We start from the raw sequence: 72,089 nt of genomic DNA, 5'->3' as shown, positions 1-72,089 counted from the left end.
AAAAGAAGGAAGGTATGTAGATGAGGATAAAGGTCTAGCTGACTGCCTCAATGAATATTTTTGTTCGGTATTTACAGCTGAAAATGAAGGAAAGGGACCTCTGTTAAAAAAAAGGATAAATGAGTCATTTATTACATGTGAGTTTACAGAGGAAGAGGTTCTATTTCAACTGTCAAAAGTAAAGACAAATAAGTCAATGGGACCTGATGGAATACACCCAAAGCTATTAAAAGAGCTTAGTGGTGTACTAGCAAAACCATTAACAGATTTATTTAACCAATCATTGTTAACAGGAGTAGTCCCAGAAGATTGGAAGTTAGCGAATGTTGTGCCCATTCACAAGAAAGGTAATAAGGAGGAGTCGGGCAACTATAGGCCAGTAAGCCTTACTTCAGTAGTGGGGAAAGTGATGGAAACCATGTTAAAGGATAGGATTGTTGAACATCTAAAAACACATGGATGATCAGTACACCTTCTTAGTTTTTATTGGAAATGTAGTTCTTAAGCATCTTGGGTTCCAAGGGTAACCATCCCTAATATTGCAGAAATGTTTAGAATCTAACAGAATTGTTTATTTAACTGTCGTGTGCTGCCTATTTGTTTGTTAAAGCAAGCATGTCCTGGGGGGCGGGGCCGGGCCGCCGAGCTGGATGGCCGCAGGTCAGAGCGGCTCCGGCAAAACTTCACCAACAACACGCTGAAAACTTATGTTTTTCAACTTAGGCAGACCGACAACACAAACGCCCAGTGCCGAGGTACAGCTGGACCTGGGGAGAGGCTGGCTCGCTGAGCTACAGTCCCCTAGGGGAGAGGATCATGGTGCCCTAACCCGGGCCTTCTCCGGCGGTGAGCGAGGCAGACGGCCGCTGCCTCGCTATCCTGCACCACAGAGCCCGACCAAAAGCACTGATCGGCGCAGACCCGGCTCCGTTCCCCCCCCTATGGACCGGGGGGGTGATCCCGGTCCCCACCCGGTGGCCATGGGCGGGATTCTGCATTTGAGGCAGGGGAGCAAGATCGCTGCCTCCAAGATGGCGGGCGCCACGTGCGCCGACTGCATGAAGGTAAAACCTCCCTTCCACTCTCCTCACAAAACCGCTCCTGAAAGAAGATCCCGCCATACAGGGAAGCGGCAATGTCCATGCTTACCCCCGCAACCACACATGCCACCACAGCAAGCGTACAGCAGCAGCACTGAGGGGACGGGTGACCAAGCAGCGACCATTCCCGTCCGGGGGGGCCATCTGCCCTGCAAGACACCTCTGCTAGCAGCCCCCAAGCACCGTTAGTGGACTCTCACTCTGCCCACACAAAGCAGCGGACACAGCACGCAGGCAGTATTTGCACCCAAGGCTGATGCTGGAAGAAACACAAAAACAAACACTCCCCTGGCTAGCAAGTCCCGAAGCAATTAAGCAACCAGCGTGAAATATAAGAGACTTTATGGCGGCCAGGATGCCAGCCGACCCAGCGCAGCGGCAGGAGTAGCTAAGCGGCTGTATATATATCTATGTATGTACCTAAACCCCAGCAGAGCACTGTACACTATTTAGTCTAGCACACCCCTCTTATTATTATCCTTGATTTTAATGCAATAGATAGAATCACTGCTAACCTGCATAGATATCAGCTGAAATTGCCTGAACCTGCATGAAAGCTAATTCTGGCTAGCTCAGTGACTCGCTGCCCCCTGGTGGTTAATCTTAAGCAGGGTGGAGAAATTTGCACCTGACAGAATTTCATATAAGCTTGTAACTTATTAATCGTAGCATACTTACATAAATAAGCATTTATAACTCAGCTATAAAGTTTTATCGACGTGTACTAAACTTATATCTAAAATTTAAAAGAGCTGTTAACTCTGCCATAACTTCGTATGACGCTATTGTTTAACCTTTTTCATTTAAAAAATGTATGCATACCCGACTTGCCACAATAATGCTATCATATGTCTACGAAAATCGAGCCTGTCAATGCTGTTGTGGCGACACAGGCACTGTTGTAACTACCTGCATACCAAAAATAAAGAATTTAAAAAAAAAAAAAAAAAAAAAAAAAAAAAAAAACACATGGATTTCAAGATCAGAGACAACATGGGTTTACTTCAGGGAGATCATGCCAAACTAATCTTATTGATTTTTTTGATTGGGTAACTAAAATTATAGATCAGGGTGGTGCAGTAGACATTGCTTACCTAGATTTCAGTAAGGCTTTTGACACTGTTGCACATAGAAGGCTTATCAATAAACTGCAATCTTTGAGTTTGGATTCCAATATTGTTGAATGGGTAAGGCAGTGGCTGAGTGACAGGCAACAGAGGGTTGTAGTCAATGGAGTATATTCGAAGCTTGGGCTTGTCACCAGTGGGGTACCTCAGGGATCTGTACTTGGACCCATTCTCTTTAATATTTTTATTAGTGATATTGCAGAAGGTCTTGATGGTAAGGTGTGTATTTTTGCGGATGATACTAAGATATGTAACAGGGTTGATGTTCCAGGAGGGATAAGCCAAATGGCAAATGATTTAGGTAAACTAGAAAAATGGTCAGAGTTGTGGCAACTGACATTTAATGTGGATAAGTGCAAGATAATGCATCTTGGACGTAAAAACCCAAGGGCAGAGTACAGAATATTTGATAGAGTCCTAACCTCAACATCTGAGGAAAGGGATTTAGGGGTGATTATTTCTGAGGACTTAAAGGTAGGCAGACAATGTAATAGAGCAGCAGGAAATGCTAGCAGAATGCTTGGTTGTATAGGGAGAGGTATTAGCAGTAGAAAGAGGGAAGTGCTCATGCCATTGTACAGAACACTGGTGAGACCTCACTTGGAGTACTGTACACAGTACTGGAGACCATATCTTCAGAAGGATATTGATACCTTAGAGAGAGTTCAAAGAAGGGCTACTAAACTGGTTCATGGATTGCAGGATAAAACTTACCAGGAAAGGTTAAAGGATCTTAACATGTATAGCTTGGAGGAAAGACGAGACAGGGGGGATATGATAGAAACATTTAAATACATAAAGGGAATCAACACAGTAAAGGAGGAGACTATATTTAAAAGAAGAAAAACTACCACAACCAGAGGACATAGTCTTAAATTAGAGGGACAAAGGTTTAAAAATAATATCAGGAAGTATTACTTTACTGAGAGGGTAGTGGATGCATGGAATAGCCTTCCAGCTGAAGTGGTAGAGGTTAACACAGTAAAGGAGTTTAAGCATGCGTGGGATAGGCATAAGGCTATCCTAACTATAAGATAATGCCAGGGACTAATGAAAGTATTTAGAAAACTGGGCAGACTAGATGGGCCGAATGGTTCTTATCTGCCGTCACATTCTATGTTTCTATGTTTCTATGGAAACATAGAATGTGATGGCAGATAAGAACCATTCGGCCCATCTAGTCTGCCCAATTTCCTAAATAGTTTCATTAGTCCATGGTCTTATCTTATAGTTAGGATAGCCTTATGCCTATCCCACGCATGCTTAAACTCCTTTACTGTGTTAACCTCTACCACTTCAGAGTTTAGATGGACTGGTCAGTGTGCATTGAGTTGAGATGGACTGGTCAGTGTGAATTGAGATGAGATGGACTGGCCAATGTGCATTGAGTTGAGATAGACTGGTCAGTGTGCATTGAGATGAGATGGACTGGCCAGTGTGCATTGAGTTGAGATGGACTGGGCAGTGTGAGTTGAGATGGACTAGTCAGTGTAAGTTGAGATGGATTGGTCAGTGTGAGTTTAGATGGCCTGGTCAGTGTGAGTTTAGATGGATTGGGCAGTGTGAGTTTAGATGGATTGGTCAGTGTGAGTTGAGATAGACTGGGCAGTGTTAGTTTAGATGGACTGGGCAGTGTCAGTTGAGATGGACCAGACAATATGCACATATTTATATACAGGTGTTCCTGATCTCTTTGTAACCAGTTAAGATCATTTTGGTGAATCCAGAAAAATAATTTGAAACCAATCATGAATAAAATTTCATACACAATGCCACAACAACAAAATAGCATCTAAAATTACTTCTAAAACTTTAAGTGAACGACCCTTTATTGAACTTACAATATACACTGCAAGTGTTATGTTGTTTCTAAAGCTCTGTCTGTCATCTAATCTGATAAGGCCCTGTAACAAACCTTAGACCAAATACCTGTTGTAAATTCCTCTAAACTATTTGGTTTACAAACAGGAAAATAAAACATGTCTCAACTGCTGTCTATTTCAAGGTATTTTGAAGATTACCATAGTTACATAGTTACATAGCTGAAAATAGACTTGCGTCCATCAAGTTCAGCCTTCCTCACATATGTTTTTGCTGTTGATCCAAAAGAAGACAAAAAACTTAGTCTGAAGCGCGTTTCTAATTTTGCAACAAACTAGGGAAAAATTCCTTCTTGACCCCAAACTAGCAGTCAGATGTCTTCTTAGATCAAGCAGCTATTACCCCACTAATTAGAAATTATATCCCTGTATGTTATGTTTTTGTAAGTATGTATCAATTGCAGTTTAAACATCTGTATGGACTCTGATAAAACCACCTCTTCAGGCAGAGAATTCCATATCCTTATTGCGCTTACTGTAAAAAAACCTTTTCTTTGCCTTAGATGATATCTCCTTTCTTCCAGCCTAAATGTGTGACCTTGTGTCCTATGTATAGCCCTGTTTATGAATAGATTTCCAGAAAATGGTTTGTACTGGCCCTGAATATATTTGTATAATGTTATCATATCCCCTCTGAGGCGCCGTTTTTCCAAACGAAAGAAAATTAAATTTTTTTAACCTTTCTAATTTTTTTTTTTTGTAAATCTCTTTTTTATTGAGGCATAAAGTTATGTGGGTACAGAGTGTAGAAAAGGAGACAATAAAGTATCAAACAATTCGGGGGTAATACAATGCAAGGCATATTATCTCTAGATGGTGCTAGCCTCATTTTATGTGTAAAATAATAAGGTTACGTCAGATGGTTATACAGTTGCAGGATATTGAAGTACATGCTAAGATCAGGCTAAGGTATCTAAGAGTTGTGTAAAGTTGAAATATACAGGCTGCACAGTGACACAGTACAACGACTCCTATGCAGGGCTGTCCCATTGAATACCATATGAGCAAGACTAGACGGTTATTAAACAGGGCAGCTTAGCGATAGAAATTGCAGCGGCTTTGCAGTCTAGCCCAGATAAGGTGGCTGGGAGAGTAAGGCTAAACTGTGGCCAACATGGCGTGTGCGAGGATTAAATGTGCTCGTCATTAACACGTTATGTGTCGAGGGTCAGTTGCTGCGTGCAAAATAAAACAGTAAAGTAACATAACATACCAGGACATATCCCGATTATATCTGTGGCGCGAAGCCTATCTAACCCCATAACAGCGTTAAAAAGTATGTGGCACCAGAGGGTAGCTATATAAAGCCAATTAGTATGGCGGGAATATCCAGGTCATGCCCAGTGCTATGAACGTATAATATAACATGCATAATGATCCTAAGTAGGCACGGTCTTAAGACTGGTTTGACGGACTAGATATAAAAGCATAGGTAACGATCTAAGTCCCATTGAAAATGCTAGCAATAGGGTTTACAATGCCAAACAGATGCACTAGGGTTGCACAACAATGATATTTATGAGTCCGGCAAAATGTCATATTGGGACATGGGAGCATCATTGGGTCAGGGTATCCCGACAGAGACGATGTCATAGACCTTGTGGATCAGTCCTGGCGGGGTGCACAGCTCCTGGCTTGGTCGCTGGTCTCGGGCCGTTTCCTCAGCCGATCCCTTCCCGTGGTCTTCTGGTGTTTGTAGCTGGAAGGATCCGCAGGGTGCAGGTGCGTTGCGTGGGTGTGAGGACCTCCGCCTGATCCCAGGCCTCATGTGGGGTCCGCATCTCGGTGCCACAAACTCGGGTGTACCTGTAGGCCGAGTTTTTCCCTGGAGGGGCGCCACGGAGAGCCCTGGTGGTTCTGCGCCGCCAGCGGCGGTCGGGCCTCCGGCGGTGTGGGCGATGCCGTGGAGGTAATCTCCCGTTGACCCTCGGGCCGGGTGTTAGGCCGGTGGTCGTTGTCGGGATAGGAGGGTGAGCATTGCCCGGAGTAGGCCCGCTCTTCCTCTACTTCACCGTGTCCCCTGTCGGACCTTCAGGTAAAGGGAAGGGTCTCGCTAAGAGTTGCTCCCACCTGTCCCAGAATCGCTGAAATGCCAGGTCTAGGCTCGTGGGTTGCGGGTTCGTGGGCGCTGGCCTCGTGGGCTGGGTTGCGTCCGCCATGTTGCCGGGTCTGGAGTGTTCAGAACCCAGGCTTGAGTGGGCAGCTGCAGGTCGATGGATTGCGCGTGTCCGCTTGGTCTGGACCGGGATAACCCCCGCCGGTCCATAGGGGGGGAACGGGAGTCCAGATTTAGCTGTGCTGTGGTTGTGGATGGCGGGAGAGCGGCCGTCTCCCCCACCGCCGCCATGCTTGTAGGCCGCAACATTAGGGGGCTCTGACCCATGCCCCCCCCGCGCGAGCGCTTACTCTGCGCAGGCTGGGGCTGCAACACATGGTGGCGGGCACCTGGTCGCAGGGCTGCGACCCATGCGACCGCGGTATGTACGCCAGTGCATGCATAAACACATACACTTAAAGGACCACTACAGACACCCAGATCACATCATCTCAATGAAGTGGTCTGGGTGCCAGGTCTCTCTAGTTTTAACCCTGCAGCTGAAAACATAGCAGTTTCAGAGAAACTGCTATGTTTCACTGAGGGTTAATCCAGCCTCTAGTGGCTGTCTCATTGACAGCCGCTAGAGGATTTTCTGCGATTCTCACTGTGAAAATCACAGTGAGAAGACGCTGAACGTCCATAGGAAAGCATTGAGTAATGCTTTCCTATGGGCGGTTTGAATGCGCGCGTGGCTCTTGCCACGCATGTGCATTCGGAGCTGAGAGGCGGATCGGGACGTAGAGATCCCCAGCGCCAAGGGAGTCCGGCGCTGGAGAAAGGTAAGTGCTTAAGACACACACACACACATACTCTCATGAACAGACGCATACATTTACTGACAGACACACACTCAGTGACAGACGCACACAAACATACTCAGTAACAGACACACACACTAACACACACTCTAACACTAACACACACACACACACACACTAACACACACTCTAACACTAACACACACACTAACACACACTCTAACACACACACAAACACACACACACACTAACACACACACACACTAACACACACTCTAACACTAACACACACACTAACACACACTCTAACACACACATTCTAACACTAACACACACACTAACACACACACACTAACACACACTCTAACACTAACACACACACACTCTAACACCAACACACACACTAACACACACACACACACACACACTAACACACACTCTAACACTAACACACACACTAACACACACACACACACTAACACACACACACAAACACACACACTAACACACACTCTAACACTAACACACACACACTGTAACGGACCGTTTCACACACAAGAGGATAAAACCCAGTTTAGGCGATAATCCCCTTTCCAGATGCACAGACAGCTACTGCAAACACCATTCTCCCGACTGGAACCACACGAACACTGGAACAGCTGAACAAGAAAAGCAGACATCGGCTTACACTCTTGGCAGTCAGCATACAATCCCATTCCCCCAAAGACCGAGACGACACATCGCTTTGAGGGTTAAGCAAGAACTCTAGACTGGGACACCCAGTCTGGCTTTTATTTCCAACTCACACATACCGGCCACACCCAGGGGGAGGCATAAAAGAACCAATGACATAGATGTTACCTCCCACACATCCCCTCCCCTTAGTGTGACACATAATCCCATTATGCATACAGAGTAAAATATACTTTTACACAACTTTCATAACTTTAAAACCATACATCACATTCACATAAAAATACATATCCACAATCAATCCATTCAGGGGAACAACATATTAAAAAATGGCATGAATCCGACCAGGGGTTTAAAAGTTACTAAAAGTATCTTTTGGGCCCTGGCTTGCAGCATGGCACAATCTGGCCCAAACAGAAGTAAAACATCCCCCACAATGCATCCCGGCTTCCTCCCTTCTGCCCTGGAGTTAATTGGATAAGTAATCCAATTATCTAGGACTAGAGTCAGACTCCATTAACCACATGGTTGCAAAAAGACAGTAAAAGACATAACATTACATACTGATACATTTAACACATAAAACACACATTTCTACATATCCCCAGTTTAACTGAACACATAAATACCTACATAATATTTAAGACAGTATTACTGTGATATGTTACAAAGTCTTAAAGGGACATTAGTCCCAAAAGTCCCAATATGTCCATCGCTGATTTTAAAGGGCCAGTAGCAGCAATATAAATTATTACATGCCCAAATATAGTGTTTATAGAGCAATATGTCCATGGGCCGTAGTCGCAGGGCAGGAGGCTAGCAGCCAGGCCTCTCCAGTTCACAGTGGCGAAGCTGGTTTCGCCACATTTCTCCCCTTTGCCAATTAGACTAACAGGGTACCTGACTTTCTGCCGGTCAGTGCCCTGGTTAGTCCAGCAACCCACCCACGAAACAGAAATAACAGAGCAGCCCACCCACACTAACCGGTTACTACATCTGGGTGAGGAAGGATTTTGTCCAAGTTCTGGTGTTTCACCACTGCTGGGTGGGAGACGGGTAGGCTGCCTTGGTGGGTTGCTGAGGGGGCAGAGACCAGCGGTACTCTGTCCTGTTGCCAGCACTACCACGGGAGTAGTCTGGTGGGCGCCTGGTTGTTGGAGACTGGCTGTCTCCCCTTTAGGTGCACAGCTCGACTGCCGGAGGGGGAGACCGACTGTCTCCCCTTTGGATCCATCACACTGAGGCTGGGGAACAGGACCGACCGTCCCTATCCCTTGTGCTGTAAGTGCAGAGACTACGGTTCCATCTGCACAGTTGTGGGGCTTAACATCTCCCCTTGGTGGGTTAGGTTGCCGTGGGAGAGAGGGTGTAACAAGTTCCTCTCTCTGGATGGCAAACTGCCGCTGGGGAGAAAGGATGGCACCTTCTGCTCCCTGGGGTACACACTGCCGCTGGGGAGGAAGGATTGCACCTTCTGCTCCCTGAGGTACACACTGCCGCTGGGGAGGGAGGACGCTGCTCTCCTCTCCCTTCACCTCACCCTGCCTTCCTGGCACATCACTTTGTTGCTGGGGGGCAGGAACAACAACCTCTGCCCCCTGTAACTCAGCCTGCCGCTGGGGAGGATGGACGACACCATCAGCTCCCGGAGACACACACTGCCGCTGGGGGGGAAGGACTGCACCTTCTGCTCCCTGGGGCACACACTGCCGCTGGGGAGGGAGGACGCTGCTCTCCTCTCCCTTCCCTTCACACTGCCTTCTTGGCATATCACTTTGCTGCTGGGGGGCAGGAACAACAACCTCTGCCCCCTGTAACTCAGCCTGCCGCTGGGGAGGATGGACGACACCATCAGCTCCCGGAGACACACACTGCCGCTGGGGGGGAAGGACTGCACCTTCTGCTCCCTGGGGCACACACTGCCGCTGGGGAGGGAGGACGCTGCTCTCCTCTCCCTTCCCTTCACACTGCCTTCTTGGCATATCACTTTGCTGCTGGGGGGCAGGAACAACAACCTCTGCCCCCTGTAACTCAGCCTGCCGCTGGGGAGGATGGACGACACCATCAGCTCCCGGAGACACACACTGCCGCTGGGGAGGGAGGACGCTGCTCTCCTCTCCCTTTACTTCACACTGCCTTCCTGGCATATCACTTTTCTGCTGGGGGGCAGGAACAACAACCTCTGCCCCCTGTAACTCAGCCTGCCGCTGGGGAGGAAGGACAACACCTTCATCCCCCTGGGACACACACTGCCGCTGGGGAGGAAGGACGGCACCTTCAGCTCCCTGAGATACAATCTGCCGCTGGGGAGGAAGGACGACACCTTTAGCTCCCTGGGACTTACTCTGCCGCTGGGGAGGATGGACGACACCATCAGCTCCCTGGGTTACACACTGCCGCTGGGGATCTGGGCCGACTGCCCAGCATCCCTGTAGGGCCGGTAGAGAGACCTCGGTCCCATCTCCACCTGCCTGTTGTGGTTCCTCACAGGACCAATCTATGAGGACCCCTACTTCGGGTTCTTCCTGCCGCCTCGGGGGGGGCGGCTAACCTCCTCGGATGCAGCCTCTACTCTGCTGCTGTACCACTCTTCCTGCTCATCATACTCTTCGTCCATCTTTGAGTTTTGCTCAGCCATGACCTGGTTCCAGATCCCCTGGAATGTGTCCATGGATATATAACCCCCATACTGGGCCACTTGCTGCCTCACCTTGGCCATAAAATCATCTTCAGCGTCAGAGCCTTCCATACTTGTCTGCTCCAAGTCGCTGGATACCTCTGCTGCCAGGGGCGCTGCACGAATGCTAACGTTGCCCTCAATTTGTAACTCCAAGGAATTGGTGTTCTGTAGCTGTCCTTCTGGCTGTGGGAACAATCCCGCAGCTTGTTGGTTCCTCTGCGTCGTTCGCAGCATGAGGTACGCCTGTACATCGTTGTAGACCCGGTCTGCCATCTGCTCCGCTCGGGCTGGTGAGAATAGAGCCATCCTGCTCCTATATTCCCTGGCAAACTCGGATTCCTCCTCCTCCCTCGGAGGTGCTGCAGCAGCTGCGACTCTGTCTCCTTCCATTTTCCTGATTTCCTTTGTAGATAGGGTCGCTGTACGGATACTAGCGTTGCCCTCAATTTGTAATCCAGAAATGGTGTTGTCTGTAGCTGTCCCTCTGGTTGTAGGAACGATCCCACCGCTGCCACCAATTGTAACGGACCGTTTCACACACAAGAGGATAAAACCCAGTTTAGGCGATAATCCCCTTTCCAGATGCACAGACAGCTACTGCAAACACCATTCTCCCGACTGGAACCACACGAACACTGGAACAGCTGAACAAGAAAAGCAGACATCGGCTTACACTCTTGGCAGTCAGCATACAATCCCATTCCCCCAAAGACCGAGACGACACATCGCTTTGAGGGTTAAGCAAGAACTCTAGACTGGGACACCCAGTCTGGCTTTTATTTCCAACTCACACATACCGGCCACACCCAGGGGGAGGCATAAAAGAACCAATGACATAGATGTTACCTCCCACACATCCCCTCCCCTTAGTGTGACACATAATCCCATTATGCATACAGAGTAAAATATACTTTTACACAACTTTCATAACTTTAAAACCATACATCACATTCACATACAAATACATATCCACAATCAATCCATTCAGGGGAACAACATATTAAAAAATGGCATGAATCCGACCAGGGGTTTAAAAGTTACTAAAAGTATCTTTTGGGCCCTGGCTTGCAGCATGGCACAATCTGGCCCAAACAGAAGTAAAACATCCCCCACAATGCATCCCGGCTTCCTCCCTTCTGCCCTGGAGTTAATTGGATAAGTAATCCAATTATCTAGGACTAGAGTCAGACTCCATTAACCACATGGTTGCAAAAAGACAGTAAAAGACATAACATTACATACTGATACATTTAACACATAAAACACACATTTCTACATATCCCCAGTTTAACTGAACACATAAATACCTACATAATATTTAAGACAGTATTACTGTGATATGTTACAAAGTCTTAAAGGGACATTAGTCCCAAAAGTCCCAATATGTCCATCGCTGATTTTAAAGGGCCAGTAGCAGCAATATAAATTATTACATGCCCAAATATAGTGTTTATAGAGCAATATGTCCATGGGCCGTAGTCGCAGGGCAGGAGGCTAGCAGCCAGGCCTCTCCAGTTCACAGTGGCGAAGCTGGTTTCGCCACACACACTAACACACACACACACTAACACACACTCTAACACACACACACTCTAACACTAATACACACAATAACACACACACACACACACACACTAACACTAACACACAAACACACTCTAACACTAACACACTCACTAACACACACACTATAACACTAGCACACACACTAACATACTCACTAACACACACACACTCTAACACTAACACACTCACTAACACACACACTATAACACTAGCACACACACTCTAACACTAACACACACCCTAACACACACACACACACACACACAAACACACACACACTCTAACACTAACACACACACTATAACACCAACACACTCACTAACACTAACACACTCTAACACTAACACCCACCCTAACACACAAACACACACAAACACACACACACACTCTAACACTAACACACACACTCTAATACTAACACACTCACTAACACACACACTCTAACACTAACACACACACTAACACTAACACACACTCTAACACTAACACACTCACTAACACACACACTCTAACACTAACACACACACTCACTAACACTAATACACTCACTAACACACACACTCTAACACTAACACTAACACATTCACTAACACACACACTCTAACACTAACACACACACTAACACTAACACACACTCTAACACTAACACACTCACTAACCCACACACACTCTAACACTAACACACACACTAACACTAACACACACTCTAACACTAACACACTCACTAACACACACACTCTAACACTAACACACCCACTCACTAACACTAACACACTCACTAACACACACACTCTAACACTAACACACACTCTAACACTAACACACACACTCACTAACACTAACACACTCACTAACACACACACTCTAACACTAACACACTCTAACACTAACACACTCACTAACACACACACTCTAACACTAACACACACACTAACACTAACACACACTCTAACACTAACACACTCACTAACACACGCACTCTAACACTAACACACTCACTAACACACACTCACATGTTTTTTATTTATTTTTTATTTAATCCCCCAGCCTCCTTACCTGTGGGAGAGCTGAGGTGATTCCCTGGGGTCCAGTGGTGTTGCTGGCCCTTCTGTCACCCGGCTGGCGGGCGCGCGAGGGAGCACTCTCCCCTGAGTGCTTCCTCTTAAGCTCCCTCGCGCGCCGCGTACTGATGCCGGAGCCAGAAGATGACGTCATCTTCTGGCTCCGGTTTCAGTGCGGTGCGCGAGGGAGCTGAAGAGGAAGCACTCAGGGGACAGTGCTCCCTTGCGCGCCCGCCAGCCGGGTGACAGCAAGGCCAGCCTCGGGGGGCCCTGAGGTGGCCGGCTCCTGGGCCCCCCAGGAGAAGAGGCTGGCCCTGTGGGTACATACCTGACCCCGGTATGTACGCCACTGCCTACTGACACACACATACACACACACACAGACATACTGACACACAGACATACTGACACACACAAACATGCTGACACACACACACTGACATACACACACACAGACATACTGACACACAGACATGCTGACACGCAAACACAGACATACTGACACACACACTGACATACACACAGACAACGTACTGGCACATACACACAGACAGACATTAAAACATTCACAGATACATACTGACACACACATACACTGACACACAAATATATACTGACACACACACACAGACATACATACACACACAGACACATACACTGACAGACATACTGTTGCAGTCACCGGCCCGCCGAGCCTCACGGCCGTGCCCGACCGGCACGACCATACCGACTACACGAGCTTACCTGCTCGTCGGCGAGCCGGGAACCGCGCACTCACTTCTTCCGGGCATCACGCCCGAATCCAATATGGCGCCGATCACGTGGTCGCGTCTATGGATAGCCCCGCCCCCGAGAGTTATACCAACGTGTGCGTGACGTCACGACGTCAGCGCACACGCACGTTTTGGGGTCAGAGGTCGCCCTCTGACCTATCATAGCCTAGAGAGGGGTATTTAAACCCCTAGCTTTTCCCAGAACTTTGCCCTGTCGTGGTTTCAGTTTCCTGATTTCCTGAGAGTGCTATTTCCGTGTTTCTGATTTCCTGGTATCCTGATCCTTGGCGTTTCCCTGATTATTCTGATCTCTGGTTTCCCTGACTTGGCTTGTTTTATCGGTATTGAGTATTTTCTGGCTTCCTTGACCTCGGCTTTCCCTTTGACCATTCTCTGTCTCTAGCGTATTAGTCCGGCCATTCTAAGGTCCGGTTTACGCTCTATCCTGTTATTTTCCTTTTCTTACCTATGCATATGTTTACATAGTTTCTGCGTGCTGGACCACATAGTTAGCCGTGACATTACGACAGGGCCATGGATCCTGCAGAACTATGCAAACATATGATCGCCTGTGAAAATAGGGTGGAGGATATGGACCACAGGTTAGACCAATTTGCCCAGGCATTTCAGACCTTGCTCTAGAGGACTGCCTATTTAGAGGTCCCTCCTGTACCACCTGTGGTTTCGCCACCTGTAGTGGTTCCCGTACCACATAAACCACCGTCCATAACCTTGTCACCGCCCCCTCGTTATGGAGGTGATTCTAAGGAATTCAGAGGTTTTTTAAACCAAATAGAATACCACTTTGAGGCCTCCCCAGGTTCATTCCCAACAGATAGATCTAAAATAGGCTATCTGATGAACCAATTAACTGGAAAAGCCTTGACTTGGGCTAACCCCTTATGGGAAAGTGGTGACACAGTAGCCCGTGATTACAGTACCTTTCTTACGGCCTTTAAGGCTACATTTGAACCTAAAGGCAGGGAGAAGAACGCTGCCAAAGCCCTTATGAGAATCAAGCAAGGTAGTCGTTCTGTAGCCGATTATGCAATAGAGTTCAGGACATTAGCGTCTGAGGTTGATTGGACCAATAGCGGTCTGGTGGCTGCTTTCTCTGAAGGTTTAGCTGAGAATATACAAGATGAGACTGCAGCTAGAGACCTTCCGGTTAATCTTAATGAGTTTATTGCCTACATGATAGACATTGATAACCGGCTCAGAGAGAGAGAGAGAAAAACAAACAACGTAACAGACGTTCTAATTTGTCCATAGCTCCTCGTTTCTCTAACCCAGTGGTGAGTAGCCAAACGCCTCTTCCAGAACCTGAACCCATGCAATTGGGTAGTGCTAAACTCACTGAGGCAGAGAGACAACACAGACGTAACGAGGGGTTATGTATGTATTGTGGCAAGAAGGGACATCTAAGATCGTCATGCCTGGTTCGGCCGGAAAACTTGCACACCTAAGGCACGTATGGGGACCGACCTTAGGTGTGATGTATATGTCCCCTAAATTGACTAAGAACCGTTTCCTTGTCAAAGTAACCTTATCTTTCGAGAACACTGCTGTTCAGTGTGAGGCTATGATTGACTCTGGGGCAGCGGAGAATTTCCTAGACAAAGAATTCTCTGCAAAATATCTCCTGCCCTTAAGACATAAAGAGAAACCTATAGCAGTCGAGGCCATTGATGGAAGGCCTCTTACCCAGCCTTTCATCACACACGAAACTCTGCCAATCACTGTTTCAGTGGGTATTCTCCACTCTGAAGAAATGACCTTTCAAATCATATCTTCACCTACAGTTCCAATAATACTCGGTTTCCCTTGGCTCCTGAAACACAATCCATGTTTGGATTGGATTGAAGGAGAGATTGTGAGTTGGGGTGAGAGATGCAAAGGTGTTTGCTTTAAGCAAATCCCACAACCTATTGGCACCATTAATGTTCCTGTTACACCTCCCTTGACCACACAAATTCCACAGCAGTATATGGATTTGAAAGAGGTATTTAACAAGGTCCAGTCAGAAGGGTTACCTCCTCATAGACCTTATGACTGTACTATAAACTTATTACCAGGGACTATGCCTCCCAAGGGAGGAGTCTATTCCTTGTCCCCCCAGGAAAATCTTTGTTTGGAGGAATATATTAAGGATGCTCTCAGAAAGGGTCATATCCGTAGGTCCTCCTCACCAGCCGGGGCTGGATTCTTCTTTGTCTCTAAAAAAGAAGGAGACCTACGCCCTTGTATTGATTATAGGGGTTTGAATAGGATTACCATAAAAAATGCCTACCCTATTCCCCTTATATCAGAGCTATTTGACAGATTGAAGGGAGCTCGAGTCTTTACCAAGCTCGATCTCCGAAGTGCATACAATCTAGTCAGGATTAAGGACGGTCACGAATGGAAGACCGCATTTAACACCAGAATGGGACATTACGAATACCTGGTTATGCCGTTTGGATTATGTAACGCTCCAGCGGTATTCCAGGATTTTATTAACGATGTCCTAAGAGAGTACCTTCACATGTTCGTTCTAGTGTATTTGGACGACATTCTCATCTATTCCCCAGACCTAGAGACACATCACGAACATGTGAGAATTGTACTGAAAACCCTGTTACAGAACGGCCTTTACTGTAAACTGGAGAAATGCCAGTTTGACCAAACGGAGATACAATTCCTTGGATACGTTATATCTCCGTCTGGTTTCCAGATGGATCCTCGCAAACTGGAGGCAGTCTTACAGTGGCCATTACCCAAGGGCCTTAAAGCTACTCAACGCTTTATAGGTTTTGCGAATTACTACCGCAAATTCATAAGGGGATTTTCCTCCGTGATTTCCCCTATAACCAATTTAACAAAAAAAGGAGCAAATTGTATATCTTGGCCCAAAGAAGCAAGAGAGGCATTTGAACGATTAAAATCTTTATTTTCCTCAGCACCTGTCCTGACCCATCCTGATCCATCCAAACCATTTATCCTATAGGTGGATGCATCAGAGACAGGAGTTGGAGCCATTCTGTCTCAAAGAGAAAGTCCTGATACGCCTTTACATCCCTGTGGATTTTACTCTCGCAAACTCACACCTGCAGAGAAGAATTACGACATAGGGAATAGGGAACTTTTGGCCATTGTACTTGCCCTTAAGGAATGGAGGCATCTCTTGGAAGGTTCCAAAGAGCCACTTGTGATCTTTACTGATCATAAGAATTTGGCTTATATTGGGGACGCTAAGAGACTGTCCTCTCGTCAGGCTAGGTGGTCATTGTTCCTCTCCCGATTCAATTTCGTAAGTACATACAGACCTGGTACTAAAAACACCAAGGCAGATGCACTTTCTCGGCAGTTTGAGACAGATGAAGTTCCGGAACAGGTGATATATCCTATTGTACCTCCTGAATGCCTCATTGCCACTACAGTTTCCGAAGTGTCTTCTCCACTCTTCTGTGCCATAATAGCAGATCAAACTCAGGCACCTGTGGGAAAACCTCCGGACAAACTGTATGTGTCACCTCAGTTTCGAAAGAAGGTACTAGATTTGTTCCATGACAACCTCACAGCGGGCCATCCTGGAGTCCATAAAACTCTCTCTGCCATCTCCAGGAGATTTTGGTGGCCTGCTCTTAGAAACGATATCAAAGATTATGTTGGGGCATGTCAAATATGTGCCGTTTCTAAAGTTCCTCCTAGGTCACCTCCTGGACTGTTACAACCACTGCCCATACCTAGTGCTCCATGGACCCACTTGGCCATGGATTTCATTGTGGATCTACCCAGTTCAAACGGGTTTAATACAGTCCTTATGGTTATTGATAGATTCACGAAGATGGCACATTTTGTCCCACTTAAAAAATTACCATCTGCTCAAGATCTAGTTCAAATATTCTTGAGAGAAATCTTTCGGTTGCACGGTGTACCCAAAAACATAGTATCTGACAGAGGCACCCAGTTTGTCTCTAGGTTCTGGCGTTCCTTCTGTAAACAATTGGGCATCAAACTCTCCTTTTCATCAGCGTATCACCCTCAAACAAATGGAGCAGCAGAGAGGGCGAATCAGTCTTTAGAAGCCTATTTACGTTGCTTTATAAATGCCAATCAGTCTAACTGGTATGAACTCTTACCCATGGCTGAGTTCGCCAGGAACAACACCACTCATGAATCTTCTAATCATAGTCCATTCTTTGTAAATCAGGGTTTTCACCCCGCTGTTTTTCCTTCTGAATTCTCAGACACGGAAATTCCTGCTTTGAACACCCGTTTAGAATCGATTCATGATACCTGGGATTCCGTCCATTCAGCTCTGCAAAAAGCCTCATTACGAGCAAAGGTCCAAACTGACAAAAAACGGGGCGCTAATCCTGTCTATCTTCCAGGTGACAGGGTGTGGCTCTCCACAAAACATATCAAGCTCAAGGTCCCGTCCATGAAATTTGCCCCTCGATACATAGGTCCCTTTCGAATTACCCAACGTATTAATCCAGTGACCTATTCTTTGGCACTACCGGCTCATATGAGAATTGCAAATACTTTCCATGTGTCTCTGCTCAAGCCCCTTACTTGCAATCGCTACACCAAGTTATCCACTCCTCCTCCGCCCTTGGTAGTAGGTGATCAAGAAGAATATGAAGTCCGTTCTATCATGGACTCCAAGTTATCCAGAGGTGTCTTGTCCTATCTCGTTGACTGGAAGGGTTATGGCCCCGAGGAACGTTGTTGGGTTCCTGCTGACCGGGTCCATGCGCCCCGTCTTATCCGGTCATTTCACAACCGCTTTCCTCTTAAGCCGGGTCCTTCCCGCCCGGTGCGCGGTCTTCGAGTGGGGGGTACTGTTGCGGTCACCGGCCCGCCGAGCCTCACGGCCGTGCCCGACCGGCACGACCGTACCGACTACACGAGCTTACCTGCTCGTCGGCGAGCCGGGAACCGCGCACTCACTTCTTCCGGGCATCACGCCCGAATCCAATATGGCGCCGATCACGTGGTCGCGTCTATGGATAGCCCCGCCCCCGAGAGTTATACCAACGTGTGCGTGACGTCACGACGTCAGCGCACACGCACGTTTTGGGGTCAGAGGTCGCCCTCTGACCAATCATAGCCTAGAGAGGGGTATTTAAACCCCTAGCTTTTCCCAGAACTTTGCCCTGTCGTGGTTTCAGTTTCCTGATTTCCTGAGAGTGCTATTTCCGTGTTTCTGATTTCCTGGTATCCTGATCCTTGGCGTTTCCCTGATTATTCTGATCTCTGGTTTCCCGGACTTGGCTTGTTTTATCGGAATTGAGTATTTTCTGGCTTCCTTGACCTCGACTTTCCCTTTGACCATTCTCTGTCTCTAGCGTATTAGTCCAGCCATTCTAAGGTCCGGTTTACGCTCTATCCTGTTATTTTCCTTTTCTTACCTATGCATATGTTTACATAGTTTCTGCGTGCTGGACCACATAGTTAGCCGTGACACATACTGACACACACACAGGCCTACTGACACACACATACACACACAGACACATACTGACACACACACAGACATGCTGACACACACACACAGACATACTGACACACACACATAGACATACTGACATACACACAAACACACAGACATACTGACACACACACAGACATGCTGAAACACACACACACACACAGAGACATACTGACACACACACACACAGACATACTGACGCACACACACACAGACATACTGACACACACACACAGACATACACACACACACACAGACACACTGACATACATCTAGCCACCCTCCAGGTTCTTACCTTTTCCTGGAGGGTGGTTTCCCTGGTCCAGTGGCAGGCTGAGGCACACACATACACTGACACACAAATATGTCCTGGCAGACATACTGACACACACACACAGACATACATACACACACAGACACATACACTGACAGACATACTGACACACACACAGGCCTACTGACACACACATACACACACAGACATGCTGACACACACACACACATACTGACACACACACACATAGACATACTGACATACACACAGACATACACACAAACACACAGACATACTGACATACACACAAACACACAGACATACTGACACACACACACACAGACATGCTGAAACACACACACACAGAGACATACTGTCACACACACAGACATACTGACACACACACAGACATACTGACATACACACAGACATACTGACACACAGACATACTGACACACACACACACAGACATGCTGAAACACACACACACAGAGACATACTGTCACACACACAGACATACTGACACACACACAGACATACTGACATACACACAGACATACTGACACACAGACATACTGACATACACACACAGTCATACACACACACACACACACACACACACACACACACACACACACAGACACACTGACATACATTTAGCCACCCTCCAGGTTCTTACCTTTTCCTGGAGGGTGGTTTCCCTGGTCCAGTGGCAGGCTGAGGCAGATGGGAGTTCTCCTCTGGAACTCCCCTCCTCCCTGCCTTCCTCCTCCCGCGCGGTTATTATCTCTGGTGGGAGGAAGTGACGTCACTTCCTCCCAGCCGGCTGCAAAACAGGAAGGGGCCCAGTCGCGCTGTTTAAGCGCCACAGCGCCCGACCAGGCCCCTGCTGACACATGCTCCCCGGGTGGCCCTTAGTGCATGGGCCACCTGGGGAGCCTCCTCAGTGTGCGGGAGCCGCACCGCCCGGTCCATAGGGGCTGCGCAAATTGCGGGGCCCACAGAGCAGTTGCTCTGGGCCCCTCAGGAGCAACTGTGCCCGGGGCAGCTGCCCCGTTTGCCCCGCGTTAAAGACGGCCCTGCTGCTCACCAACTGTCTCATCTCCTCCCACTCCACTACCTGCACCCACTAAACTCTGCTCACTACTCTCAAGATTGTCAAGCTCCCTCAGTGTTGCAATTTGCCTCTCCATATCTCCAATCCGAGCTACCAGAAAAGCCACTTGCTCACACCCACCACAGAGGTATGGACCCTGGACAGAGTCATCCAGGCATGCATAAATGCAGCAGGATGTGCGCTGAGTTAAACTCGCAATCTTGCTAGCACTGATCCCCAGTTACCAAAAACACAAGTGAGCGAAAAAATATTTACCCTCTTGGTTTAAACTCCCTTGTAGTTGGGACTCCTGTTGTTACAACTCCTACTTAAAAGAGGAGTTGAAACAATATTGTTTAATCTATAGCTTACCAGACACAGTTCACATCAAGTTTATTTGACACCTCTATTGGGTAACCACTCCATGATGTATCCACTACACACATCGTATTGATAAACAATATTTTTTACAATGAAACAATGAATACACGCATCAATGTTTGACAATATTTTACAAGGAACAACAAACCATACTTGGACCATGATGGACTGGTCAATGTGTGTTGCGCTAAGTTTAGACAGACTGACCAGCGAAATATGGATATAATTCTACAGATTGTTTATGGTGGCTTTATAACAGTGAAGTTCATCATCTGATCGATACATTTTTTATTTTAGATTCATTGTTGGCTGCCATGAACAGGGCATTAGAACATCATACCAGAAGTAGACCAACCACAGTAGACCTTCCTTCCTACTTGTTAATAGGTCTTCGGTCCCAGGAGACACACATGACAAATGTCATTATGCTTCAAGATTCCAAATGCTGGAATGATGAACTATACCGGTGTTCACACCACTGCACTGGTTTGCAAACATAATTTCCCATGATGCACCATGAAAAACCTATAATTTAAATATAACAGTCCAGGATCAACAGTATTTGAAAGACCCCAAGCTATTTATTTTCACTTTTATAAGGTCTTATACAGATTATATTGCATTGGTTTATGAGAATATTAACTGCTGCAGATATTTGCAAAGTGTGATTTCTTATAGAGAATTAAACAACGTCCAGTTAATAGTCAAGGTGAGCTCTTTAAGCACAGCCAATAATCCCATGCGTACAATCCTTGGAATGCTGGGACTCCCTACACCGATCTCTTCACCCACTTTCATGAAAAATTAATCTGGAAGTTCTACCTGCTGGCTAACCCTCCTGTTATTAAACCCCTTGCAGCCGTGAATATGACAGTCCTTGTGGAAATCTTAGCAATGTTCAGCCATCAAATCGTTAGGACGCTGCTAAATAATTAAAGAACCCTTTGCTATGTAGTCTAAATGGGAAAAAGAAAAAACTGTTTGTTGTTTACATGAATCAGTCATCATAAAATGGTTTACATGAACAACACAATTGGAAATGTTTTAATCAATGGTGGACATTTATTGATGGTCAGTTGCACAGATGAAAAATAGAAGTGTTGGGGGCACACCCAGAACATACATTTCTAAGTAGTGGTGCTGCTGTAAAAAACCAAATAAATAGAAAATACAGATTAGGGAACAGCACACACACACAAAAGGCTACACTTGCACAGCTGGTCTGAAAAATTCCCAAAAAAGAAATCTTGCATGTTAATCATTTAACCCCTTAAGGACCAAACTTCTGGAATAAAAGGGAATCATGACATGTCACACATGTCATGTGTCCTTAAGGGGTTAAAGAGATTATAACAATAGGTAATATGTGATAATAAGGTGTTACACCCTTACAGCTGCTGTGTCACCCGCTGACCCCTCGCGCCGGCTGCGTGATGAAAGGGGGATGCCCTCTGAGCCATCATCAGCTTCATCCACAGAGGGAGATCCTTCTGATCCCAATGCATCCCTGGAATAGCTGCAGACCTCTGGCGTCTTATTTCCTTCCCCCTATACATATGATATGCTTCCCAGATCCCATCCAGATAGCAGAACAAGGAGGAGCAGATCCCCGGAGACTTCTCGCCAATCACACTGGCAGGATACAAAACGCTCGCAGCCAGTTCCCGAACGACTTAGGGATCTTACGATACCTTTTCCGTTTCTCTTCCTCTTCTTTTTTGGTGTCCTTCTTATCCTCCTCCTTGAGGTCAATATATTTCTCCAAAGGGAGGAGTGCGAAAACCTCCATGAACTCACCCTTCCAAATCCTATCCTTAATGTCCTGTTTGAGGTGCAGCCCCAGGGGGGCCTGCGAACGAAACGTAGCTGTTCTGGCGTGCTGCATCTGGCACGCCCCCTGGCGGCCTCGGGGCTGCTCATTGAAGTCCCACCAGACCGGAATGCTCTGCCACATCTCTCCTCACGCCAACCTGGGAAACCACCCGATGCTGGGAATTTCCAGAGTGACATAACTAACATGTCACACACAAATACCTAACATGTCACACTCACACACACGTACTTAACAAGCAGCACTCACACACATACTAAGCAAGTCATGTTCACATTCATAATTAGTCTCTCTCAATGCTTTTTTTACTCATATCCACAAGAACATACCCAGTGAGAAAGGTTGGAAAATATGGAAATTTAAATTAATAAAGCTATAAGCAAACTGAATCTGGGGAATTTTAGTAGTAATTCTAAACAATGTTTTGTTATAATAATTTAGAGTAACACGTAAAGTCATGTATGTGAAAACTAACAATGAACAAATAGCTTTACTTTATCTTAAATAGTTTATCATTAAATGGAGGCGCGGTTTTCTTGATGCTGAGCGCTGTCCACAGAAAGAACAGGTTTGACAAGAGAATTGACGAAGATGAGCAGATAACCTTTATATACGAGTTCTACAAATTGCTCTCATACATCTGAACAGCATTGAAAAATGAGCGATGAATTCTGCTACTTCATCAATCAACTGGCTGCTGGTCCCGTTAACTTCTAACCCTCGCTGATAATGGGCCTGACAGTTACAGTGACAGAAGATCCTCCATGCCATTAGCATGTTCTTCACATGTTTAACTGGAACCGTACAGAGCCAGCTGAGGATCTGATGCTTTATTCGTTTTGGGACAAGAATATCAGCAGAATCTCTCAAACTAAAAGTGGTTCTATCTACTAAAGTGTGAATTAAGGTAAAATGCTAAATCGGAATTGCCTGATTTAAGTTAAAATAGCCAAGGTGTGAAGAAATGGTAAAATGTATTGATTTATGTTGGTCAATCTGCAATGATTCACATTTTACAACATATCTTTCCAATCACCATTACTAACTTTAGTACATAGCACTGCAGCTGGGCAGCTTTTTAGAAAACTAAGCTTGGCAAAAAAATTGCACTCGAAATGACAAACCGCTGAAATAAATACCTGGAAATGGATCCAATTCACCAATTTTTGCTTTAATTTGGTGCCAGGTCTTGAAGGGACACTATATGCATCCAGACCACTTCAGCTCATTTAAGTGGTCTTGGTGCAGTGTCCCAGAACACTTTACCCTGCAATGGTAATTATTGCAGTTTTTTTTATAAACTGCAATAATTACCTTTTGGGTTAACTCCACCCAGTGGCGTTCTAAAGGGGGGCCGAGGGTGGGGGCGGCCTTAGGATGTGTGAGTTGCACGGCTCACACACGCAGGGGCCGCATCTAAGGAAAATGGAGGTGAGCTAATCAGCAGCGGAGGCTAAGCCAATCCAGCAGCGGGGGCGGAGCTAGACACAGCCTCCATCCGCTGCTGTTACTGCTGCACATCGAGAGGAAGCAGGATGGAGTCCCTGCTTCCCCTACTAACAAACTCCAGGGACTTCAGAGAATCCACTCCTCCTTCAGCCCATACTGTCCCTGTAAGTAAGAGAGAGAGAGAGAGAGAGAGAGTGTGTGTGTGTGTGTGACTGCCTGTTACTCTGTGTATGTGTGACTGCCTGTTATACTGTATGTGTGTGTGTGTCTGCCTGTGAGTTTGTGTATATGACTATCTGCCTGTGTGTGTGTGACTGTGTGTGACTGTCTGCATGTGTGTGTGTGTACTGCAGTGTGTGTGTGTCTGTCTGTGATAGTGTGTGTGACTGCCATTGACTGTGTGTGTGTGTGTGTGTGATTGTCTACCTGTGACTCTGTGTGTGACAGTGTACCTGTGAGTGTGTGTGTGTGACTGTCTGCATTTGACTATGTGTGTGTGATTGTCTGCCTGTGATTGGGGGATGCTGCCTGTAACTGTGTGTGTGTGTGTGTGTGTGTGTGTGTGTGTTTGACTATATGCATATGACTGTGTGCATGTGACTGTTTGCCTGTAATTGTATGTGTGACTGTCTGTAACTGTCTGTGTGACTGTCTGCCTGTGACTGTGTGTGAGTGACTATGTGCCTTGGACTGGACTCTGAAGACTGTTGCTAATATTGTTGTGTAAAAAAATGAATTCACAAAATTCCCGATAAATAAAAGATAAAGGGGCTGAGGAGGAGCTTTAGAAGGAGAGGCAGGATTTTGTGGGGTGGGGGGGTGGTTCAGGAGTTTTATAGAAGGATATGCAGGGGTTTGTAGAACGGGGGTAGAACATGCATTTTGTAGAACGGCGGGCAGGAGAGGGGTTTTGTAGAATGGGGCAGGACAGGTTTTTGTGCAATTTTTAAAAATTAAAACATTAAACATTAAAAATATTGCAGGTACGGGGGAGGAGGGGGGCAGGGCGATCCACCCCGGGTGCCAGATGCTCTAGGTATGCCCCTGACTCCACTTCTAGTGTTCCAAGAGGGACTTCCGGATCGTTAGGCGACTTTTTGCTATGCATGAGGACTTCCAGCGTCACCGGAATTGTATAATGCTTTCCTATGGGGAAATCCTATTGCGAGCGGACACTTTTGCACATGCACATTAGGTCTCCATTCAGGGCCGGTACAATGATTTTTGCCACCCTAGGCAAAAGAAAAATGTGCCACCCCTCCCCATGTGACATCACAATGCCCCACCCATATGATCTGCCATATGAACTAACGCCAGTGCTGCACACAGTGTGTGTTTACATTAAAAAGCCCCTCCCCCCCTGGTTCTCCTCACCTCCCTGCCCTTCCCTGTGTAGCGTGGCCGAGCTCACTGAGCACTGCCTGTCAGTCCGGCCGGGTACAGGAAACGGATGTTCTCGCGCAGTACGCAGTGAGTGTATATTTCAGGTAGTTCATTGAAAAACTCATAGTTTAGATAATATTGGAAGATTTTAATGCTGTTATTATGTAACAGGATAATCAGGAACAGAATCATACAATCTCTGAATATTAAGTCCTCACCTTACTAGACACAGGGGCTCTGCCAATGACAAGCTTACAGAAAGATAGGTCAGGATGTGCCGCTAATTAAAGCTACTTCAAAAGATATTGGCGTTATTGTCAAAAAGGAATATTAAACAAGTGATCTTAGGTGATTTCAGTGGCATGATAACTTTTCTTAAATATTAAACAGAATTCATATTAGCATTTCAAGAAATCAAAAGTACAGAAAGGTCAACTGAATGGTAATGCCACAATCTGCAAGGGGCAACTTCAAAGCTGAGAATACTCTCAAAAGATTCATCTTCAAAGGTGAGAAGTTTGTCTTTCCTTAAATGAGTCGAAGTTCAAACATTTCAAACAAAAAGTCAGTGTGTGACTTTAGATGTGATGGGCATCTGCTACTGATAGGATTTTGGGAAATGTCCTCCATGTTTAAATCGGAGTAAAAACAAGTTTTGATATTTCGAGCTGGGGGAAAAGCTGGGTTTTTTAAAACATATTTCACACAAAACGAATTTACATTGTATTATTCTAACACAAGATCACTAAGCAGACATAGCTGAAACCATTCACAATGGGATTCTTTTAGAGAAAATTATCTTATGCATCATGTGATCAAAAGTATTTGAAGACGGATTGGAGACTGGATGCTAGAATTTTTTTTTTTCAATTTGACAATTTTTATTGTTTTTCAAATATTTTCTCAAAAGAAAAAAACACGGGGTACAGAAAAGAAAAGGGGTTGGGGTCAAGTTGGTGACATACCATGCCATGTCAAACATAAGTATTGTACAGTAACATTGTACAGTAATACATTAATACTACAATCATTACATGGGTACAGAAAGGAAAAGTGGTTGGGGTTAGAGTGTTGACATACCATGCCCTGACAATCAGAAGTGTTGTACCTTAACATTGTACATGAATACATTAATACAATATCATCACCATTCCGTGCCCCTTACAATCTCTTGCGGTGTTTTCTGATTGGTGTGGTGACTAGCTGCTTTCTAGCTCTGTTCCTGTTGTTATGGTCTGTGCCCTTTTCTTTAAGGGTTCTCGTGGTTGTTGGGGTTGTCATCTACGTTAGTATTGCGCTATGTAGTGAGCGCTCCATGCTTCCCTCCTCCCTCTTCCCTCTTTAACTATCTGTCCCTCCTGTCTTTTAAGACCCAGCTCGGTCCTTTGCCTTGTTTTTCCCCCTATACTCTTCCCATCTCTCGCTAGCTGGCCCTAAGTGTTTTTTGAATCCGATATGTGTGTTTGCCATTTTTTCGTATTGCCAGTTTAGTGATATTTGCTGCAGGAGAGCTTCCCTGGTTGGAGATATTGGTGACCTCCATGATCTGGCTATTAACGTCACCGCTGCTATCAGCAAGTGAAACAGCAGGGCCTCCTCAACTCTGGTCATTGCCTGTGGTAACATGAATAATATGCATTGTTGGATGGAAAGTTTCCATTGCCTGCCCAGTAGATCCTTAGCTATTTCTTCTACCATTTCCCAGTAGTCCCCAATCTCCTTGCAAGACCACCAGATGTGGCTCATTGTACCCTTTTCTGTCCCGCATCTCCAGCATACATTGGGAGTGTTCGGATAAATCCTAGCTAATTGTTCGGGTACCCTATACCATCTATATTGCAGTTTTCTGATGGTTTCTAGATGAGATGTGCATCGTGTGTTGCCTTTATGTATTGCAAATGCCCTTTGCCACTGTTCCTCATCTATGTCTTGCTACAATTATGTATGCCCTGTCTTTTGGAATGTCATGTCTGGGTCTGTCCTGTCGTCTATGAGCGTGTTATAGATCTTGGAGATCGTTTTTTTGGGAGGTTTACTAGAGAGGCATAGATGTTCTATAGATTGGTTAGTGGCTGTCCCTTGGTGGTTTATTGGTATCCCTGTGAGTAAGGATTTCAGCTGCAAATATGAGAATAACGCATTGCTGGATATGCCGTATCTAGCTTGGAGGTCTGGGAAGTGCATTAGCTGGTCCCCCTGGTACATGTGGGCAATCATAGAGCAACCCTTTTCTGACCATTTTTTTGCATCAAACGTCGGGATCCCTATTGCTAAGCATGAGATTGGGGCGTCCCCAGAGAGTGTCCCCTCTGTCCCTTCCCTCTTCCTGTTTTCGTCCCAGAATTGCAGTGTTAGTTGGGTGGTTGCTGGTGGGAGTATGTGTCGGGGTCGGAGTTTTTGTGGTAGCCATAATAGTTCCTTGAGGGATGTACATTGTGTCCAGTATGATTCTATCTTTGTCCATTGTGGAGCCTCCCCTCCCGCCGTTGCTACTTTGATCGCTGACAGTTGGGCCGCCCTATAATAGTCGCGTACATTTGGCATGCCTAATCCCCCTTTTCTGAGTGGTGTTTGTAGTGTTCTATTTGCTACCCTGGGTTTTTTGTTCGCCCACACAAATCTGGTTATCAGTCTCTGGAAGGAGGTCAGATACGCGAGTGGCAGTTTTATGGGGAGGGTTCTCAGAAGATATTGGAGTTTTGGGAGCAGCATAATTTTTAGCGCTGTAATTCTTCCTACCCATGATAGATATTTCCCTTCCCATGATCCCAGTGTGGCTGCTGTTTCCTTCAGAAGCTTGGTGTAATTGAGTTCTAGCAGTTTGTCGGTACTCGGTGGGATGCGTATGCCCAGGTATGTTAAGTGGTCCCCTCGCCAGTCAAATGGAAAGGCGCTTTTGAGTCTAGCTAGTGTTTCCTTTGGCAGCCCCATCCCCATCGCCTGCGTCTTTGTGACATTTAACTTGTAGTAGGTGTGTTTCCCATACTCCGTGATGGTAGCCATGAGGTTGGGAAGTGATATGTGGGGCTGTGTCAGGGTCAGAAGGACGTCATCCGCGAATAGACTCGCCTGGTATTCTTTATCTCCTATTGTTACCCCATGTATGGAGGAATGTTGTCTAATTGCTGCTGCTAGGGGTTCTAGGGCCATAACGTATAGGAGGGGCGACAGCGGGCAGCCTTGTCGGGAGCCGTTTGTGATTTTGAGAGGTTCCGAGACAAAACCTGCATTGATGACCCTCGCTGTTGGTGTGTGGTATAGAGCCTTGACCGCTGAGATGAATCCCTCTGGTACCCCGAACTTCCTAAGGACCTGCTCTAGGAACTCCCATCCCAGTCGGTTGAAGGCTTTTTCTGCATCTAAAGACACTAGCACTCCTCCCACTCTTAGTTTTTGGATACTGTGAACAATGTTAAGTACTTTTCTTGTATTGTCGCCCCCTTGTCTATTCTTTATAAACCCTACTTGGTCTGTATGGATGATCTGTGTGAGCATTCCACTCAGTCGCCTTGCGTAGATCTTTGCATACAGCTTGGCGTCAGTGTTAAGCAGGGATATTGGGCGGAAGTTTTGAGGGCATGTGGGTGGTTTGCCCGGTTTTGGAAGTGTAATGATGTGTGCAAGCAGGGATTCGGCCGGTAACTGTTGTGTTGCTGTAGCCTCGTTAAACGCTTTTGTCAGGTGAGGCGTTAGGATGGGGGCGAACTGCTTGTAGTAGCAGTTTGCGAAACCATCCGGGCCTGGTGCCTTACCCGATGGTAGTAGGTTGATAGCTTCTTCTACTTCCTTTGTGGTTATGCTAGCCGTGAGTATTTGTTGTTGTTGCAGTGTGAATGTTGGCAAGGGTATGGCTTGTAGGTAAGAACCAATCTCTTGAGGGGTGGGCTGATGTGTGTTCGCATCCTCTGTTAGGTTGTACAGAGATGCGTAGTATTTTGCAAATGTGTTACTTATATCTTTAGGTGCTGTTATTTTGTGTCCCTCTGGCGATGTTAGGTAAGCTATTTTCTGTTGTGCTTGCTTCGTTTTGAGGAGGTTAGCTGTTAGTTTGCCTGCTTTATTTCCCTGAGAGTATTGGTTGGCTTTTAGTTTTTGCAGGTGTAGCCCTGTCCTTTCTATGGCTTTTGTGTGTATGGCCTGAGTTATCTCCATAATGCGCTTTTTTAGGTCCTGTGTGGGGGCTTGTTGGTTTTGGGTGTTAAGGTCCTGCAGCTCCCTTTGCCATAGCCTCATCTGTGCTTGCGCCAACCTTTTTAAATGTGATGCTCTTTTTATCAATAGGCCTCTGGCTACTGATTTATGTGCTTGCTACAGTGTGCTTTGGGATATGTCTCCCGTATCGTTTTCTGTAAAGTAGTGAACGAGCTCTGTTTCTAATGTCTTCCTGAATTTGCTATCTGTAATGGATGCTAGAATTTGAATAAGTATTGTAAAATCTTGAATCACGAGGGCAGTAGGTCTGTAGGATTCTGGGACTGTGCCGTGTTGGCCGGGTTTTAGAAGTAAGACGGTTTTACATTCACTAAATGGTAGTTGCCGGGGTTTACCTAGTATAGATATTGTCGATTAGGTTGGTGAGTGCGGGAGTTATCCAGGAAAAACTTACAAATTCATCTGGAAAGCCAACGGACCCTGCGGATTTCTTGTTTTGCAGAATTATTCTGGCTTCTCTTGGAGTTAGTAAATCTGGATAATTGATAGGATTTGAGAATCAGGTATTTTTGCAACACAAACAGAATGATTACTGTCCATGGGGTCTGTGGAGATTCTATTCTGTCAGTGATTATTCCCACTTGGAACAATGAGACAGAACATATAACCTTAATCCTTCCAGTGTGTGTGTGCATTAATGGTAGTCTACAATATACTAGGGATTCATTCTTTCACATTCTGTACAACATGGGCAAGAATTCATAAAGCTAAGGAAAGATGCAAATAGCAACAAGAGAGTAAGAATCTGGTAATAAATAGCCCAATAAAACATTGTAAACAAGAATTTGGTTGAAGCTAAAACTGGTTAGGAAAAATTCTTGGTGGCAGCGACGGTTTGGATATATTATTTTGCCTATTCAGGATGGAATTAGGTAATGGATATTCCATGCACTCGTAATATCGGTATTGATACTATTTTTTCTATTAACTTGTTTTGTGTTAATAAAAATTCAGAAATTGATTCTAGATTATTAGAAGCCATTTTGTGTTACCTGCTTCCATTTTATTTAAGAATGGTTCCTCGTGTAACAGATTAATTTTCGCAAGGTTCCATTGTTAATGAACTGAATGTTATACCTGGTCCTCTGCGTCCAAGGTATGATCTTGGCAAAAACAAGTGTAACTCATGCCACTGACGTCATACCCGGATGCTGGATGTACAAAATGTAATCGTGCAATCTTGTGATAGTTACGTAATATTGATGATGTAATATTGATTATGTGATATTGATTACGTGATATTGATTATGTAATATTGATTATGTGATATTGTTTAAAGGAAGCTAAGGATGGTTAGTTTATTGGATTGTTAGTTTATTAATTGTGTTGATTTGCCTGTATCTCATTAACCCTTTGGATTCCTTATTCCTTGAACTATGTGAATAAATAAAAAGATATTGAAGAAATTCGTTATATGGTTTGACCTATGTCCTGTAACACTTCGAAGAGCGGAGAATCCAGCAATATTGTGTCTCGGCATTCAGCCTTCAGCGATAAAATTGAAGGAATCTGTGACTCACGATCAACCTATGAAGAGCCATAAACCATTTAAAATGGATCTCAAAGACGTTTGGCAGTATTGGGATCTGCTATGTTCAGTTTACGATCTCAGGAAATGAGTGCAGGAGGCAGCCCCCTCTCACCTTTGAGGAAGGTTGTGAAGTCAGAATTTGTAGGTGAGGAATCAGGGAGGTTTAGTGGAGAGGTGGAGGGGTAGGGCCAAATATTGTGAAAGGTGTGTGATCTGAGATCAAAACAGTCCCTATCTCAGCCTTCTGAATCCAAGCTACTAATCAAGTGGAGACTAGCATGTAGTCTGTTCTAGCTGTTCTGATGTACACATGGGAAGCCTAAATAAATTCTGAGTAAAATCACAAATATAGTACCATGCCCAAAAAACACCAAAAAGTGTGTATATGAAATACTTAACACAACTGTAAAATGGCAGCTTCTCACAGGACTTCCAATCCTGTCGAATATTGAGCATGTATAGAATAATTAGAGATACAGCACACCTATGTCAGGGTACCTGAAGTCTCTACCTTTGAGAGGGGTAGAGACTTAGAAGTTTATCTGTCCGGACGGCATGTCTCCTCCCGCGGTTCACTCGGTCTTGCTAACGCCGGCCGCGAGGGAGTCACTTCCTTTTATAACAGGAGGACCGGAGGTAGACGTCATGACGCCAACCCGGAACGTCCTGCCACTCAAATCTCGGGAGACGAATCAGGACTCGCCGGAGGCGTGTCTTCTCTCCCTAGCCAGGATACTTAACAGTGGCTCTCTCATTCACTCATTGCCCTGTCGTGGTTCTAGTCCGCCTAGTCACACAGTGCTTTATTATTCACTTGTCTTTTGGTTCTGACCCGGCTTTGTTGTTTACTCTCCTGCCTTTCTGTTATCCTTGACCCGGCTTGTCTCTCGCTTACCTGTCCTCTCGTTCCCTCGACCTCGGCTTGTCTCTGACCATTCTATTGTAGTTATATGTTAGTCCGGCCATTCTAAGGACCGGTATACGTATCTGCTACTCTTTGTACTCTGCGTGTTGGATCCCTGACCCGATCCTGACATTACGACAGGGCCATGGATCCTGCAGGTACAAATTGTCAGCTTGGTTCTCCTGATCCTAGGCTTGACGCCATGGATCATAGGATGGATCAGATGGCTCTAGCACTACAGGCGCTGCTGTCTCGCCCTATTAATCCACCTGAGGAGATGCGTAATACGTCTGCTTCTTCTGTGGGTTCGGGGTTAGAGGTAGCTACTGCAGGTGCTTCTTCCCGAGTTACTCCACCTGTACGTTATGCTGGTTCCCCTGATAGGTGTCGTGGCTTTTTGAACCAGATCAGTATTCATTTCGAGCTACAGCCCCGTTCATACCCTACTGATAGGGCAAAGGTGGGATTTATTATTACCTTACTCATTGAGAAAGCTCTGAGATGGGCTAATCCGTTGTGGGAGAATGATAATCCATTAGTCTATAACTATAATTCCTTTGTAGCTGCTTTTAAAATAACTTTTGACCCTCCTGGCAGGAAGGCCAATGCAGCCAGATTACTGTTGCGCCTTAGACAAGACAACCAAACACTTGTGGATTATGCACTAGAGTTCAGGTCTTTGGCGTCAGAGGTAAAATGGAATGAACAGGCCTATATAGACGTATTCTTAAATGGATTATCTGATGTAATACTTGATGAGGTAGCGACAAGAGAGCTTCCCGAGAACCTGGAGGACTTAATTTCCTTTATCTCTCGTATTGACGAACGTCTAAGGGAGAGACAGAATACTCGAGATAGAACCGCTAAATCTTCCTCTAGACTAGCACCATCATTTCAAATTTCTGAAACCAAAGATCCACAGGTTTCAGAACCTATGCAGTTAGGCCTTACTCGTCTCTCAGAGGAGGAGAGACAGTTCAGGAGAAGAGAGGGACTGTGTATGTATTGTGGGGTCAGAGGTCATGTACGTTTGAGCTGTCCCAGCCGTCCGGGAAACGCTCGCACCTAAGTTTCTCTAGAGGACAGACCTTGGGTGTTTCGATTTTGTCCTCTACTCATAACTACAAAGAACATAGACTCCTATTACCGGTCTCTTTAACTTGGGAGAAGGGAACCTTAGAGACTATGGCATTGATAGACTCCGGCGCTGCTGAGAGTTTTATCGACCAAAAGTTTCTCACCAAACACACTATCCCATCCCAGTTAAGGAAGACACCCTTGGCTGTTGAAGCCATTGATGGTAGACCTTTAGTTGAGCCTGTGATTTTCCGGGAAACCACACCTCTTTACTTAACTGCTGGTATTCTACACAAGGAGGAAATATCCTTACTACTCATTTCATCTCCTTCTGTTCCCATAGTCCTGGGATACTCCTGGCTTAAGAGACATAACCCTGTTATAGATTGGAGATCAGGGGAAATAGTTTCGTGGGGTCAGAATTGTCAAGAGAATTGTTTAAAGAAAGTGTCACCTCTTTGTAGTGTCAACTCACTTAATAACGCTACCGACTCTACCAAAGTACAGATACCGTCCTTGTATCAAGATTTAAAGGCAGTATTTGACAAAAGAAAGGCTGATACCTTACCACCACATAGGCCTTTTGATTGCAAAATTAATTTACTTTCTGGTACCATGCCCCCCAGGGGTCATGTCTACCCTTTGTCTACAAATGAAAACTTAGTTCTAGAAGAGTATATTCGTGAAAACCTAGACAAGGGGTTCATTAGAAGATCCTCCTCTCCTGCTGGGGCTGGATTCTTTTTCGTTAAAAAGAAGGATGGTTCTTTAAGACCTTGCATTGACTACCGAGGCCTTAATAAGATAACCATCAGAAATGTATATCCGATTCCCTTGATCACCGAGCTTTTTGATCGATTAAAAAGTTCTAAAATTTTCACTAAGTTAGACCTTAGAGGTGCTTATAATTTGGTGAGAATCCACGACGGTGACGAGTGGAAAACTGCATTCAATACTCGTTATGGGCACTATGAGTATACTGTAATGCCTTTTGGTCTCTGCAATGCCCCGGCGGTATTTCAGGACCTTATTAATGAGGTTCTTAGGGAGTTTCAAGATGACTGTGTGATTGTATACCTTGATGATATACTTATACATTCCAGGGATATTGAGACTCACCACAGACAAGTCAGAAGGGTTTTACACAAACTTCTTCAGCATGGCTTATACTGCAAACTAGAGAAATGCAGCTTTGACCAATCCCAAACTACCTTTCTTGGATATGTGATTTCTGGGGAGGGGTTTGAAATGGACCCGGAGAAGCTCCAATCCATATTAGAGTGGCCTTTACCTAAGGGTCTCAAGGCTATCCAGAGATTCATTGGTTTCTCTAATTACTACAGACGTTTCATTAAGGGATACTCCTCTATCATTGCTCCCATCACCAATATGACCAAACAAGGGGCTGAGACTAAGAATTGGTCTACTGAAGCACTTCTGGCTTTTAAGACACTCAAGGAGCTGTTTGCTTCCGCACCAATTTTAGTTCACCCTGATACTACTCTACCTTTCCTACTCGAGGTTGACGCTTCTGAGACAGGTATAGGTGCTGTTCTGTCCCAAAGGTTGGGTGTAGATAAACCATTACATCCTTGTGGTTACTTTTCCAAAAAATTGTCAGGTACTGAAAGCAGATATGACATCGGTGACAGGGAGCTACTAGCGGTTATAATGGCCTTGAAGGAGTGGAGACATTTATTGGAGGGTACTTTGCATCCTGTTACTATTTTGACAGATCATAAAAACTTATCCTATATTGGAGAGGCTAAACGACTATCATCTAGACAGGTTCGTTGGTCCATATTTCTCACTCACTTCAACTACGTACTCACATATAGGCCAGGTTCTAAGAATTCTAAGGCCGACGCCTTATCTCGCCAATATGAACCTGCTGCTGTATCTGAGCCGGTTTTGTCCTCTATAGTCCCCAAGTGTAACATTATCGCTTACACTACTCTCAAAGTTCATTCTCCGCTACTTGATCAGATAAGGAACTTGCAGCATCTGGCACCTAGACTGACTCCGGCTTCCAGACTTTTCGTTCCTCCTGAACTCCAATTGGAGCTCTTACAGTGTCTTCACGAGAGTAAGGTGGCGGGTCATCCGGGTGTTCGCAAGACGTATTCTTTGATCTCCAAGGATTTCTGGTGGCCGTCGTTACGGAAGGATATTAAGGATTTTATCGGGGTTTGTGTGGTCTGTACTAAAACTAAACTACCACATTCGCTTCCTTGTGGCCTTCTACAACCTCTGGAAATACCTGACAAACCTTGGTCCTGTGTGGCAATGGACTTTATTGTGGATCTGCCTGTTTCTAAAAAGCACACTGTTATCCTCACCGTAGTCGATAGGTTTACCAAGATGGCACATTTCGTACCCTTGCCTAAACTCCCGACTTCCCCGGAATTGGCGGAGGTCTTTGCTAAAGAGATTTTTCGCTTGCATGGGATTCCTTCGGAGATCACTTCTGATAGAGGCTCCCAATTTGTTTCACGTTTTTGGAGGTCCTTCTGTTCTCAATTAGGCATCAAATTGAATTTTTCGTCCGCCTATCATCCTCAGTCTAACGGAGCTGCTGAACGAACCAACCAGAAGATTGAGCAATACTTACGTTGTTTTGTTTCCGAACACCAGGACGATTGGGTCGGTTTGATTCCTTGGGCGGAGTTTGCGCACAACAATCTCGTTTGTGACTCTACGCATTCAAGCCCCTTCTTCATGAACTATGGCTTTCATCCATCTATTCTTCCCCCGGTTTCTCCTTCCCAAGGAGTGCCGTCGGTTGATGTCCATGTGGCCAATTTGAGGAAGTTGTGGGATCAGACTCGACAGATTCTTCTACACAATTCTGTACTGGTTAAGAGACATGCTGACAAACGTAGAAGGGCGGCTCCGAATTTTGTTCCAGGCGATAGAGTGTGGTTGTGTACTAGGAATATTCGTCTTAAAGTTCCTTCCATGAAATTCGCTCCTCGTTATATTGGTCCCTACAGGATCTTGACTCGAATTAACCCAGTGGCATATCGTCTGGCTCTCCCAGCTAATTTACGCATCCCGAACTCCTTTCACGTGTCCTTGCTGAAACCTCTAATCTGTAACAGATTCTCCTCCACAATCGCCCCTCCGCGCCCTGTTCAGGTGGAGGGTCAGGAGGAATATGAGGTTAACTCCATTATTGATTCTCGTGTCTCCCGGGGCCGGGTACAATATTTAGTTGACTGGAAGGGATATGGTCCTGAGGAGAGGAGTTGGGTACCACAAGAGGATGTTCATGCTCCTCGTCTTCGCAGGGCATTTCACTCCCGCTTTCCATCTCGCCCCGGCTCCTTCCGCCCGGTGGGCGTATCTGAGGGGGGGGGTACTGTCAGGGTACCTGAAGTCTCTACCTTTGAGAGGGGTAGAGACTTAGAAGTTTATCCGTCCGGACGGCATGTCTCCTCCCGCGGTTCACTCGGTCTTGCTAACGCCGGCCGCGAGGGAGTCACTTCCTTTTATAACAGGAGGACCGGAGGTAGACGTCATGACGCCAACCCGGAACGTCCTGCCACTCAAATCTCGGGAGACGAATCAGGACTCTCCGGAGGCGTGTCTTCTCTCCCTAGCCAGGATACTTAACAGTGGCTCTCTCATTCACTCATTGCCCTGTCGTGGTTCTAGTCCGCCTAGTCACACAGTGCTTTATTATTCACTTGTCTTTTGGTTCTGACCCGGCTTTGTTGTTTACTCTCCTGCCTTTCTGTTATCCTTGACCCGGCTTGTCTCTCGCTTACCTGTCCTCTCGTTCCCTCGACCTCGGCTTGTCTCTGACCATTCTATTGTAGTTATACGTTAGTCCGGCCATTCTAAGGACCGGTATACGTATCTGCTACTCTTTGTACTCTGCGTGTTGGATCCCTGACCCGATCCTGACAACCTACAAGGAACAGGAACCAAATCGAATAGCATTGTAACATCGCAGAACAAATATTAGTAAAATGTGAATGTCACCCACAGACCCAGACGGGATATAAACCCTGAGTATAACCATCAGGCTTCAAATGGATTATAGACGCAATAGGCAGCCATTTGAATTCACTACTATCCCGATAAATAAAAAAGAAAGATAAAAAAGCAATAGTACAATGCTCATCAAAATATGTATATTTATTGCACGTAACTTAATAAAAGCAAGAAAATATCATCAGATCGAGTAGCAAGAAAAACCATCATGTCTGCCCACCGGGCAGCTCTGTCACCCACCAAACATTTACAGCTTTTCAAAAAGATTAAATTAAAGAGTTTGAGCATTCATTGAAACTACAGAGGAGTCAAAAGACATAACGGACTACTTTGTGTTATGGTAAATCTCTGCCTTGTTAAAACATGACAAAAGGCGGATCTAACGATGTTAAAAGAAAAGCGATGGCTGTGGGAATAAGACATTGTCTACCTCATCGTGAGATAATATTTATGGGGGCTCCTGTGGTGTGGCTGGATGCTCCATAGATATCAGCATTATATTCTTGTGAATACAGCACTGACATGGGCTTCTGGCGGGTGAAGCTCCAGGCATGGAAGAAAGACGATGGTGGTGATTGCGGAAAACATAATCAGGTGAGTATAACTCAGCTCGCTGCACCCCGCAACCACTGCACAACAAGCCGCGATGTCACCAGAGCCGCTTAACATCACCTCCTATCACCAAACTGGAGGGAGTCGAAGACGAAAGTGTTTTAAACAAAAAGGAAAAAATTGACTGCGTAGGATAATTTGGCGCATTACCCGGCCCAGAGAATGTGACACCCACAATCAGATAAAGACCCAGTGGGTCACATTCATTAAGAACAACTAGGTTTGCAACATATTTCATGGAAAGAACATTTTTTTTGTTCTTTAATGGAAAGAAGTTGCAATACAATCAACAATCCAAGACTGATGATTTATACACTGAACAAAATTATAAATACAACACTTTTGTTTTTCCCCACATTTTTCATGAGCTGAACTCAAAGATCTAAGACTTTTTCTATGTACACAAAAGGCCTATTTCTCTCAAATATTGTTCCCAAATCTGTCTAAATCTGTGTTAGTGAGCACTTCTCCTTTGCCGAGATAATCCATCCACCTCACAGGTGTGGCATATCAAGATGCTGATTAGACAGCATGATTATTGCACAGGTGTGCCTTAGGCTGGCCACAATATAAGGCCACTCTAAAATGTGCAGTTTTATCACACAGCACAATGCCACAGATGTCGCAAGTTTTGAGGGAGCATGCAACTGGCATGCTGACTGCAGGAATGTCCACCAGAGCTGTTGCCCGTGAATTGAATGTTCATTTCTCTACCATAAGCCGTCTCCAAAAGCGTTTCCGAGAATTTGGCAGTACATCCAACCGGCCTCACAACCGCAGACCATGTGTAACCACACCAGCCCAGGACCTCCACATCCAGCATCTTTACCTCCAAAATCGTCTGAGACCAGCCACCCGGACAGCTGCTGAAAAAATCGGTTTGCATTATCAAAGAATTTCTGCACAAACTGTCAGAAACCGTCTCAGGGAAGCTCATCTGTATGCTCGCCGTCCTCATCGGGGTCTCAACCTGAATGGAGGTGGGCAAATGCTCACATGCAATGGCGTCTGGCACTTTGGAGAGGTGTTCTCTTCACGGATGAATCCCTGTTTTTACTGTACAGAGCAGATGGCAGACAGCGTGAATGGTGTTGTGCGGGTGAGCAATTTGCTGATATCAACTTAGTGGACCGAGTTGCCCAGGGTGAAGGTGGGGTTATGGTATGGAAGGGTGCAGCGTGTGTGTGTGTAAGGTCTAGAGTTCACTCTCACAAGATCTGAGCTTTGCCATGGTAACCACAGCAACGCTCCGACCTTGAGAGAGGAACCCGGTGGAGCTGCAGGTTAGAGCTCTACCGGGTCCTCCTTTCCCTCCCTCCCTAGCCAGCGGCCACTTGTTAGTGCTAGTGGGCCAGTGAGGGAGATCTTTGATCTCCCCACTGGCCCATGAAGGCACACAGCAGGGCCATTGGATAGCGTGGGCCCTGCATGGACCGCCCGGGGAGATCCTGTGATCTCCCCTGCCGGCCTTGGTCCGTGGCCATTGTGGCCCACTGTGCATTAGTCCCTGGCCTTATCTTAAGTCTAGAATAGCCTTAAGCATGCGTGGGATAGGCATAAGGCTATCCTAGCTATAAGATAAGGTCAGGGACTAATGAAAGTATTTAGAAAATTGGGCAGACTAGATGGGCCGAATGGTTCTTATCTGCCGTCACATTCTATGTTTCTTTGGATTACGAATCTCCCCTGTCCCTTAGATTGCACATTTATACTTGTTTATCAATATAAACTCGCTCCCAGTGCCATCATTGTTTGAAATGTTTCCATAGATTTGCTTTGTTGTACATTTGCATGTAGCATGCCTGTGTTACTTCTTAAACATGAAATTAGAATAAAATATAGAATTTTAGAAAACAAAGGGTTTATATAAAACCACTTTCCCTTTGCATGAAATGCTCATTGCAAACACTCAATGCGATTTCCGTGTGCATACATGCATACGTAATGTGTATTTATATATAAATGTATACATGCTGTGAATTCCATTTGTTTCTGTGAGAATGTAAATATTAAAAGGATACATGTCTTTGAAGGTACGTGTGTGTAGATTAATGTTGTATGCGGAGATGCCTGAGTGCATTTTGAGTTCACTTAGGGAGTCTTTTCTTGCAGCCCATGGATCAGCGCAGCCAGAGGAATGGGCCTTGATAAGACCAGGAGGTAGGCATTGTGGAAGTTGAAGTTTGGGCTGTGCGTTAAGGGGGGAGGGGGGGCTAGCTGGGCCTATATATAGCGACCATCTTGTGTAGTGCCCATCTTAATCAATCTAACACTTACCTGCAAATGGTCTTGCAGTTCTGTATTGGATTTCTTCTTTTTCTTACAGATGGCTTCGGTTGAAGAGCTCCTGGATGGTGTGCGGGTGATGGTGAAGGATCGCAGGATCGAGTGGCTGAAGGAGCGGCTGGGTGAGGCCGGGCCATCGATGACCAGTGGGGCTGTTCCAGCGCACCGGCCCACAAGGAGGACCAGGCCTCCGCAGCACCTAAGCCCCTGGGCTGTGCCGACACAGCGGAGGCGCAGGAGCCTTTCTCCCGACGTAGCAGGAAAAAGACGGTGTGGCTGGGGTCATGATGGGAGCGGCGGCCCATTTGGCACCGGGACAACTGCGGACATTAGTGGGGGCCAAATGGGGGGCACGGAAGGTTCAGTTGAGGGAATTGCAGTTGCTGTTGGGTAGCCTTAAATTTGCGAGCAGGGTGATTCCTATAGTCGTTGTTTCCCGTGGCTTTTCTGTGGGTGTTTTGGGGGGCTTTTCAGATTGCGGAATTGGTGAGTAATAACCGGTCTGGGGTAGGCGGGATTCAAAGTTCTGATGTGGGGATGGGGTTTGACAAAGTCACGATTCGGCTGCGTCGTTCCAAGACTGATGTGTTTGGGAAGGGCTTCGCGGTTTCGCTTTTCGCTCTTCCCGGGTCCAGTGTTTGTCCTGTGGCTAGCTATTTGGAGATCTGCCTGGGGGTGGGTGGCATGAGGATGGGTCTGCTCTATCTCGATTCCACGCCAGGGATCCTGTTGCGGTGGGGCATTGTCGTTGTAAGGTTAATAGGACTATGGCTGTGTTTATTAGGAGGATTGGATGTATATCGCTAAGGTATAAGGAATTGGAAGGTATGCTTCATTGATATTTTGGGAGGGATGGTGTCCAACTTTCGGAGGTGGCATACGATTTGCTTAATTTAGGTTTTCAGGAAGGCATCCGTAGGGCCCTATTTTTGTGTGGTGGGGGCACTCAGGAGCTTTAGGCAGTCAAGTCCTGAGCTGTGGCCGGGAAGGGCCAGGTTAAATTGGGGGGTGCATGAAGTAGGAAGTGGGCATGGCTAGGTTAGGGTGGTTTAAGCTGTAATGTCACACTTGGTTGGTAGGTTTGAGCCCGTCGGTGGCTCGGAATCTAGGAGTGTAGAGGTGTCTCGGTACACCCCTACCATTAAGCAGTTGTAATTTGGGCCATTGGGATGGCCAGATTATGTGTTATATGTTAATTATATTGTTATGTATTCTTACTTGTATTGGGTCATTGCTGGGGGATATTACCTACAAGGGGATTATAGTTTAAATGTTTTGTTGGTCGGCAATGACCTGATTTGATTTATTTATATATTTATTAATAAAGCTGTGCACAAATAATTTCCAACAGTATAAACTTGTGTCTGTGTCCTAATGGGTTCTGGGTATTTATTGGTTTAGCCACATACCGGCTTAACGACTGTGCACTTGTCAAGTATGGTACGTTGTCTGTGACTGCATGCACATAATGTAAGCCCTTTAATCCATACGAAATAAATGTTATGCTTCTTTTCTCCTATCACTGAGATTTATAATATCATGTCGCTCAGTCATCGGACAGTTACTGGAGAGCTACACATGGTTTTTATACAAATAATACGAGGTTTGTGTCTCTGGGAGTTTGAAATCAGTTTAGAGGGAATGGGACCTTCACTGTCATCTGTTTGTGTATGAGCTTCTGAGATGAATAGCCAGCTGCATGTGTGCATTCTTCCAAGTGACCCCTTTATGTGATTTTAGAAAATCCCGTCACTCTCAGGGAGCCTTCAAATTCTGTGTAGAAGAAAAAGCAAAACCAAATTCAGACATCAGATTTGACGCCCAGAGCTGATATAGGTGCTCTCATCTTCCTTTGTAACACACAGCTTTGCTACAGTACTACAAGAGTTAAATCGTCGAAAAAGATTTCTGCACTTAAATGTCCATGGATATAAATCTAATTTTTCAGACACTTCACGGTTTATATTTTGTAATACATTCATACAGTCTCTCCCCAGTTACTTTGAAAAGACAGATTTTGCTTCTCTTGGGCGCCATTTAATAAATCTTGTCTACGGATCAGAATTCTCACTGTCAGACATAATTGTGTAAACATTTACCCATAAGTCATGGATCGCATTGCTTGCTGACGAATGTAACTGAGTACAGTAAGGATACAATGTGGGGTTTGTATAAACATCAGTTCTGAGGAAAATTCTTAAATAAAGAGCAATTGCTCTGGAACCCAGTCTGCTATTCCTGCTGACTGTTAGACTTTTATTACTCTGCCGTAGAATTGCTATATACAGGGATCACTAGACACAGAATTCGTCGTAATCCCTGTATTTTTAATTTCTTACTATTAGAAATGCATCAATGACAATGAGAAAAAGCAGTCAGGATGCAGGGAGTCAGTATAAAGGAGTATGGTGCGAATGGCCGTAACAATTTATTTAGGTTATAATAGAAAGACTAAAAAATGAAGGCGGTGGAACCACTAAAACCAGCTCTTTCCACAACCCATAACTGTAGTCAAATCGTGGCATAGTTGTAATGTTACAGAGCCATTTCTTTTGTTTGGAAAATGTCTAAATGAAGGAGGACTACATCACGAGAATTTTGAGTGTCCTTCCGAGGTGGGCATAGGATTTTGGAGTTCTGTCCACTAGTGACCTTTCAGTGGGAATGTCAGGTACCCACTCGAGGAGTATGGAGTTTGTACTGACTCGGACAGGCTTCGTATTCAGATATTATTACACAAGGTCAGTTTGAGATATCTTCGAGCACTGGCTCACGCAGGAACTGCTGCCTCAACAAATCATCAGTGAGATCCAAGACCACATTTTACGACTTGCTATCTCCATCAAGTTTGGACCTTTGAGAGCTTCAATAACCCTAGAATATCTTCTTTTGAAGCAATGAGGTTCATCACGGGTCGGGAAGGAGTGCAGACTGCTAGTAGTGCTAGGTGCACCATCTTGAACTGTAGTTGAGCAGGAGACCACATGATACAAAGAGGCCTCAGAGGAATCCAGCTTGTGTTTTTCTGTGATTTCTGGTCATTTTCTGCCATTTTGGGCATTGCTCTGATCAGTATACAGTTAACCTAATTTTATCGGTTGTTGGCTGAGTCAGGGCTGGCGTCAGCAGCGGGACGGTTAATGTGGCCTCACTGAGCAACCACCAGGATCTTTGGCATTACCGGACCCTATGTGGGCCTGGATCAATGTAGGCACAGAAAGGATCAATAATTTCAGTAACATTTATGTGTTGTAATAAAAAAAAATAGAAAAATAAAATAAAGAGAAAAATTTGATGCTAACAAAAGTATTTACAGTTTAGAGAACTTGGTCCTCAATTTAATAAGCATCCAAATGATTTAACACTCTTAGAAGCAATTCCAAGTGATATAGCTTAAAAAACTCCCTAATATTAACGAAAATATATTTTAATGAAGTAAAGCACTTGGAAATGTTTCTAACAGTATCAAATCCATTTGGAAAGCTTACTAAATCGAGGGCTTGGTGTGGTGTACAGCGCAATATATACACAGTCCGGTTGTGCTCTGTGTGCTCGCGGAATACACTGGATTAGTGGGGTAATAACTGCTTGATCCAAGGAGACATCTGACTGCTATTTTGGGGTCAAGAAGGAATTGTTTCCTAGTTTGTTGCAAAATTGGAAGTGCTTCAGACTGGGTTTTTTGCCTTCTTTTGGATAAACAGCAAAAAACAAATGTGAGGAAGGCTGAACTTGATGGACACAAGTCTCTTTTCAGCTATGTAACTATGTAACTGTGATTCAGATTTGGTGTCATTTGAACTTTTTTTAATATATTTTTTATAACAAGCAATAACAGTTCTGCTGCAGAGTTCGATTGTAAGCTCACGGGCAGTGCCTTTTGTATCACTACGTGTTTTATTATTTATCTGTATTCCCTCTATTGGACAGCACTGTGCTATATAAATGTTAAATAATAAAAGTATACCATGGGTTCATTGCGAATGCTCTGATTTTAGAACTTTGCTCCAGAATTGCTCTGGGTAGGACCAGTGAAAGACCACTAAAAACATTTGAACCCTTTCAGGACCCTAAGCACCAAACTCAGTTCTCTTCCTCCAGAATTAGCCCTTAGAGTTCCAGTGTTGCTATGCAGCTCTATGTAGTGTTTCCCAGATGGGTGTTGTGCAAACAAGGAATTAATACAAGCGCGTTCTCCTGCAAAGTTCCCAGAGTTATTAATCTCTTACAGAGTGTCAGACCGGTGTCTGGAGGAGGGTAATTAAGGGTTAATGCAATGTCTTGTTTCAATGTTTCACAGCCGACTGAAGCAGGTTTCTATGGACACGGTCTCCATTCGATGCTCAGTCGTGCATTCTCCACCTAATTGTACTACGAGATGATCAGATCTAAACTACATGTTTACAAACAGAATTCTATACATATCAACGTGTGTTTATTATTCAGGAAATACAGCCATATTCTCCGGGGGGAGTGGGAGGGTGGTGGGGGTTCTTAGTTACTAGATTAGGATAAAATTCATATTTTATTCTATTCACCTTAATTTGGTTGAGATATTTTACCGAGCTGCAGAAAACGTTCTATTCAGGGAAATAATTGTTCTATTCAGAATATGTATACCTGCTAATAGCACACACACTCCATACACACCTTTACACACTCCATACGCACCTTTACACACTCCATATGCACCTTTACACACTCCATATGCACCTTTACACACTCCCTACACACCTTTATATACTCCACACACACCTTTACACATTCCATACGAACCTTTACACACTCCACACACACCTTTACACACTCCCTACACACCTTTACACACTCCATACACAGCTTTACACACTCCCTACACACCTTTACACACTCCATACACAGCTTTACACACTCCCTACACACCATTACACACTCCATACATACCTCTACACACGCCATACGCACCTGTACACACTCCATACGCACCTGTACACACTCCCTACACACCTTTACACACTCCACACACACCTTTACACAATCCCCACACACCTTTACACACTCCATACGAACCTTTACACACTCCACACACACCTTTACACACTCCATACACAGCTTTACACACTCCCTACACACCTTTACACACTCCATACACAGCTTTACACACTCCCTACACACCTTTACACACTCCATACACAGCTTTACACACTCCATACACAGCTTTACACACTCCCTACACATCATTACACACTCCATACATACCTCTACACACGCCATACGCACCTGTACACACTCTATACACACCTGTACACACTCCCTACACACCTTTACACACTCCACACACACCTTTACACACTCCCTACACACCTTTACACACTTCATACGCACCTTTACACACTCCACATACACCTTTACACACACCCTACATATCTTTACACACACCCTACATACCTTTACACACTCCCTACACATCTTTACACACTCCATATGCACCTTTACACACTCCATATGCACCTTTACACACTCCATACGCACCTTTACACACTCCATATGCACCTTTACACACTCCCTACACACCTTTATATACTTCACACACACCTTTACACATTCCATACGAACCTTTACACACTCCACACACACCTTTACACACTCCCTACACACCTTTACACACTCCATACACAGCTTTACACACTCCCTACACACCTTTACACACTCCATACACAGCTTTACACACTCCCTACACACCATTACACACTCCATACATACCTCTACACACGCCATACGCACCTGTACACACTCCATACGCACCTGTACACACTCCCTACACACCTTTACACACTCCACACACACCTTTACACAATCCCCACACACCTTTACACACTCCATACGAACCTTTACACACTCCACACACACCTTTACACACTCCATACACAGCTTTACACACTCCCTACACACCTTTACACACTCCATACACAGCTTTACACACTCCCTACACACCTTTACACACTCCATACACAGCTTTACACACTCCCTACACAGCTTTACACACTCCCTACACATCATTACACACTCCATACATACCTCTACACACGCCATACGCACCTGTACACACTCTATACACACCTGTACACACTCCCTACACACCTTTACACACTCCACACACACCTTTACACACTCCCTACACACCTTTACACACTTCATACGCACCTTTACACACTCCACATACACCTTTACACACACCCTACATATCTTTACACACACCCTACATACCTTTACACACTCCCTACACATCTTTACACACTCCATATGCACCTTTACACACTCCATACGCACCTTTATACACTCCACATACTCCTTTATACACTTTATACACACCTTTACACACTCCACATACACCTTTACACACACCGTACATACCTTTACACACTCCACACAGGAGCCAACCGTCAAGAATTCAATTGTCTATTGTCCTAAAACATGTACAATGTGTATTTAATTAGATTGCAAGCTCTGCAGGTGGGGGGTTTGTTTTGTTTTATAACTGCAGAAAATGTTATCTTTTACTAAACGTTGGAATGCTTTACCAATATAGACATTCACACACTGCTACCTATTTAAATAAAATGTGTATATTTTACAGTATGGCAAAGCCATGAATTCTTTGTACTGTGCAATCATCCCAACCGTTAAGGAGGAGCATGTGAGTGCGTCACAGTCACATTCACAGCGCCATGGGTTAATAATTGAAAAATAACACAAATAAAACAAATCTGCATTGAATGAGATGGAATCTTATTTCTGACATTCACGAACACAATGTACAGATAAAACTGCCGTCATCAGTCGCAGAGGGAGAATGAGCAGTTATTAATGAGTCACACACGTCTAAGGCCTCAGTTTATTTCTAACATCCTAAAACAGTTGATAAATATAAACTTTTTCCGTCCATTTTATTAAAATGTATTGCCAGCTGAAATTCAAGCACACAAACTCTAAAAACACACAAACTCTTCCTTTAGCCCTTTCTCTTTCTTTTTCTCTTACAAATATTTGAGGGTTATTCCCTATTCTGGGAGAGTAATCTTTAGGGCTTTTTGGCACTTATTCATTGGCCACTTTTTCTGACCTCTGAATCAGAGCCATCACTATCTCATTTTCGTTGTTATATTTAGGTGTTACGCACCATATTTAGCCCTTCACTCATCCTATTAAAAGAGAGAACATTAATTTAGGATCAGAGATAGCCCGGTTGAATCAATGGCCGGTTTTCTAACAAATAAAATAGATCACAAGCAATGGTGCCTAGATGCTGATACTATATTTTCCACTAGCTCCTCGTTACAAACTCTCCCCCCTGTTGATATACAAAGTGGTTTTAACTAACTAACAACAATTTTCAAACAGCAAATCAAGACTAGCTGGGAAATTTCCACCCTTGAGACATATATATCTAAAAAGATTATCCCAAGGGGACTTAGGGTTTTGGTTCCACCCTCTAGAAACATTGATATAGAAGGATTCACACAAGAATGGGAGAATGCAGCAGCAAATTGCTCCTCCACCTTCATGTCTATAGTGTGTAAATATGAGACTATACACCTCACAAATATTCAAAAGAACCTAGACACAGAGATCGAAAATATCCAAAAGTTTAAAGATGATCCCCAATTCCAAAATCTAGAATTGAAACTAAAGACTAATCTGGATAGATTCTCCTATCAAATCAAAATTAAAAAACACCATAAATTCATAAGAGACACTACAGATTTTGAGACAGGGAGAGTGTATCGCCAGACCAAAAGGAGAGTAAGAATTGACTCTGATCACTTTAGCACTTCGGAATATGAATCCACTGATAATGGGGGGGAACCTCTGATCACAAACCCAATACAAATCAAACCTAAAAGCATATTAAGGAAGGGTGTAGATTTTTTAGGGCTACGCCAGGCAGACGAACTTCAACGTCCCAGAACAAGACAAGCACTGAGAGGCAGGGGTCAGAGAAGACCACAACGTTAAATAGTCAAGATCTAAGGATAATTAATTTATCCTCAATTGCATTGACTCCAATACAACTTAAAACACTCTCTAAAGGTTTATCCTTTGTACCCACACCTCCTTTTAACAAATTCCTTTGGACTAAGGACTTACACTTGTTCACCCGCAAATTAGCCCTACACAAATATCACATGCATAAGAAAGCACAAAAAGCATCCAGTCTGGGATTAACAATTAGAGATATGGACTGCTTGGAGACCCTTGTGGAACTCCTTGACTGCAACAACCCCCGTGTCACTAATATCCCAACCACTAATCTTGCACCAAAGAGCCGCTTTACACCACACCTGAAAGACTACAAGAATATCGTGTTTTTTCTGGATATGGTCTGTAAGGAAATCGAAAAAGTAGAACCAGGGACTATAAACATAGTATCCAATGGTAATCTCACCAGAACAGAAAAATTAGCACTAGAAGAATTGAAAGCGAACAATCAATTAGATGGTACAGAATTTACTAAGTGATAAAGAAACTTATCGATCACTCAAACATGATCCTACCATGCAATTCTTTACTGAAATAAAAGCTATGTTGAGTCAGGCTCTATCCGATAACCTGATCACTAAAAACAAATTTGATTTCATGCTGGTAAGACAGCCTATACTTTCCACCTTCTATAGCTTACCTAAAGTCCACAAGTCCCTTGACCAACAGTCAGGTAGGCCAATTGTATCAGGATGTGGAAATCTGACCCAGAATTTGAGTATTTTTCTGGATAAGATTTTGTCACCTATCGTCTCTAAGCTACCATCGTACATAAGAGATACGAAACAAATGCTCAACTTCCTGAAGGATATTCCCACACCAGATCAGGCATCATTGTGCAGTCTGGATGAGGAGTCCCTTTACAGCTCTATACCCCACACACAGGGAATTAATAACATCAAAACTATCCTTGAACAAGAATTACAATTCCCAGCTGCATACACTGAACTTGTTTCTAATATTCTCAGAACTGTCCTCACCAAAAACATCTGTCTTTTTAATGGTACTATCTACCAGCAAATCAGGGGGATTGCGATGGGGACATCGTGTGCCCCATCCTACGCAAACCTCTATCTGGGTACTTGGGAAAACTATATTAGATCAGCCCCCCACTTGAGCTACTACATGGGGATGATTTTTTGTTGGAAACGGTACATTGATGAGGTACTGATCATCTGGACCGGCAATGAAAAAGACTTTGAATCTTTTGTAAACCTTCTCAACATAAATGATCTGAATCTAAGATTCACTAGCGAGATGGGGGGCAAACAACTCAACTTTTTGGACATAACAATAACCATCCAGCAGGGAGGAGGTGTCTCAACAACCCTCTTCAAGAAACAAACGGCTACGAATAGCCTTTTGAATTGGCAGAGTCACCACCCTCACCCTCTAAAAGCTGGTATACCAATAGGACAGTATTTAAGATTAAGACGCAACTGCTCTTCCCTAGATGACTTTAACATTAAAGCATGGGAACTCAGACGCGCCTTTAAGGATAAGGGCTACCCCAATAGGGTCTTACGGAGAGCCTATACCAGAGCAATCAGTACCGAACGTGAATGCCTCCTTAATGACGACATAACACAGAAACAAGACGAGAAATTAATTCGATGTAGCGCCACATTTGATGTGGGTTGGGACTTCATGATGGGAACCCTAAAACGATACTGGCCAATCCTGACATCGGATCCAGATGTCAAACAAGTAGTCACCACATTCCCCTCCGTGACAGCATGGAGAGGAAAGAACCTACGGGACACTTTGGTACACAGCCATCTAGCCCCCCTAAAAAGAGGAGGCAAAGATTATTTACCAAAGGGAACATATAAGTGTGGACACTGTAGTGCATGCGAATTCATAGACCAAAAAACAAAGGAATTCACTGACAGTGAGAATAGGGAATCCTTCTCGATACGCTCCTTCTTTAATTGCAGGACAGAGGGCGTTATCTACCTACTCACCTGCTCATGTGGCCAAAAATATGTTGGCAAAACCTTCAGACCTTTTAAACTAAGGATAAGAGAACACGTCAACTCGGTCAGAAGACCTTTAGAAACTCCAATATCACGCCATCTCAAAATTCACCATCAGAATTCCGCTGACAAACTGAAATTCATAGGGATAGAATATATCCCACAAACCGTACGGAGGGGAGATTGGGATAAAAAATTGAGACAACGTGAATCATATTGGATTTACAAACTCAAAACCTTAGCTCCTGCAGGTCTAAATGAGGGCTTCTCCTTTTCAGCCTTTCTTTAAAAGTGCTTAATCTTTCTGCACTCTCTCATTCAGGATGTTAATAAATTATAGGGACGTCCTCACTAGTCCTATGATTTGAATACATTACACTGTAAATAAATACACCACTTTTTGCATTTATATTTATATGTACATACTTACTCTATGTTTTGTTATTTTCTTTCGCAAGTCTATACCTTTAAATTAGGTACCATGCGACTGACATGACACTACTTATAGTTCCATTTATGGGCTGCATGATCTTGTATCCTTTAGACTAACTGTTACCATAAGTACACATATTAATACTGATTACTATGTCCCCTAATGACACTGGGGCATTATACATTAATCATAGGTTTCTTTTTGCCATCACCATGGACCAAGTCCTTTTTCCGTTTTTGGGGGCGGATACTATTCTGCGACTGTGTGTGAACACGCCTCTCCACCCACGTCAGATACCGCGTATTATGACGCGACTGACAAGGGGCGTGACTAGAGACGCCCTACACACATACCCCCCACCCTTGGCACTACCTCCCGGTCCGCGTCATATGACGCGACCAGCGGGGAGGCGGAACCCAGTGAGTGACAGACGGACGACCCACGTGACCGCACACGTGACCGCACACAGCCGCCAATAATTGTCATGATGTGTTAAGGTATTTAAACAGCTACAAGGACCACTACAAGTTCATTGCTCCTGACGACGGCGTGCTGAAACGCCGAAACGCGCGTCGAGCTAGCCTTTTATTTATTTTGCACTTTATTGGTAGCACTTATGAATTAATTTACTTTTGATTTATTTAAGTTATTTAGACAGGCAGGGACTTGGACTTTAGTAGGCACTAGTGGATCATCCACTGTGCTGAGGTACTTAGGGACAGTCTACCCTCTACAGGGGCCTCTGTTTGGGCTTAGTAACTTGGGGTTTATTAGGGTCTCTCTTTAGAGACTGCTTTTTTCTCAAGTCCTACCCTATTAAGTTCTCTCAACTACTTTGTACCATTTACTGTGAGACTTTTCATCTCTGGGGGGATTACTTTCTACCTTTAAATTAGGACATTAATCAGCTTGCTTCATTTTTAGTGAGCAGCTGCTTTTGTACATATTCCCCTATGACTGGCCTAACACTACCTTCCTGTCTATCTATTTTATTTACTTGTGTTTTCCCTTAGGATCATTAAAAGGTAGGGACTCCCTTTACTAAATTACTCTCCACATGGGCTTCCTTTAGCCCTTTCTCTTTCTTTTTCTCTTACAAATATTTGAGGGTTATTCCCTATTCTGGGAGAGTAATCTTTAGGGCTTTTTGGCACTTATTCATTGGCCACTTTTTCTGACCTCTGAATCAGAGCCATCACTATCTCAAACTCTAAAAACAACTTATCTTAAATTTGCATCAAAAGCACGTTTACTAACCTTTTTTAAGCAAACAAAAAAAGTATATGACCCCTATAATATAAGAGGTGTTTAACCCCTTAAGGACACATGACATGTGTGACATGTCATGATTCCCTTTTATTCCAGAAGTTTGGTTCTTAAGGGGTTAATACCTCCCTTACACCCCTAATCAGCATGCAGTGCCTATTGCTGCAAAGATGCTATGAAGATGAAGGGGGGACATGGCATATGTTCACCTGTGAAATAACTAGGGGAGACAGATTACTGTTCATTCCCCTGCCCCCACCGTGGTGGAGGCTAGTATATAAAAAATAGACGACATCCCCAACAAGTGTTCCCACAAGCTTGCACACATGGTTGGTAGGTGGGGGCTACTTAAAAAAATATGGAAAGAGGATGGACTTTGCCCACTCCCCTCCTGCCCACATGTAAGCTTTGGGTGGTGGGATATTAGGTGGGAAAATGTTGTGTGCAGGGGAAGATAGCTTTACTTACCTAAATGCTGTCCCTCGTAGTCTCTACCATCTTCACTCTGCACGTTTTCTTGAACTCCTGTCTTCATCTGCGAGGAGCCACGTCAGTGTTCACTGGGGTCTATGGAGGATCCACCGGCGCCATGTCAGTGTTCACTGGGGTCTATGGAGGATCCACCGGAGCCACGTCAGTGTTCACTGGGGTCTATGGAGGATCCACCGGAGCCATGTCAGTGTTCACTGTGGTCTATGGAGGATCCACCGGAGCCACGTCAGTGTTCACTGGGGTCTACGTAGGATCCCCCGGAGCCACGTCAATGCTCACTTGGGTCTATGGAGGTTTGCACAGGAGGCGCGTCAATGCTCACTGTGGTCTATGGAAGATCCCACAGGAGCTACATCAATGCTCACTGGGGTCTATGGAGGATCCTGCAGGAGCCACGTCAAAGCTCACTGGGGTCTATTAAGGATCCTGCAGGAGCCTCCATAGATTGATGTCTGAATCCCACAGCCATTAATTGTGAAGGTGGTGAGGATTGGACAAACATTGATGGAGTAGCTCCCCCTTTTGTGAATTTTTGTCAACCTAAGACTTACCATAAGATAAAATAGTCCCTGCTGCCTTAATGACAATTAGGAGGGGGCATGCTATTTTCCAACCCTAGCCTCCCCAAATTAGAAAGAAATTGCTTACCCTCTTCATACTAATATTATTAAAGGGGGGGAGGGGGAGGGACAATAAATCTAAAATCCTGAAAACAAAGTACACTTACCATGAGACGCCTTTGTTCTTCTTCCGTCTTCTTTTATTCAAAAGGTTAAATAAAATACATTAATTACTGATGCTACTATTAGAAATAAAAATACCTGATTTGCAAAAAAAAATTTGAAGAAATAAAAAATTGCAATGCAGACAAAACGAATCCATCTTCACCCATGGTGGGCTCAGCGCAGAATGAGCTTACAAGGCGGGTGAGGCCGTTAGAAGGCTTCCCCTTGTCAGAGCGCTCTGATTGGCAAGTCTTACTTCTCTCGAGACTCGAGAGGAAATATAAAAAAATAAAATCATTTTCAACTGTTTGAAATCAATCACTAAAAGTCCAAGTCTTAGCAGTATGGGAAGTAATACCGTCTTGTAGATTGAATATAAACCGCGTCAGCCCTCTACACCGCTATGTGGAAACATGTAATCTGATGGAATTAAACCAGACCTGTCTCCACGGTGATAACAAATAAAATAGTTTAATTATTGACAAATAAGTGAAAATTATGTAATTATTTGTGAGAACAAAATTCTCCCACCAAAAATCTCCCACTACACCCAACATTGTCCCAGCTGGGCTTTGGTCTAAAGTCAGAATTTAACACTGATTTTCAGAGATGTCGCGAACATACAATTTTCGGTTCGCGAACGGCGAACTTCCGCAAATGTTCGCGAACGGGCGAACCGGGCGAACCGCCATAGACTTCAATGGGCAGACGAATTTTAAAACCCACAGGGACTCTTTCTGGCCACAAAAAAGATGGAAAAGTTGTTTCAAGGGGACTAACACCTGGACTGTGGCATGCCGGAGGGGGATCCATGGCAAAACTCCCATGGAAAACTACATAGTTGATGCAGAGTCTGGTTTTAATCCATAAAGGGCATAAATCACCTAACATTCCTAAATTGTTTGGAATAATGTGCTTTAAAACATCAGGTATGATGTTGTATTGATCAGGTAGTGTAAGGGTTACGCCCGCTTCACAGTGACAGACCAAACTCCCCATTTAACGCACCGCAAACAACCGCAAACAGTCCATTTGCACAACTGCAAACTCCCCATTTGTACAAGGTTGGATACCAAGCTAGCCATGTCCCGTTCCTTGTCCTCACTGATGACATCATCATCATCACACCGTACGTCCATGTGTGTAATGCTGCCTGACTGAGACATATCCCTGTTATCTACATCCTCTGGCAATAATGGTTGCGCATAACTCATTTCTTCCAACTGATGTGTAAATAACTCCTCTGACAGATCAAGTGAAGCGGCTGTGGTGCTAGTGTTGGTGGTGGCAGCAGGCGGGCGAGTGGTAACTTGAGAGGTGCCCGAAGCTAAGCTGGAGGAGGATGGTGCGTCAAGGTTCCGAGTGGAAGCTGTAGAAGATTGGGTGTCCTGTGTTAGCCAGTCAACTATGTCCTCAGAACTTTTCGAGTTCAGGGTACGTGGCCTCTGAACACTGGGCATTATTCTAGGGCCAAAGGGAATCACAGCACCATAACCACGACGGCCCCTGCGTCAGAGATCAGATGAGTCCTTCAGGACTGTAGTGGACACTGAATACACTAGCCTAGCTATCGATTTCCCTATTAAATCAGCAGCAGCTACACTGTCCCTCCTCTCACTAAGAATGCAGCTTCCGGGGGGCGGGGCCTACCTGTCATGGAGGAAAGACGCACTTCGTGTGAGCTCCCTCAATATCTCACTTTAAGCAGCTATCAACAAGCAAATTTCACCCCAGAAGGGGATGACCCAGCAATGTTGCTCCTACCTGACCGACCCGACATGCTTAAAGGGACACTCCAGGCACCCAGACCACTTCTGCTCATTGGAGTGGTCTGGGTGCCAACTCCCACTACCCTTAACCCTGCAAGTGTAATTATTGCAGTTTTTCATAAACTGCAATATTTACATTGCAGGGTTAACTCCACCTCTAGTGGCTGTCTATTAGACAGCCACTAGAGGTCACTTCCTGGGTTCTAGCACAGGTTTCCTGTGCTAGAGCGTCGCTGGACGTCCTCACGCTGTGTGAGGACCTCCAGCGTCGCTCAAAACCCCATAGGAAAGCATTGAAATGATTTTTCAATGCTTTCCTATGGGGAGACGTAATGCGCATGCGCGGCATTTCCGCGCATGCGCATTAGGTCTCCTCGGCCGGTGAGCGAGATTAGTCTCGCCCACCGGCCGACGTAATCATTAGGAGGAGCGTCGCGGAGGCGGAGACAGCGGCGAGGGACATCGCCGCTGTCCCAGGTAAGTGACTGAAGGGGTTTTCACCCCTTCAGTAACCGGGGATTGGTGGGTGGGAGGGAAAGGGACCCTCCAGTGCCAGAAAAACGGATCGTTTTTCTGGCACTGGAGTTTCCCTTTAATAGCGGTCAGCAACTCGACAGAGTCTTACTTACCTCCGCGTGGCAAGTGTGGCCTGGTGCTCACCGGGCGGGAGAGGCGGCCGATCTCCCGATCCTGGGATGCCCAGGAGCAGCTACTTCCCCAGTAAAATCCACTAACGCAAAAGGCGTTGAAGACGGGACCGGAGGCACAAACAGAAATGCAGAGCCTGCCCCACGTCAAGCACTCGCCTCCACCTTAAGCCACCACAATCCCGCACCGGACGTGAAGCACCACCGGGACAGATCCGACCACCCGACAAAACAAGCTTCCACCACCTCAAGCCGCGAACCCGGCACTCAGCCAGAGACTTGCCTTTGTTGTTCCAGGTATCAGGGACTCCCAGGGTCTGCACCTGGCGCCCAGAAGGGATCCGATGAGCACAAGCAGTAAACAGCAGCCTGCCAAGCATGTCCCACTATAGCCGATTCTCCACACCATGCCTTTGATCACATGAACTGCTCTCTGCACATTAACTAATCGTAAAGTAGCAAGCATTTAAACATGTCATTATTTCACCTCCTAGAGAGTTTATTGTCATAGTTCCTTACATGCCTTTACCTTAACCATTCATGTATTATGTTATTCACTAGTCTCATCTCATGGGGCGACTCACACTTGATTTATAACTAGTGGTGGAGCTGCTGATATAAATACACAGTTGATAACGTGCAAGCTACACCCTAAACATGACAGCCATCTTTCACAACAATGTACTGCTTTATACTCATACCATCAGTGCAACTAGCCATGATATATGCACGTTCAGCCTAGCATGCTCAAATATAACACACTTCTGTCTAAAAAAAAAAATTATAAAAAAAAAAGAAAAAAAAGAATACAGCTTCCGAATGAATCTAAAATGGATGCTGTCCAGGAGGTGGGAGGGTCTGGGAGGGAGGGACTGCTGCTGATTGGCTGGAATGTGTCTGCTGACTGTGAGGCACAGGGTCAAAGTTTACTCAATGATGACGAATAGGGGGCGGACCGAACAAGCTATGTTCTCCGGGAACTATTCGCCAGCGAACTGTTCGGGACATCTCTACTGATTTTTACTACCTCACGGGTTAGTGAATACACCCATAATAACGTTAAGGCAGAATGTTAATAGAATGGATATAATTACACTGTGTCTTCATTTTATGAGAGCCATCAATACTTCTTGCTCCTGTTTCCCAAAGGTATATCACTAGTTAGTGAATAGTCTCAGGTAACCAAGAGTCACTGCGTTTTCCAAAAAAACTCAGAATGGCGTGCAGAGAAATTGTGTGGATTTGATTTCAGAGACGTCTGGTAGGTATTGTTTTGTACAAGTTGTCACTGCATAGAATGTGTCTCCAAATCAGTATTAAAGACCCCGTAGCTTTAAATATACTTCCATTAGTTATAGCCAGATATAGTTAGGATACATAATAACTCTCATTATGTGCGTCGTTACCATTATCTAATGAATCACCAGAACTCATGAAAACCCTCTCACATAGAAAATGGCTATGAGTAACAACGAATGGGAATGCGTCATTGAACACACTGGGAGCTTAATGGGAAGTTAATACTTTAGAATCATACTGCATAGCTGCCAAGAGTCCTGGGTATTGAGCCACATCACCTAATTCTTCTAACTGCCACGGTCATAGTTACATGTTTTAAACAGGAAGTTAATGACACACTCTATGTAGGCAGCTTTCTGATGCTACAAAAATAACTAAAAATGAAATAAATAAATAAAATACAAGTAGATTCTGGTATAGAAAGAGTTAACAGATGCTGTAGTTTGCTGTGTTGAAGATTAGTGATGTACCGAACTGTTCGCTGGCGAATAGTTCCTGGCGAACATAGCGTGTTCGCGTTCGCCATGGCGGGCGAACACATGCGCGGTTCGATCCGCCCCCTATTCGTCATCATTGAGTAAACTTTGACCCTGTACCTCACAGTCAGCAGACACATTCCAGCAAATTAGCAGCAGAACTTCCCTTCAGGGGCGGGCTGGGCCGGGGGGCAGGGTGGCAATTGCCCCCCAGGCCGCCCTAAATCCAGGGCTGCCCACATCCAAAATAAAAAATAAAATAAAAAAAAAGTTACCCCAGTGGCTGAACTACCGGTCGGAGCTGCGTCCAGGCCCATCACACCAGGGGGCCCGGCTGCTCTGTACACCTCTGCTGGCAGGACTGGCTCCCCTTGCAAAACTGCTATTTAGTATATTGCTAATTCGGCAATATACTAAATAGCAATTATCTTACCTCACTGATTGGCGATCGGCCAGTAACCTCAGTAAGGGGCAGAGTGGAGTGCAGATGGAGGTCCCGCTGTACTCATTGTTTGGGTGTCCCGCGGAGGCACACCGGAACTCAATGCCTAACCCTCACCTCTTCCTGGGCGGAGTTCTGGCAGAGCTGCCTCCATATCCTGCCTGCAGGGCCCCTCCCTCAGTTCCCAGGATGCCAGCACTTAGACAGCACAGGGGAGCACAGAGCAAGCCCAGCAGACCTCAGGCCCCCAGGATTCCCTGTCCCAGCTTGCAACAGTGGCACACAGGATCAAGGTGAGTGACATACTCTCCCTCACCTCTCCCTGCACACATAGGAGGCTGTCTCTTCCTGGCTCTACTTCTTTCTGTGTGTCTCACTTCCTTTCTGTCTCTCTAGTTTTTTAACTGTCTTAGGCTCTCCTTTTTTTGTGTCACTCTCTGTCTCTATGGTTTTCTAGCTGTCTCTGGATCTCCTTTCCTTGTGTCACTCTCTGTCTCTCTAGTTTTCTAGCTGTCTCAGTCTCTCCTTTCTTTGTGTCACTCTGCCTCTCTCTAGCTGTCTCTGGCTCTCCTTTCCTTGTGTCACTCTCTGTCTCTCTATGGCTTTCTAGCTGTCTCTGGCTCTCCTTTCCTTGTGTCACTCTCTGTCTCTCTATGGCTTTCTAGCTGTCTCTGGCTTTCCTTTCCTTGTGTCACTCTCTGTCTCTCTATGGCTTTCTAGCTGTCTCAGTCTCTCCTTTCCTTGTGTCACTCTTTGTCTCTGGCTCTCCTTTCCTTGTGTCACTATCTGTCTCTCCATCTCTTAACATGTGTAGCTCTGTCTCCCTTTGGCTCTATGTCTCGGTCTCTCCCTCCCTATCTGTCTTCTCTGGCACTCTATCTCCCTCTCTGTTTCTTTGTCTCCCTCTCAAACAGCCACAAATACAATCACACTCAGCCAGCTCTCACACCCACACAATCACACTCATCCAACTGCACACATATATGTAACACTTATTCAGCAACAGTACAATCACACAAAGAAACCACACACATGTCAACCATGTGTATTGCTTAGTGGGGAGTGACGAGGAGTGAAAATATGCACCAGGTAGAGTGACAAGGGGGCCCTACTTTAATTCTTGCACAGGGGCCCAGTGGTCCCCAGTTATGCCCCTCGTTGCCCCCCATGGGCCTGCGGTGCTGGTACTGTGGTTGAATTGGGGCCCACACACTAAGGGGGACCACCGGGTGGCCCATACACAGCAAGAATAGCTAGACCCCAACTCCCGAGCACCCTAGCCAGCACACTGGACCTCAGGAAAGGTACCAGCAAAGGTAGGAAACTGTCTTTAAAAGTGTAAAGTGTGTGTGTGTGTGTGTGTGTGTCAGTATGTCTGTGTGTGTGTGTCAGTATGTCTGTGTGTGTGTGTGTGTGTGTGTGTCAGTAGGTCTGTGTGTGTGTGTCAGTATGTCTTGTGTGTGTGTTTGTGTGTGTGTCAGTAGGTCTGTGTGTGTGTGTGTCAGTAGGTCTGTGTGTGTGTGTGTCAGTAGGTCTGTGTGTGTGTGTCAGTAGGTCTGTGTGTGTGTGCAAGTATGTCTGTGTGTGTGTGTGTGTGTGTGTGTGTGTGTGTGTGCAAGTATGTATGTTTCTGTGTGTGTGTCAGTTTGTCTGTGTCTGTTAGCCAGTATGCCTGTATGTGTGTGTGTCAATTTGTATGGCTGTGTGAGTCAGTATGCCTGTAACAGTGTGTCTGTCAGTGAGTGTGCGTGTGCCTGTCAGTGAGTGTGTGTTTGTTAGTGTGTGTCAAATCAGCAAGTGTGTGTGCCTGTCAGTGAGTGTGTCTGTTTAGGTGACTGCCCCCCCTTTCAATCACATGGGAAACGTGTTTTTACTCTCCTCTTGGTGCGATGGGCCACTTGACTGGATTTGCCCCCCAGGCCTAACGCTGCCAGCCCTCCCCTGCCTCCCTTCCAGACCCTCCCACCTCCTGTACAGCATTCATTTTAGATTCATTCTGAAGCTGCATTCTTAGATAGAGGAGGGAAAGTGTAGCTGCTGCTCATTTGATAGGGAAATTGATAGCTAGGCTAGGGTATTCAGTGTTCACTACAGTCCTGAAGGACTCATCTGATCTCTGCTGTAAGGACAGCACCCCAAAACGCCCTTTTTAGAGCTAGAACATCAGTCTGCTTTTTTAAAAAAAATTTCTGTGTAATGTAATTGCAGTTGCCTGCCTGCCAGCTTCTGTGTCAGGCTCAGAGTGGATACTGTGCCCACTTGCCCAGTGCCACCACTCATATCTGGTGTCACAATAGCTTAAGCTTGCATTTAAAAACAAAAACATTTTTTTCACTATAATAGATTGAATAGCAGTTAGTTGTCTGCAAGCGTCTGGGTGTCAGGCCTTCAGCGTGTACTCTGCCAACCTTTGCCAGTGTACTTTGCCACTCATATCTGGTGTCTCTATAGCGTGCCTTTAAAAAGAAAAACGTTTTTCACTGTAAGCTAATAGCAGTTAGTTGTCTGCAAGCGTCTGGGTGTCAGGCCTTCAGCGTGTACTCTGCCAACCTCTGCCAGTGTACTTTGCCACTCATATCTGGTGTCACTATAGCGTGCCTTTAAAAAGAAAAAAAGTTTTTCACTGTAAGCTAATAGCAGTTAGTTGTCTGCAAGCATCTGGGTGTCAGGCCTGCAGCGTGTACTCTGCCAACCTCTGCCAGTGTACTTTGCCACTCATATCTGGTGTCTCTATAACGTGCCTTTAAAAAGATAAAAAGTTTTTCACTGTAAGCTAATAGCAGTTAGTTGTCTGCAAGCGTCTGGGTGTCAGGCCTTCAGCGTGTACTCTGCCAACCTCTGCCAGTGTACTTTGCCACTCATATCTGGTGTCACAATAGCGTGCCTTTAAAAAGAAAAAAGGTTTTTCACTGTAAGCTAATAGCAGTTAGTTGTCTGCAAGCATCTGGGTGTCAGGCCTTCAGCGTGTAGTCTGCCAACCTCTGCCAGTGTACTTTGCCACTCATATCTGGTGTCTCTATAGCGTGCCTTTAAAAAGAAAAAAGGAATTTGCCAGTACCCCTTGCACAGATCTATTATGGTGAGGTACTGGACTCTGGCCATTTTGTCTAGGAGCTCGTCTATCCGGGGCATAGGGTAGGCGTCTGAGGTTGTTTTATCGTTTAGCCTCCGGTAGTCTACACAGAAACGGGTCGTGCCATCCCGTTTCGGTACTAGTACTACCGGGGAGGCCCAGGGGCTGTCAGAGTGGTCTATCACCCCTAACTGCATCATTTCCTCTTTCCGCATATTTTCTTTAACTGCTTCGGGTATGCGATAGGCGGTTTGGCGAAGGGGGGTCTGGTCTAGGGTTTCAACTTTGTGAGTGGTTAACGGAGTGTACCCAGGTAGGTTGGAAAACGTGGCCCCCTTGTCCTGGATTAGTCTTTGGACCTGGGTTCGCTCTTGGGGGTCTAACCGTTCTCCTAACTGTACTTTTCCCAGGTCTCCGCTCTGGCCCTCTTGGTCTAGGAGATCTGGGAGTGGCAAATTATCATAATCTTCAGTGGCAGGTGCACAGATTGCGGTTACCTCTTCCGTGCGCTCGTGGTATGGCTTGAGCATGTTCACATGGAGCATGCGCTTACCTCCCGTGCCTGTGACCGCACCGATCACAAAGGTGGTATCACAAACCTGCTCTACCACCTTGTATGGGCCCCGCCCGGAAGCCTGCAGCTTGTCCTTGTGGACAGTGTCAATCCATATCTGCCAAGTGACCCTATGTAAGGGGAACAGTCCCTATTCTGCTCTGTGTCAGTGTGTATCGGGGTCCCTGAGGACAGGTGTCAATCCATACCTGCCAAGTGACTCTATGTAGAAGGAACAGTCCCTATTCTGCCCTGTGTCAGTGTGTATCAGGGTCTCTGAGGACAGGTGTCAATCCATATCTGCCAAGTGACCCTATGTAGGGGAAACAGTCCCTATTCTGCTCTGTGTCAGTGTGTATCAGGGTCCCTGAGGACAGGTGTCAATCCATATCTGCCAAGTGACCCTATGTAGGGGGAACAGTCCCTATTCTGCTCTGTGTCAGTGTGTATCAGGGATTCTTAGGATAGGTGTCAATCCATATCTGCCAAGTGACCCTATGTAGGGGGAACAGTCCCTGTTCTGCTCTGTGTCAGTGTGTATCAGGGTCCCTGAGGACAGGTGTCAATCCAAATCTGCCAAGTGGCCCTATGTAGGGGGAACAGTCCCTATTCTGCTCTGTGTCAGTGTGTATCAGGGTATCTGAGGACAGGTGTCAATCCATATGTCGAGGTGTCAATATGTCAGGTGTCAATCCATATCCATTGTGATTTAGGAATGTTAGGTGATTTATGCCCTTTATGGATTAAAACCAGACTCTGCATCAACTGTGTAATTTTCCATGGGAGTTTTGCCATGGATCCCGCTCCGGCATGCCACAGTCCAGGTGTTAGTCCCCTTGAAACAACTTTTCCATCACTTTTGTGGCCAGAAAGAGTCCCTGTGGGTTTTAAAATTCGCCTGCCCATTGAAGTCAATGGCGGTTCGCCGGTTCGCGAACGTTTGCGGAAGTTCGCGTCCGCCGTTCGCGAACCGAAAATATTGTGTTCGCGACATCACTATTGAAGATACAGTATCTCACAAAAGTGAGTACACCCCTCACATTTTTGTAAATATCTTATTATATCTTTTCATGTAACAACACGGAAGAAATGACACTCTGCTACAATGTAATGTAGTAAGTGTACAGCCTGTATAACAGTGTAAATTTGCTGTCCCCTCAAAATAGCTCAACACACAGTCATTGATGTCTAAACCATTGGCGACAAAAGTGAGTACACCCCTAAGTGGAAATGTTCATTTCTTCAGTGTTGTCATATGAAAAGATATAATAAAATATTTACAAAAATGTGAGGGGTGTACCCACTTTTGTGAGATACTGTATATATACACAACAATTGTCAGAGACCTACTTTTTGTGTCAAGAATGGTTTCTTCAGTCTGAAGCAGCCATGTGATTGGCCACGCGGTTCCAGCCTATCAAACTGATCTGTTCAATTCCCAAGCAACCGATAAGAATTTAACAGCCAGTCAGTCACTTCCATCACATTTATATATAATATATAAAATATATATAAAATGTATGTATATATATATATATATATATATATATATATATATATATATATAAAAGTGAACTGAATGTTTAAAACTACCACCATGGCAAATAGTGGAGTGCTTTAAAAACACTTACCTTATACAATAAGAGATATTGATACAGCACTTAGCTAAACAAAAGAAAATATAATATAGTGTAGTATTAAAAATATCCAGGTGTGTGCATAAATCTATAAGTCATACACTCACACGGATTAGAGCCAGATAAGGACAGGGTTAAATCGCACAGTTAGATGCATTCTCGGGGGACACAGACCCTCTTATGTCTTTATCCACAAATGTCCACCCAGAGGGAGACACAAAAACAAGAGCCAACAGCTTCTGGTGAAGTTCTATAAAATAAGGATGAACAACATTTAAAAGGTATGTACCTTTATCATGGCTCACGTTATTCAGAGCCAACGAAACCTGGCTCTGGAATGTTCAGTGTCACTAAGGGAGACACAGTCCTTCTTAAACTGAGGAAGCAGGTGGGATTAAAGTTACCAGACTAGATATGATGAAATAACGATACATTGATTTATCCAAATAAATGCAATAAAATCAGTACTATAACAAAGTCTTTCCGTGCTCCAATCCTCCGAGACGTGTCTCACCACGCTGTGAACCTTTCTCAATCGGTCACATTAATGACGAATATATAATGCCACTTCACACTCATTATGACAATTTGATAAAGAGAAGGAATATGTCCTCCTACTCAGATCTCTGCCGTGATTACAGTAACTGACTGATAAACTGAATTACTATAGACACTATAGTCACCAAAACAACTTTAGCTAAATTAAGCAGTTTTGGTGTATAGCTCATCGCCTGCAATCTCACTGCTCAGTTCTCTGCCATTTAGGATTAAATCACTTTTTTATTTAGCCAGTGACGGACCCTCCGGTCACCTTAGCTGGGTACATGTCTCCCCGACCCTCCAGCTCCTGCAAAGAGACTATATTCACTATGGACTAGCCCTCCAACCCATAACTCCCTGTCCATAATCCCTTCCTGGCTATCCAGAACCGCCCATCGTACACTAGCGGGAGACATGATACGCCTGACCGCAACTCTAAATTACCCTGTAACGCTGAAGCAGATACCAGAGTCACTGCGATCCGCTAAAACTTTGAACAAAGTGCTTTTAATCCCAGAACACTCAATCAAGGTGCTTTTTGGAGGGTTAACAGAGGAGGTGGAGAGGCATCGAACGACACCTAGAACTTAGGGGAGCTCCATGTATTCACGAAAAGCGCAGTGATTTAAGGTGACTGGAAAACTCTACCAAGCACACTGGAGCCCTGTATCAGATTGGCGGCTAGCCACGTCCCGCTGAAACTTTCTACTTTCACCTAAATCGGGCTAGCCTTATCCGATCTGGGTGCTTTTCCGGTGATGTATGGCATGTGGGGATGCTACACTGTTTTGTATTTATTTTCGGGTTTTTTCATATGTTTGGTTTTCTGTTTCCGGGTTGACTCAGTTATCTCCCAAACAGTGGTAGAACTACCGCGGTTGCAGGAGTCACAGCTGCGGCCAGGCCGTCACTCCAGGGGGCCAGGCCACCCTGTTGACCCCTGCGACTGGGGTGCCCACCGGCATTGTGATGTGGCCCTGGCCGTGCGGAAATACCGACGGGGCCGCATTGAAGGGGCCACCAGATGGCAATGAAATTCCAGGGGCCCGGCCAGTGCTGCAGCGCTTTAAAAGCGCAACCGGGTCCCAGTGATGACATCAGAGCTGGGAGGAAGCTGTCACTTCCTTACAGCTTACAGAGCGCCGTGCGGGACGAGAGAAGGGTGTCAGGGTGGAAGCTCTGACTCCCATCAGCATGAGGCAGCCACTGGACCCCAGGGAAGTCATTAAATATTTTTTAACACTTTGAGTGTGTGTGTTTGTGTGTGTGTGAGAGAGATATTGTCTGTATCAGTATATCTGTGTTTGTGTGTGTGTCTGTATGTGTGTGTGTGTCTGTATGTCTGTGTGTGTCTATATGTGTATGTCTGTTTGTGTGTGTATGTCTGTATGTGTATGTCTATTTGTGTGTGCGTGTGTCTGTATGTCTGTGTGTGTATCTGTTTGTCTGCATTTAGGTCTGTATGTGTATCTCTTTGTCTGCATGTGTGTATGCATGTGTATCTCTTTGTCTGCATGGGTATCTGTTTGTCTGTATGTGTATCTGAATGTTTGTCATTAAGTGTGTCTGTGTATCTGCATGCATGTCTATATGTGTATCTCTCTGTATGTGTGTCTGTGCATCCGCATGTGTGTCTATGTATCTATGTGTGTCAGTGTTTGTATCTGTAGAAGTGTCATTTTGTGTATCTGAATGTGTGTAATTCTGTGTGTCATTGTATTAGCATGTGTGTCCGTGTATGTATCTGTATGTGCTATACAAATGGAGGGGTGGGGTGGGGAGATACATGGGGGGGGGGGGAGGGGGGCAGGGCACTTTTCACACCGGGCCATGTGTTTTCTAGACTAGTTATGCCTCTGCTCCCAGACACAGATGCGCTTGAGCGGGTTTAGGTTGTATTCAATAGAGACCCCTTGCTGGGGTCTGTGTATAAATTCAGTGCAACATGACCAAATAAAATAGTTCTTCTTCACCCTTCAGTACATCTTGGCTAGTGTTTGGGTGAGACAGCAGTATCCTGTGAAGGTGGGTATAATTACTCTGGAGCAATTCACAACTGGGAGGGGACGACCTAGGAGGTAGTTACCCATCTTCTCAAGGGTATACCACAGCCCTAGTCACACATCTCTGCATATGACTTATACAGCCATCCTAAACACTTCCTGTAAAGAAAGATCTAATGTTTACACTTCCTTCATTGTACATTCTGATCAATGTGGTATTTCTTATCTCCTGCTCTGTTAATAGGTTGCTAGACCCTGCAGGAGCCTCATGTGTGTGATTAAAGTTAAATTTACAGAGTAGGAGATACAAACTTCTAAATTAAGCACATTGTGCTGTAAAATTAAATATTGTTTTCATGGAGGAACCAGAACACTATTTGACTTGAATAGCTCAATCGTTTTGCTTGTTATAACGGCCTCAAAATGCGTCAGTGTTCAGGTTATAATAATAACTGGATGCATCATTAACCCTCTCTAATATTCTAACGTATTTTCTTCAATATTACTTTTAGCCATTCCAAGGAATCAAGGAATTCCCTATTGTCAATATATTCTTAAATTAAAATGTTTCTTTTTACGTGACTCACATACCTATGTAATCTAATTGAGGGGTTTTGCAATATTGGAAGGCTGACCCGTGGATCAACATTTATTGAATTTGGTCTGCAAATCATATTGTTTCTGTGATGTCCTGTAGATTCCTCCCATGTTTTCCAAAACTTATTGGTGGATTTGCTTTGCACCATTTTCTCTATATTTGTTAAAACTGATGTTATTAATTTTTGTGACTCACCCTGTGTCTGAATATATGAAAGAGAAATTAATATTTTATTCCCACCCCCAAGAGGCATTTAGACCACTTTGGTGTCTAGAGTCTGTATGTGCATTACGTTCACTACAAAACGTAAATGTAACTTACCCCCTCCCCCCGTCAGCATAATTTGGGCATCACTAGCCAACTTGCAAGGAGTTAATTCTGTGGATATTGGACGTCTGTGCATACTGGATATCAGTATTCAGAGCATGCTTACAACATGCATCCAATGGAGTCACGGCCTGCCCTCCGTGTCCAAGTCCTCACACCTCCAGAGAGGGAGAGTGACATCAGTGGGGGGAGGATCAAACTGGCATTGGCGCTTGAACAGTGATAGGTTTAAGTATTGTTTTATTTTATTTTTAATTTTTATATTGGGTGGTGATGATCAGCACTGTAAGGGTTACTCTGTTTTTTTTAAAACACTGTTTTTTGGTTGGAGTAACCCATTAAAGGACCACTCTAGTGCCAGGAAAACATACTCGTTTTCCTGGCACTAGAGTACCCTGAGGGTGCCCCCACCCTCAGGGACCCCCTCCCGCCGGGCTCTGGAGAGAGGAAGGGGTTAAACTTACCTCTTTTTCCAGCGCCGGGCGGGGAGCTTTCCTCCTCCTCTCCATCTTGATCGCGACGTCATCGGCTGAATGCGCATGCGCGGCAGGAGCCGCGCTCGCATTCAGCCGGTCGCATAGGAAAGCATTTACAATGCTTTCCTATGGACGCTTGCGTGCTCTCACTGTGATTTTCACAGTGAGAAGCACGCAAGCGCCTCTAGCGGCTGTCAATGAGACAGCCACTAGAGGATTTGGAGGCTGGATTAACCCTCATTATAAACATAGCAGTTTCTCTGAAACTGCTATGTTTATAAAAAAAAGGGTTAATCCTAGAAGTACCTGGCACCCAGACCACTTCATTAAGCTGAAGTCGTCTGGGTGCCTAGAGTGGTCCTTTAAGATACCTAAGCCTGGTTTATTGATTTCCCTCCTGCAGTTGTCCATCAGTAAGTGTCCAGCAAAACATGATGAGCTGGTCATACTACCTGCATTTCAACACTCTCCAAGATAACAAAAATACCCTTCTTTATGGTTGGTGTCTAAAATGGACATGGAATAGGAATATTCAAGGTGAGCTATGAGTTATAAAGAAGTCATGTTAAATTCTCACCCCGTGAACCCATATTTATACAGGATGACAAGTGCGACTATGTATGACAATGTATAATCAAGAGGAATGTGAATCAAGAGGAACATTCATCTGTGCTACAAAACAGGTTACTATTTTATTAGGAACCCACTTCTGCATCCTGATTAAGAGATGTGATATGCAAGTGTGTTCAGGATAGAATAGACCACAGAGGCGGAATTATAGCAACCACTCATTCAATGCGTGTGTAACTCCGAATGTGCGTTACCAGACTTTGTTGTAAAGGGATCTAAACATTTAAAGGGACTCTCCAGACCCATAAAGTATGTTAGCTTGCTGAAAAGCTTTATGTGTGAAGTGCGTCCTTTTTTTCCCAATTTTACAAAAAGCGCAAATTTCAACAGAAATTGACAATTTTATAAATGAACCTGGTTACACTCCCCTGGCTGTCAATTGGACAACAGGTCCTGTTGCTTCCTGGTTTGTTTAGCTCAATGAAGCTAAATTCAAGAGGCCGCAATTGCCCAGAGCACCTGCTTTGCAAAGACGTCGCATTGAGCTGCATTGGGAAGATTGTGATTGGACAGCCAAAGAAAGCCTGGGCAGGGTTAGAAGGGGAGGGCTTGCAAAGCCTGCAGACAATAGATATACAGCTTTAAAAGCTGTTTTCAGATATACCCCCATTGAAAAACCATGAATAATTAAATGCAATTTTTCATTTGGGATATATCTGCCAAACAGTCATTTTAATTTATTTTGCATTTTGGGTAGTGGGGTGTCCTTTTACATTTTAAATTACAGCTTCACAACAGCATCTGATTTGGAACCAGCCAGCCCCCAGCCTTGTTTAAAAAAAACAGTAGCTTCACAACAAGTCTGTCCAATTGTGTCAGACTTGCCAGATATCACAATCATCAATCCCACATCATTTCGCTAAATCAAGGTAGGACCACAAGGATAAAAACCCCAGTCCTGGGTCTCTCAAATAACAGAAATACTTAATTCTGTAGAAGGTGCAAAGATTTGAGTTTTTTTCAGCCCATCAAGGGTCTAACTAGATGACGTTATGGCCAGTGATGGGCTTGACACAGCTTGACAAAGACCCAGCATTGGTCAAACATTGACAAGTCAACACTTTGTTAGGCTGAATAAAAGTTATAACTTTGCACTTACTATGAATTGAGGTACTTAATCTGGGCTATTCACTAAGCTGAGAATTCAAAGTGAATTTCAAAGTTAGGATCAAAATAGCTGCATTGGAAAAAATCTCTAATTCAGCATTGCTTCCAGGTTTATCTGTTTTAGCCTTAAATTTGAATGTAAATGTAATAAATGTAACTCTGCTGATGTTCATAAAGGTTATAATCTGAGCGTCTGTAGGACTGCGAACAGTTGGGATCTCATGGAATAGCGCTGTTTAGTTAAGATGACCTTCATTTTTTCCACGTGATTATCTCACCCTCTTACAATCTGACAGATGTGCTGATACTAAACGCTCCGTGCTATTTTGTGTCTCTTTCACATCTTTAATATAACCGGCAACTCCTATCCTGTCAGTTGTAATTAAAGTGGCTTCATTAGAGATACAATAAAGGATGATCAGTCGCTTGGCAAGAGCAGAGTTTGACATTGTTCGCACTGTTTTATGGCCCCTTCAGCAGACGAAACGTGAAATACGACATCTCAGGAGGATGAAAAGGTGAAGGTGGTCTAAAATCATTATTACGATCACTTGTACAGCTTTTACTTGCTGGAGCCGAGACACGCTTCCCAAAACAATATCTATTCTACAAGCATCAAAACAAAGCTTCTCTAATTTCCTGCTCGGTAAATACCCACCAACAAATTATACCATCCAATGCGCAGGTCTGAGACCATCACTGTGTGATCCAAGGACGTCCTTAATATTTACGTTTCTCATGTGAATGTGGCAGTATTGGACTGTAGGGAGCAAGATGCGTATAAAGTTTGAATCACCTTTTACATGTGAAACCACTACTGACTGCTGAAATACTCACTGTCCAGGCCCCAGGGAGAGTGCGCAGCTTAGCGGACAGGGGCACATGTATGAGTGTGGGATGGATGATGCATGATTGGCTATATGCTACATGTGGGAGTGTGGGATATGAGGAAGTGGGTGGTGACAGATTAGACTGACCTCAGTGCCACTTAGGAGCCGGGCCAGCAACAAGTTTCCCGCCCACCCTCCCTTTGCTGTTTTGGGCCCGGGGGGTTGTCACAGCGAGGCCGGGGGGGGGGGGGGGGGGGGGAGAGGGGGGGGGGTGTCCTTGCCAAATAAGGGATGGTTTGGTAGATTAGATGAAAAAGGGGGATAATAGCTGGGTCTCATCCTCCCCCTGTCTCTTATGGTGAACCTGGTTGAGGTACCAGGTTGGACGTGTCCCCACTGGGTTGTAAGTCGACCAGTGGGGAGCATTATGGTTGGGCCCCACCGAGTGGGTGGGAGCCCTGAAAAGGAAGATGTTTTTATTATGCCGAGGGGGGGAGGTGAGAGCCCTGGGGAAGTTAGATTGGCAAGGACGGTTTCTTTGGTTACTGTATGACTATATGCAAATTGTTTGTTAATTTATGATATTTATTATTTCGTTATATGTTAAAGGAGTTATACAGTATTTGGTTGTGTTAATAAATGCTGTGGCCTGTTTTCTCCAAGAAGTTGTCTGTCGTTATTTGAAGGGGTAAGTTATGGCTTTATGGGGGATGAAGGGAATGCTATCCAATGCCCACTACGTACATACATGCCGGCAGTTGGTGGCTGCTGTTAACTATTTTAACTATTATCATTTATATAGTGCCAACAAATTCCATAGCTTTGTACAAGAAGCAGTTGATATCTGTTGCTGGGTGTTTGTTTAACTGAAATCCCCCCTGTGATACGACAGTTGGTCACTTTTAGATTTACCAGCTGAGGGAAAGTGACCGGCTTGTAGCAGTAAAACTTAAGACGTTTCTCTGTTCAATTTATCACTCCTTAGCTGATCTGCTCCAAACACTGATACAATCACACAGGAGCTGCTTCTATTCTCGTTTCAATCCGTCATATTCCCTGTGTCGGAGAATTAGTCACATAAATGGCAGCGCAGGAGTGTCAGTGCTGTGTTATGTAATCTGACTCACTCATAGTTAGATTCATTCAATCTTGTAGCTCAAGCCAGTCTCAGGATTCTTCAGGGAAGATAAAGTCTGGTTTTGGCATTTAGCAGGCTGTAAATCCTGTGCAAAAATATAACTTTTCAAATTTTTACCCGTATATTACTCACAGCTTAAAATAAATGCATCCTAATGCTATAGTGCTGGTCTATGTGTTTTGGGTTACCCTACACACAGGCACACACACACCTTTACTCCTACGCTGCGCTTCTTGCTCCCTGGCTGGCCCTGTATAGGAAAGCATTGTAAGGCTAGTGAGCATGCGCGGCAAATCGCAGCACTGTGCCAATCAAATGGTCTCTACATGACAATCTGATTGAAACAGACGCGTTTTACTTGGCTATTACAGTGGAAGCGCCTCTAGTGGCTGGAAACATTTCTGTTCCTGTAAAATGCCAATGTTTTACAGTGCCGGGTAAAAACCACAGGGGCAAGCACCACAACCACTTCATTGAGATGTCTGGGTTCCTATAGTGTCCCTTTATATACTCATTTGTTTGTTTGTTTGTTTATTTTTTTACAAAAACACATGTATTTTATCAAAATTTATTCCTCAGAAAGATCGGCTGATGATTGGTAATGAATATTAAACAATCATCTTTCTCTAGAATTTCCACCTTTTTTAGAGCTATCCCTGGCGGTACTCATTACATTTTCTCTAAAGGTCCGTAATGAATGAAGTAAAATGATTTCTCCCTGTCATTAAAATGATGAGCTCTCAAAGCTAAACCGATGAACATCTCTGCTTATCTCGAAGGGTTACTGATCCAGTATTTCGTTTTATTCATGGAATTCTTCCTTACATTCATGATCTGTGAATATTTTAAAGGGGTTTTGTTTTTTATTTCTGTAGCCAGTATATGTCATTCGAACCTTGCACAATCTATTCTCAGTACGCGGCGCTCGGAAAGATCTGCACAATTTTATTTTTAGCTCAGCAAAAGACCATAGATCTTGGAAGTCACCTCGAGTGATGAGAACACGTCCGTATCAATGATTTGCCTTTTATTCCTTGCATAGCGGATCACACTGTTGGCATTTTACTCACTATTCTCTGTTAGACACATTGTGTCCAGACTCTGCATTCTAGCCCTAAAAATTCCAACTATCAATCTTCCTAAATGTCTTTATGGTGTTGCCGATATCAAGTCACGCTGTTGTGTTCCCTGTTTCTCTTCTAGTGTTTTGCATTGAAAACCAATTATTTTGAAGTGTCTGAGTGATGCTGCCTTTATTCTCTGAGATACATCGTTTGTAGGTTTTAACATACTTTTAATGTATGAAATGTAAATCTACGTTTGCAAGCAAATAAATGAATGATAATTCTATACAGCTCAGTAAGGGCCCAGCAGGTAATAACAACA

This window comes from Pelobates fuscus, chromosome 3 (assembly GCF_036172605.1).
Source record: "Pelobates fuscus isolate aPelFus1 chromosome 3, aPelFus1.pri, whole genome shotgun sequence".
Lineage (NCBI taxonomy): Eukaryota > Metazoa > Chordata > Amphibia > Anura > Pelobatidae > Pelobates > Pelobates fuscus.
Note: the sequence above shows the minus strand (reverse complement) of the source record.